At 36.6% G+C, this 72,089-nt stretch overlaps 1 protein-coding gene and 1 long non-coding RNA gene across 4 annotated transcripts; one reads left to right on the plus strand and one right to left on the minus strand.

The window, feature by feature from the left end:
- The first annotated feature begins 11,916 nt into the window (after window positions 1–11,916).
- Window positions 11,917–27,884, plus strand: LOC129887484 (uncharacterized). Of its 3 annotated transcripts, none has more exons than XM_055962597.1 (7): window positions 11,917–12,110; window positions 13,595–13,760; window positions 13,848–13,987; window positions 24,626–24,978; window positions 25,929–26,025; window positions 26,113–26,400; window positions 26,555–27,884. In XM_055962597.1, the coding sequence occupies exons 2-7, from the start codon at window positions 13,622–13,624 to the stop codon at window positions 27,530–27,532; spliced, it is 1,995 nt and encodes a 664-aa protein (XP_055818572.1). In that variant the 5' UTR covers window positions 11,917–12,110; window positions 13,595–13,621; the 3' UTR covers window positions 27,533–27,884. The 3 variants fall into 3 exon arrangements, with proteins under 3 accessions (XP_055818572.1, XP_055818573.1, XP_055818574.1); XM_055962598.1 differs by having other exon boundaries at window positions 13,601–13,760; XM_055962599.1 differs by having other exon boundaries at window positions 13,620–13,760.
- An 8,960-nt stretch (window positions 27,885–36,844) lies between these two features.
- Window positions 36,845–41,212, minus strand: LOC129887485 (uncharacterized). The gene is made up of 2 exons (XR_008766406.1): window positions 40,927–41,212; window positions 36,845–37,081 (listed from the first exon to the last, which is right to left on the minus strand). It is a non-coding gene; the product is annotated as an uncharacterized LOC129887485 (long non-coding RNA).
- Window positions 41,213–72,089: the final 30,877 nt, after the last annotated feature.

The raw sequence follows: 72,089 nt of genomic DNA on the forward strand, positions 1-72,089 counted from the left end.
TGATGCCGGGTGTCTTTCCTATTCCTCTTTACTTATTACTTTGTTCTATTCGAAAGACCAAGATTGAGACTTGTATTTATTTTGTATCTTGTAATTAGAAGGCTTGTACATGTAACAACGAGTCTGTGGGGGGATTTTTATAGTTGACTAAGTTTACGATTTATCTATTTAAATTCCTTTATGCTTTTATCTTCCACATTTAGTGGGTTTAGGCTGACTTGTTCGGTGAGAAAGGATAAGTGTTGTCACGCACGGATTTCGGGTTGTGACAATTTTCCTATTTGCAGAGTAATGTTGGAACAATGATAGTACCCAAAAAACTGGCTGAGAGGAAGAGAAGGCTAGTTACTACCAAAGTCATAGCAAAGGCTTTTGTTGATTTCGTAACTGTACCTTCTAAATGTATATCCAACCTTTACACCATTAAACTAAAAAAGGTTAGTATATTTGATTACTAATGTTATATCTATTTAAAAGACACTAATATTATTAAATGTTCATATAGTAGCTTCATTTTTATTAATATTTTATTATTATTATTATTATTATTGTTGTTGTTGTTGTTGTTGTTGTTGTTGCTGTTGTTGTTGTTGTTGTTGTTGTTGCTGTTGTTGTTGTTGTTGTTGTTGTTGTTGTTGTTGTTGTTATTATTATTATTATAAAATACTATAATAGAAGACATATAATTTAACATAATATGAAAAATCGATTCTAAAAAAAATATGGTTATTGTAGTAAAAGGTTGTACAGAGGATGTTTATTATATGGAGAGACCTGACACTTTGAATATTTTGTTATGAACTTAAATAATAGAATGAAGATGAGGCAAGTGATCCCTACAGACTTAATCGCAAATATCATAACATACTACATGGATGGAAAGCTGAAAGGAGACAACGTCAAAATGGAAAATGTGAAACGGTAAATATAAATTCTTTTATGATTTTTCCTTTTATATGAATTTCGAGCCTTAATACTCTCCTAAAGTACACTCACATTTTCTTTATCTATCTATATTTATTATTCAGAAGGGAGGTTTTTGATGTACCTTCGACGTGTATGATTGTTTTTATTTCATACATAAATTTGGGATTCACTGGTAGTTTTCTCATTCTCTTTTCTTCTACCTGTAAACTACAAAAATATTACGATATCATTTGTTTTGTCTGCATTAAAAATAATCAAACATATTTCTTGTAATTTTAAATTTTTTTTTAGTAATATTGCTATTTTAAATACTTTGTCATGTAATTAGTATAAGGAAATTTAAGAAAATTCTTCTAGGATTGCAGTTTTACTTCCATGAGAGCAAACGTAGTATGTGTCTCTCTACTGTGGATGTAAGAAGACATATTTTCCAAGGTTTTGAAAAGTTGAAAGTAGAAGTTCATAAAGAAACCAATGCATTAATAGAGTTTATTGTAAGTTGTTATATTAAATGCACATTTTTTATAATAGCCGGTTTGGTCCTCATTTGGAAAAGGAAAAATACTTATTTAGAGAGTTGAAGTGTTTGGTCAAAGCTATTAAGAAATAATAAGTACTTTTGTGTAGTTACGGTTTTGCAAAACCTAAATAAATAGCTTCTTACTTTTTGAAAATTTGGCCGAGCATAAAACATTGTTGTAATATTGATAAAACTATTTTCCTCAAATTGATTTTACAAACACAAATTAGTTTACTACTTTATCCACAATTACCTTTTAAAAAATCACTTCTAACAAAAAGAAACACTTTAAAAATATCTGGGGTAGGGAAAAGAGTTAAACCACATTGGATCTTATGTATGTATTCTTTCCTTGAATTACCTCTACAAGAAATTATTTTCATAGCTTTAACTTCACTATAACCCCTAGTTACACAATATTAACTTTTACCCTCATGTTAATGCGTCACTACAACTATATTGTTCTTACAAAAAAATTCTTATCAAATTTAAAGATTAGAGTTGTAGGAAAAAAATCCAAAAAAGAAAAGGACAATCTTCAATCCCAGAGAGGAAATCTGCCGCAATGAAACAAAAAGGCAATGGACTCCACAATTATGACAAGTGCGAGATTAAAACATTTCTCGATGATGCATGGAATAAACTTATGAATAGGGATGACATACACAATGACAAGGTAACTCATATTAAGAAAATTTTAGATAATAGCAGTTATACAAAAACCGCACAAATAAAAATATAGATATTCGCAACACACAACTTTTGTTGCTAAATAAAAGAATTGCAGCTTATCCTATTTAACAAAGGACATTTGTTAGAATCATGCTCCTTATTTTACTATCACTTGGTCATTCCATTTACAAAAAAAAATATCTAAGTTTGTTCAAACTTTAATAAATTTGACAATACATCTTCATTCCATCGATGATAGATTCCATCCACAAAATGAAGTAGAAAAAATCGTGCATGGAAATATAGATGAAAAAGAGGTTGTTTCAGGCAAAAATATTCTTATTGATGAAGAAAATGGTGAAAAAGACGACGACGACGAAGTGATTGTAATCTTGCTAAAAAGGAAAATTTGTCTATATGGTTTTCACATTTGGAATATATCTAGGAACACACATAGCTAATACATTCTACAAGCTCACAAGAATTCTACAATTAGTGCTCGGACATTTATTGTTATTTATATTTGTTTGTAATTGATAGAACATCAATATTGTTTCTTTACTTTCTAAGTCCAATTTGGATCCTATTTATTGAACAATTGATTAGTTTCAGCTTAATATAAAAAATCAGTTTATGATCGATATTTCTACTTAGTTTCATCTTAATATAAAAATCAGTTTAACATATGTATTTCTATTCAAGTCTATGTCACTTAGAACTCATACCTTTCAATTTCTGAAAGATTTCTTCAATGTTTCTACTAGAAGCACCAATTCTCTTTTCTTTTAAGGCAAGTAAATCTTGTTTATTTTTTAAATCATCGTAAATAGGACATAAGTTTTGCCTTCAACAAAAGTTTCTCTATGCATAGACTTCATAAGATGTTAATCTATACAGAAAAGAGCCGAACTACCCCTACATTATCGTAAAAAGTCTAGATATACTCCTCGTTCATCTATTTGGTTATAAATACCCATTTGGTTATATTTTGGCTTAAGTATATCATTATACTAAAAAATAAATACTGCATTAAAATTATATAAATTTCATGTGCCATTTTATTACTGGTCTTTTTTTTTAACTCTAACCCAAATTAAATAAATTGAATCACCTGATTTTTGACTTACTCGACCCAAGATTTTACTAGAAACTTTTTAGAAAATTAAATTCTTCAAATTTATTATTCATTTAAAAAACCTGACCTTCATCTGTCAGACTCAACAAAAAGAATTTATATAATATTTTAAAGAAATAAACCTCTAGAGGACGATTTGCATTTCTTTGATTTTTCAAGTTTAAAATATGACCTCTGAAGGTCTACTTTTGCCAAAACAAAATTATTCAAACTAGCAATTGGAGGTGGTAGGTATTTTTAAATCAGCAAGTTTAAATTGAATAGGTTATAATGACCCCAGTCCATTTCCTCAATTTTTTGATCTTTTCAGTGTCTTGAGATTTTCTATATCGATCCCAATTCATTAATGACTTGCTGAAACTAACAAATCGGTCGCCGGATCATTTCTTTGGATTCTGTGCAAGTTTTTGTATTTTGGAGCTCTTGGAGTTGCAATGGTTAGAATAGGTCAAAACTCCAAGAAGACGACGTTAAAATGCAATTTTGATGATTTTGTTACCTTCTAAACATCAATTTTGGTCTAGACTGACCCTTTGTGCAAATCTTGAGGCTTTTTGTCATGATCCAAAAATTAAGGTCATGATGACACACATTCCAATACCCAACCTAATGTGTAAGCCTAAACTTAAAACTCATATGAGACTCCCAAAGGAGAAGTCAGGCCATAAAAAATAATGGGAAATAAAGACAACGACGAAGATATCTTAAAGCCTAGTATCATAAGTATAAAGAGCATCTAATACAAAGTCTAAATTAAAAATACATCATAAGTCTCTAATTAATACAAAAGATTGAAAAATTAAGGATAGAACTAAAGGCGATCCGGATCACAGGGTCTCACCACTAATCTGAATATGTAGAATTCGCTAGAATAATCAACTTCCATGTGAGGTACCCTGACTAATATCTGCAACAAAAAAAGACACATAAGTAGGGGTGAATACAATCCAAAGTGTAATGACCCTAAAGGTCATTTTTGGAATTTTTCATAAAAAGACTATTTTACCCCTTCCGATAGTTTTCCCGAATCATATTTGATTTATATTTAATGTCGGTTCCATAGTTTTCTTAGAAAGTTAAGAATTTTTATAAACTTTGAGTTTTAGAGGTTTCGAATGACTCAAAAGTGATATTTGAGGTCATTCAGAGTTTTGACTCTCAGAACGAAATTCCGTTGATCCCATCAATTCTACAACATTGAAATTGGTTTAGGAGAGTTGATGGAATCAAATTTGGGGACATATCGTGGATTTGAGGGGTTGAGTTGGAAATATTTGAGATTTTGACCACAAATTTGACTTTGGTCAACATTTGAGGATGAATTCTCATAATTGAATTTCGATGACTCTGTTGGATTTAGAGGGTAATTTTAGGCCTAGGGAGAATTTCTGTGTATTTTTCGAAAGCTCTGAGGGTGTTTTGGACTTTTGAGGTATAATGATGGTTTAAGTTGTGACTTTTTGGTTTTTGGGTTAAGGAGACCTCAAAATCAAATTCTGACGATTTAGATGTATCCGGAGTGTCAAGTTTAGTGAGGTTGGATATATGGTTTGTCTACATGGAATTCTGAATGAATTCCGAGGGCCAATATGGAGACTTTGAGACTTAGTAAAAGTTTCTGGTTCTGGTGCCTTCGCTTAAGTGAAGGGGGTGTCGCAAAAGAGAACTTTGCTTAAGCGAACACCCTGTCGCAAATGCGAAGGTCTGGTTTATGTGAAGGGTCGCAAAAGCAAAAAAAGTGGATGCTTTAGCAAATGGGCGGGGGTCACAAAAGCGACCCACATCCCGCAAAAGCAAGGGTCCGCTTAAGCGAACCCTTGTTGCTTAAGCGACATCTGAGAGGGGTTTTGCTGGGGTTTAAGCTATTTTCTCCATTTATGGACATTGGAGCTCGGTAGCGGTGATTTGGAGAAGGTTTTTTCATGGAATTTCATTGGGTAAATTATTTCGACCCTACTTCATCATTTCCCATTGATTAATTGATGATTCTAATATGTATTTAGGGCTTTGAATCAGTTAAAATGGCCCTTTTTCAAGAACTTGAGAAAAATCTTAAATCATTGATTGTGAATTGATTAGGGATGGGATTTTGAAATGATATTCGATATTGATTTCCTAAAATTAAGAGGAACAATTTCATCTAAAATTTTTGAATTTAAACCCCTATTTAGTGAAGTCGAATTTTGAACCTTTGAACCCTTTTTCGCCTGAATTTCACATTCTTTATATCATTGGAGTTAGTTTCTGATTGTGAATCAATACTTGAATAAATTATGGAGACTCATAGTATAATCGAAAGGGCAAGGCAAATGTGGATTGATTGATCGCATATTGGCTAAGGCAAGTGGACTCTTAAAACTCTGTGAATCTTTAAGAATTTCCGAATATCCCATTGTATATGTGTTGGGGCGTAATGGAAATGAGGTTGTGGATTTAATATGTGTTATTTTTGTGTATTGAAACTTGCATACCATAACCTAGATATCTGTATATTTGATGAAATACTTGATAGTCTAATTATGATTGCGGTTTGTCTGAATTATTTATTGCTCATTACTTATGTGAGCATACTGTTGCATTGGTTCTAAAACACTGTGATGAGAGGTATATGATTGTGAGACCGAGGTCATTTTAAGTAGAGGTCATTTTTGGTGAGAGATTGATAGGCTGATGTCATTTTTGGCAGGATGATATTATCGAGGTTATTTCCGGCAGAATTACATTACTGAGGTCATTTCTAACGAGAGAATATGGCTGAGGATATTTTTGGTGAGATTATGAGAGCGAGGTCATTTTTGGTCAGAGATTATGTGGCCGAGGTCATTTTTGATTAGAGCTTATTGTGCCGAGGTATTTTCCAGTAATTGTACACATGCATGATCATTGAGTGTGCATATATATATTCTGCATATCTATGTTGATAATTTGATGCTTGTTTGTGACATTTAGAGTATTTGTACGATATATCTATGATATTGAGCTGTGATCTGAACCTTATTGAACTGTATAGTACAAACGATTAGGTTGGGCCAATTTTTATGCAGGTTGTAGTTTGTAGGTTCAGTTGGGTTGGAAACAAAGTTCATGTATTCTTTTAGATTTGCTTAGTTTTTCTAGTTAGCTTGTTGGGTACCGCGTTGTTTGGTACTCACCCTTGCTTCTACACTTGTGAAGGTTCTGAGCTTGGACTTTGATCACTATCACTTTTATTAATCATTCGAGGTTTTTGGGAGTTGAGTGAGGTAGCCATCGATATCCAACGAACTTTTATACTTCTTGTATATTTATGCTTTACTTTGTTTGAGGGTTGAAGACATATTGAGACTTGTACTTTTATTTCAGTTTTACTTTCTTTAGCGGTCTGTACATATGACAATCAATCTTTGAAGGGGAGGGGTATTTAAGTGAAAGTCTTCCACTTTTGACTATTATTTAAGTATTTAGATTGTTTCCGCTTTATTTTTATCCAAATGTTGTGTTTTAGGCTGACTTGTTCGGTGGAAAAGGACAGGTGCCATTACACCCAGAATTGAGTTGTGAGAAATTGGTATCAGAGCACTAGGTTCATAGGTCTCACGTGTACAAGCCAAGTCTAAGTAGAGTCTTGAGGATCAATACAGAGACATCTGTACTTATCTTCGAGAGTCTATGAAGACTGTTAGAAAACTTTATTCATTCTTTCTTGTCATGCCAAGTCATTATCGTTAGTGCTGAGTGTGATATGTTGTTTTGGTAGATACTAAGGACCAGATCTACATCTATGGGTAGGGCGGAGGCAGTCTCCGAGGTAGTTATTGAGACCCCAACTAGGTGTAGAGGTAAAGGCCGACTAAGAGGCCGAGGCCGTGGAGTGGTTGATGGTAAAGGCCATGCCAGAGGAGCGACACCCGCCCGAGGTCGTGCTAGAGAGGCCTCCCAAAGCCATATGTTGAGATTGCTGAGTGCGAGGTTCTTCTAGAGTGCTGCAGGCACGCCACAAGGTTCACATTCTAGAGTTGGCATACAAATTCTAAAGCAGCATCAGGTCCTAGTGGTTAAGGTTCAGGTGGGCCAGCCACCATTAGTTCCCGCACTAGCTGTCGATGCTCAGATTGCTCCAGACATAGTTATGAGGTTTTAGAAGATAAAACCACCCTAGTTCCAAGGAGGTAAAATCGAGGATGCACATGAGTTTTCTAACGTTGTTTCATGAGATGTTGGAGGAAGTGAGCATAATTGATGCTTGGGGTGTTCAATTTGTTACACTCCAGCTCCGTGGGTCAGCCAAGGAGTGGTGGAGGACATTCATGAGGTCCAGGCTAGTTAGATCCCCTCTGGTTGAGTGGGGAGTTTTTGCTAGAGCTTTTGAGGATCGCTTCATCCCATGGAGCATATAGGAGGAGAGTACATTCGGATTTGAGAGTTTGAATCAAGGTGGCATGTTAGTTGCCGAGTATGAGGCCCATTTCTGCCAATTGTTGAGGCATGCTACAATGTTGATCCCGAATGATGCGGAGAGGGTCCACAGGTTCGTGAAGGATTTCACCTTTTCTATTCGATCCTATATGTTCAGATCGGCCCGTGAGGGAGATTCTTTCTAGTCCAATGTGAGCACCGCCATGGAGGTAGAATTGATGGTTAGAGAGGAGTTCGAGAACCCCAAGAGGGTCCGTACTAGTGGCCAGTTTTCGGGTACCTTGTCTAGAGGTAAAGGTTCACATAGAGGTGCCAGTCAGTTTCAATGCCAGAGACCTGTTCACACTTCTATGCCAGCAGCAGATAGTGTTTAGTTAGAGTTTGGGCTGAGATGGTTATGGTATTCCATCAGGGTCATCGCAGTAGTCTTTTGTCCCATGGTCATACTTTAGTTGTGGAGATCTGGGTCATTTGATGCGCTATTGCCCACTACAGACTCATTCAGGGCCCCAACACATTTATTTATTAACTCTAGAGAGAGATTCAACACCTCCAACTGGGTCCATATGAAATCAATTGTAAATCATGTATTTAGTAAATTCATGCACAATAAAGTAGAATAACATTAGTGGAATCAAAATAAAAAGAACCCATGAGAGTTGACATAAAACTCTCATTGAATTGAGTGAAATAGAACTTGAAAGATTGAGATCTTTTGGGACCCAATGGACGAAAGAAATCCATTGGTGAATTCCTACATACCTAGATAATCAAAGCCCTAAAAGCAAGCTCTAGCAATGGAGACTTAAACTTGACCTTGAAACCCTAACTTTTCTTCCTTGAGCTTGAGATAGAATTTGAGAAGATGAATTGATAGACTTTGAGAATTTGAGTGAATGAGAGGGAATAGATTAGTATTTAAGGGTAAAACTAGTTATAGAGTTAGTTATAGGTCAAAAATGACTTAGTTTAGGGGTTAAAAGAATGGAAAAGGTCCAAAATATCCTTTACTTTAAAGTATCGGAGGTGACCTATGGATGGGACCTACAGTCTGTAGGTCCTCCTACGACCCATCACACCCCTTTGTAGAACCCATGTCAAAAAACTGAGGCTACTGGAATTGTACCTTGTTCTTACGACCCTGGTCTACTGGTCATAGAAAGCTTTATGGGTCATTGAAAGGGTTCGTCCTGCCAACTTCCAAAATTCCCAAAAATTAAGTCTTTGAACCTCACTCTACGGTTTATCCTACGACTTGTAGAACTTCCTATAGTCCGTAGGACCACTCATAGACCACAACTTGAGAAATTAGAATTTAAAGTTTCTCAACTGTCTTTCTATGGTCCCCTTCTACGGATCATAGGACATTCGACGGTCTGTAGATGGTTCTCGTTGGTCAAGCCTTGAACTTCCAATATTTTTAAGTGTATGAGCTTCCTATGATCGCTCTCCTATGGCTCATAGGTCTTCTTATGGATCGTAGGTTGTCTCACTAAAACCTACACCAGATTATTTTTCTGTAATATTTTTCTTATTGTGACTTTCTAACTTCCGGGGTCGTACAGACTCTTTTGAACCCTAGGGGTTGAACTTTTAGCCTCTTTACCAAACACTTCTTCCACCCCATCCTTTAAAGTTTTATTACTTTAAGCTTCCTCCTCCTTCTTTGTCTCTTTTCCAGAACTTTAAATTGATTTTCTATAACGATTCCAACCTTGTTCTACACCTTTTTTGGTTGTCTCTTTCTTCCACTACCCCATTTTTTATTCTTGTGCTCCATGAACTTATCTGCCTTTCTTTCATTATGTTGTTCACCTCCTCCCACTTGTGTTTCATTTCCTAGTTCCTCTTTCATCTCTTCATTATTCTTTTGGTTTCCTCCATCTTTTTATTTCTCTACCCATTGCCTTGACTTTTCCTTATTCGGATACAATTCTAGATGTTCCACGTAACATTGTAACTCATTATGCCTCTGTATCATGCAAGTTTAACAATATTTTTGAGACATAATCATTTTTTATTCTGATCCATTTTTCTACCAATTCATCATTCTGCTTTCTCTTCCCTATTTTAATACGCTTAGGGAACTCCCTTAATAAATCCACCTCCACCTTCATTTCGCACAGTTTGGCCTCGTCTAACTCTTGGTAGTCATGTCAACTTGTAGCAGCTTCCTAACTACAACAACTAATGAAAAAAACTTCCTTCCAAAAAAGGTTTGGAAAAAGGTATGGAAAAGAGATCCATGCAATAGTTGTGGACATTTCTTCATCAGGCTCAAACATTGGATCTCAGTTTAATGTTCTCATCTGGAAAGACCAACTCCTTTGTATAATGTAGAAGGCAGACTTCGATAATAGATGAACATAATCTTCCAATAGTGTAGCCCTAATCAATGCGTGTCTGTTACTCAATAAATCAATGTTGCACTCTCTCTATAATTCATATTATTTAGGAGTAAGCTTTCGTAAGTTTTGAATCTCAGGACATTCGTATGAAAATTTTTCAATCACAACATACTTCAAGTTCTCCTGGATGATCATCTAATTCACTTCTTCCTTCTCCCAGATCCCTCGTGGTTCTCCATGCAGGTATGAAGTAGGTTTTAAAGGCAGGGATTTAATATGAGTTGTTTGTTGTTTCAAGGATACGACTATGTAGGGACTAGAGGGATTACTGACAAGCCTACATCTGGAGGAGGTTGGCCATTGGCCGTGGCGGCCATGAGTCACAGTAAAAGATAGGCAAAACTAAGATTTGACGATGTTAGGTTTTTACTAGAGAGCGTTTTTAGCATGTTTCACTCCTTTTGTTTAATCAATATTAAAATCAATTTTGGATATATAAATATAAATATATAATAAAGACCGATGGTATTTTTATACTAAAAGGTGGAAGGAAGGTTATTACAACAACAACAACAACAACCCAGTGAAATCCCACAACGTGGGGTCTGTAGAGGGTAAAATATATGCAGACCTTACTCCTACCAAGGTAGGACAGCTGTTTTTGAGAGACCCTCGGCTTAAAAGAAGCATAAAAAGAGGTCAGATAAGGCTAAGAAGTTCAAAGCGTTATGGGAAAGCAAATAACGGATAACGCAAATAACGAAAGAGACACAAATAAAATAGAGTAATCAAAGTACAGAATAATAGAAAGATAATAACAGAAGTTAAAGCACAAGAAATTATAGTGCGCTAATGTGCCTACTAATACGAAAGAATAACGAGACTATGTACTATCCTTCTACCCTAATATGGGTCCTCTACACCCTCCTATCTAAGGTCATGTCCTCGATAAGTTGTAAATGCGCCATGTCCTGTCTAATCACCTCTCCCCAATATTTTTTCGGCCTACCCCTACCTTTTCTGAAACCATCCATGGCCAACCTCTCACACCTCCGCGGTGGTGCATCTGTATCTCTCCTCTTTACATGCCCAAACCATCTCAATCCCATTTTCCGCATCTTGTCTTCCAACGAGGCCACTCCTACCTTATCCCGAATAGCCTCATTTCTAATTCTGTCGCTCCTGGTATGCCCATACATCCATATCAACATTCTCATCTTGACTACTTTTATCTTTTGAATGTGAGAGATCTTAACTGGCCAACACTCTGCCCCATATAACATAGCCGGTCTAACCACAACTTTGTAGAGCTTGCCCTTAAGTTGTGGTGGCACCTTCTTGTCACATAGCACACCGGAAGCGAACCTCCAATCATCCACCCTGCCCTAATACAATATGTGACATCATCGTCAATCTCCCCGCTGCCTTGCATGATAGACCCAAGGTACTTGAAACTACTTTTCTTTTAGATGGCCTGGTCACCAAGCCTAACTTCCGCGCCAACCTCCTGAGGTGTCTCACTGAACTTGCACTCTAAGTACTCTGTCTTGGTCCTACTCAGCTTAAACCCTTTAAACTCCAAGGTATGTCTCCAATCCTCCAACTTAGCGTTAACTCCGCTACGAGTCTCATCGATCAGGACTATGTCATCCGCAAAAAACATACACCATGACACTTCACCTTGAATTTGTCGCATCAATCCATCCATCACCAAGGTAAATAAAAATGGACTAAGGACTGATCCTTGATGCAACCCCATCATAATTGAGAAGTGCTTTGAGCTATTTTCAATAGGACTGCGATATTTTTGAGCCAAAAAATTAAATTAGAGTATTTTAGACCAAAACATGAAAAAGTGATATTTACGAGCATTTTGTAGTAGGTGAGGATATTTATGAGCTTTTTCACTTCTCCTAATAATAATTCTCACTCTCTCATGAGAAAAGCATACACGCGCCTCACCCACCAATATCCCTCTCCATCTTTCACTCCCTGAGACGCGCTAAACACGCTCTTCTCTCTCTCTCTCTCTCAAAACAACACGCACCAGCAACCGCGAACCCTAGCCCCAAATCGATTTCTTCGATTCGTACGTCTCGCTTACTAGAACCAGGTGATTTCCTTTTTCAGCACTTTATTTCCTTGTTTCGATTTCAGTTCAATGAAATCAGCTTGTGTGCTTTAAATTTTGTATTTTCGTATGTAGATTAGCCTAGTTTAGCTTTTATTTAGTTTTTCAGTATTGTCTCTGTGTAAAATCATTTGGCTCAATTCAGTTGCTACTCGTTTCTATTTTGTTTTATGATAGACTTTTTTTAGTATTGAATATGGCGTCTTAGTTCCTATTTTTTATATCAAGTATGATTTCATTTCGAGTGTTGAGTATGTGTTGGAATAGGGGAAAGTCCTCGCTAATAAATTTACATGATTAATTATGAGTTTTAAGTATCTAAATTTGCCTCTCTTCATGGCTGTTTTCTTGTAAATCCGAGAATGTGAATGTACACTAGTTCTTTTACTTAGTCAAATTCATAAATCTATATGGAGTATATGCTCCTAGTTACTTAATTTGAAATCCATGTTATATGGCTGTTGAGTTTTTCGTCATTGCCCTCTTTAAACACACATAACTCGAGATACAACTCATGTATTTTTCTATATCAAGAATGTGATCTAAATATGTTGTGTTTAGTTCTATCGGTTCTAAAGTTTCTATCTTCTGTATTACGGAAGTCTGTACTTGTGGCTGAAATGTCATCTTTGCTTGCCTATTCTGTAATCAGAATTCTATGTGAGTTTAAAAGCTGTTACTGCGGTTTATCAATCAGCAGACAGCATTGGTTCTCAATGCCAATCCAGGGCCTGTTTAAGTGAGAAATAGCTTACCGGTGGGGCTTCTCTTTAACATTCTCCAAAGTGCTAAGCTTGGATGAATTAAAGCTTATATCATAGCTCTTACACATCCTAAATTTTTTTTAGTTTACTATCCTTAGATCCCTGTTTGAATTTGCTAAGTTATTTTGAGTGTAAAGTCATTTTTAAACTTTTGTTTAAATACTATACGATCATATCTCCCTGCTCCGTGTTTTGTTCTTTGTCTTTCTTATAAACCAAATGAAAGATGGCTTACAACTTTGATCAGGTTGGGTATTAATTTAAAGGATTTTGAATTCACTTCTTGTATGTGTTTGTTACTGTGGAGTTACTTTGTAAAGAGTTCAGTAACCAATGTATTCTTCTACTATGTAAGTCGAGTTCCCTGTTCCTGTCCCTTCTCTCTCTCTGTCTTCTTTTAAGAATTGTTGACTCTGTGTGTTAGTTGTTCTTGCATTTAGCGCTTTCCATGGTTAGAGATAAGCTGTCTGAATGTCATAGCTATAAGGTCTATTATTGATATGGTTACCAAATGAATATAAGATTTTTTATCACCATATGATAAAATATGCTATGGTCTGTGTTCTAATGGTTTGTCTAAAGAGGTTTGAGAGTGAAGAGTTGTTACTGCCTCACTGTTTCTTCTTTAATTTCCAGTACTTCATGTAATCTTCTTTTCAAAATTTTTATGGTGTTTAATTTTCATCATCCTCAATAACCAAGGAGAAGATCTGGGAAATTGCTTCAGAAATGGCTCCTAAGCCCAAAGAGAAAGCAAAGGCATCCACAGCAGCAACCCCTGCTATATCAATTGAAGATCTCTTCACTTTGCTTAATCGCCACATCCAACGATCGGAGTATGAGCAAGCCGTCAAAGTTTCTGATCAAAGTCAGTTCCTTTTAAGTTATAATTTCATCTATCTGTAATATTCCAATGTATCGACCCAAAAAAACATTTGATGATTTTTATTTGAAGTTCTTGCGGCTGCGCCTGGAGATGAGGACGTGATACGGTGTAAAGTTGTGGCGTTAGTGAAAGCAGATTCTATAGAAGAAGCTTTGGTTGCTATTAAAGACTCTAGCAAAAAGGCTTCTATTGATCTTAGCTTCTTTAAGGTAATGTTGTTGCACTATATATATAATTTAAAGTTGACTGGAAAATAGGAATTATGCACTCATATATATCTAGAGATTTTGGTTTTGCTTTGACATTGAAATTGGAAAATGGTGCTAAGGCGAGTTTGGTATGACATAATTTTTCCCTTGAAGAAGTTACTTTTGGTGTTCGATACCTGAGAAAACATTTTCTATTATGAGGGTGGAAAACTGACTTCTCTATTATTGGGCAGAAGTCATTGCATTACAACATTCTCTAACTCTCTCCATGTCACTTGCCCCAACCAACACTTCTACAACATTACTCCCTCCGTCCCAATTTATGTGATTTTTTTATTGTACACAGAGTTTAAGAAAGAAACGGTTTTGAAACTTGTGGTCTAAAACAGGCCATAGATATTTATGGCTATAAATGGTCTGATTAAGGGTAAAATTAGAAGTTCAAAGTTATTATTCTAAGTATAGAAAAATGTCATTTTTCTTTGGACATACTAAAAGGTAAAGATAATTTGAGACAGAGGGAGTATACGTCTTTAATACTCAAAATAACCAAAGTACTAATCTATTCTTTTGGTGAAGTAAATGAATTGTATTAAAGAGGCATCAAGAGGATGCAGAGTTACGAAGCATCTAACTGTCGGCTTCAGGGCATAACTATATGAAACTAAAAACTAAGCAAAAACCTGTAAAAAAAAGCAAAATATAACCCAAGATCACTGCTAAGTCAGGATTTAGGGTCAAGGAGCTAATAAAATTCAAAAATTTGTCAACATTGTTTACAGGGGAGTGGAAATGCCAACTCAACATACTAACTAGACATCTAGCATTTAGAGTACTTGTAGGAGTTGCCATCAAAGCATCTGCTATTCCTTTCCTTTTAAATACATGAAAATATTGCTGTTGGGATCATTCTCCAGATCCTTTTGATGGTTTCATCAAGTCTCCAAAGTTTCCAACTTTCATAGGCATCTTTGATGGAGTGGGGCATGGCCCATTAGAGGCCAAGCACAGAGAAAATAGATGCCAAATGTCAGCTGTTAGCTTGTTACTGAGCAATGCAGAAAGAGGTGGTTGACAGAGTCATTATTGTGCTTGCAAAAGAAGTATCTATTAACAAGGATGATACCTCTCTTTCTGATATTGTCTTGTGTCGGGCATTTTCTATGGAGTGCTGTCCAGGTGAAGCAACTAATTTTAAAGGGCTGTCTAGTCCTCCAAACATGTTTCCAAGGCCAAGCTTCAAGAATTCCATTTCTGAGAGCATCCTTGTTTGTAACATTCTTTCATGGTGTACACTCCCTTCTTAGAGTTGCCTAATAGGATCCTATTTGGTTTCCAGATTGTATTCTTCCATAGCCCCACGGAGGATGAGTAAATCATTGATTTCCCAATCCTGTACGTTTCTTCTGAAAAATGGACCCTGGTTGCTTGTTTGTTGCTAGCTATCTGAAAAAGTCTTGGAAAGGAGACCTGCATTGTAGTGTCCCCAAACCATAAATCACCCCAAAATTTGACATTGAGTCCATTGCCAACTTTGAAGGAAGCCTTCTGAGAAAATTCATCTTCTAGGCTACTAATGTGTTTCCAGAACTAAACTCCATGGGGTTTCACTACCTCTCTTGGGATACCAATGGTTTTGAGCATCATATTTGGCAGCAAGAATGTCCTTGCAGTAACTTGCCTCAGGTTGGCTAAACTTCTGTAGCCATTTCATTAGTAGTATGAAGCTTCAAATCTTTGATCCCAAGCCTCCTTGAGACTTAGCAAGAGTCTTACATTGAGCCTATTTGGATGGGCTTTAAGTTGGTCAAAACCAACTTAAAGCCCCTTTTTAGCTTTTGGACGTGTTTGTCTAATGCTAATTTTAAGCCATAAAATTCTTAAAGTCTGTCAAAAATGAAAAGTTAGGATTCCTAACTTTTTTTTTCTAAGTGCTTAAAGTCATTTTCTTTGACCATGGAAATTACTTTTATATTCCTTATATTTTAAATAAATTCCCAAACTACCCTTTGTATTCTTTTAACCCTAAAATTCACATAATTTTCCTCATTTAAGCACTTTTATCCAAACACTCAACTGCTTATTTATAAAAATAACTTTCAGCACTTCAAAGTTCTAAAAACACTTCATACATAAAAGTTACTTTTTTTTAAGCCCATCCAAACGGGCTCATTGCCATTTAACCAAAGGGCATTTGTGAGATTGACTGTTTCCTTCCCATAGAAATCTTCTTTTGAGGCTGTCTATCTGTGTTTTATGGCTGAGCTTGGCATATGAAATAGAGACATAATGTAAATGGGGATCCTATCAAGGACACTGTTGATTATGGTGAGTAGGGCTGAACACGAAAAATCGAAAAACCAAACCAAATTGATAACCAAACCAAATTGGAAAAACCCCCCGACATTTATTTGGTTTGGTTTTGGTTTCGGTTTCAAGTCTAAAAAAAATCGAAAAAACCGAACCAAACCGACTTTATATATACATATTTTAAAAATTAAATTTGTATATATATGTGTGTGTTTTAATTTTTTTATGAAAAAAATACAATTTATATTGAGTTTTTATATTCTTGATCTTGGGCCATGCTTTTGAATTATACTAGATTGGGTCAAAATATTTTGATGGACTTCTAATGAAATGAGCCCATCTTGCATGGTTGGACCCAAAGTAAAAGATTTATTATTCTTTTGTTATATAAGCTTTATAAATATAAGCAAAAGAGTATGATTGCTGAAGCCATGAGATACTATGGACTATGGTACTGAAGGGACATCTTGCTATTTGAGGAATGACTTTAACAATTTCAACTTTTGTTTTGTGCAAGATCTATTGTTCTTGGCAATACTACCCATTGCTAAGAATAATTATGCTCCTGAGTTTAGTTTTAGGAGTGACTATTCTTGGCAATACTATTTCAAATAAGTTTAAATTCAAATAGTGACTACAAGGCGTTTTAAAAACCGACAAAAATCGAAAAAACCGATAAAAACCGTCAAAAACCGAATAGTAAAAACCGATATAGTTTGGTTTGGTTTGGTTTGACAATTTGAATAACCGACTCAATTGGTTTGGTTATTTTTTAAATAAAAACCGATTCAAACCGAACTGTGAGCACCTCTAATGGTGAGTCTACTAGCTAGAGACAGGCACCGACTCTGCCATGTTGCAAGCCTTCTCTCCATTCTTTTAGTAACTCCATTCCATATCTCAACTAATTTGAATTTAGCACTTAATGGTAATCCCACATAGGTAGTGGGGAGAGAGCCCATATTGCAGCTGAGCATGTCCGCTGACTCTTTTAAGTTAGAGACACAATTTACTGGATAACTATTGTTTTTGAGCATATTAATTATAGACCAGAGATAGACTCAAAGACCATTAGAGTGATGTTGGGATTGTGGGCTGTTTGCTCCACAGAAAATCAAAGTATCATCTAAATAGAGCAAATGAGAACAATGATAGTGGTGGACGGATTCTCACCAACCGAGAAGCCTTGAATCGATTGGAGCTCTTTAACCTTTGCAAGCATTTGAGTGAGCCCTCCTTCCATTGCCAGAATAAACAAAATGGGGGCGAGAGGGTCTCCCTGCGATCCTTTTGAGGAGAAAAACCCCGCACATGGATACTATTACCAGAACAGAGAATTTTACAGTTGAAATATAAAAATATATCCACCTTATACATCTATTTCTAAATGCCATCTTCTTCTTCAACAATAACATACTTGGTGAAATCCCACTAAGTGGGTCTGGAGAGGGTAGAGCGTATGCTGACCTTACCACTACATTGAAGAGGTAGTGAGGCTGTTTCCGAAACCCAAGTAAAAAAGAAAAACAAATAATGAAGAAAGCATAACTGTTAATAAGAAAGGCAATGTAAAGTCTATAAGAAAGAAACAATAACAATAACAAAATAATATGATAATTGAAACACGATACACAACATAATACGCTAATCCTCCACTAACCTTCACTCCTACTAACCTTTTATCCTAATACGCGTTCTCCACTCCTTCATATATAGAGTCATGTCCTCGGTAATATGAAGTTGTGCCAAACCCTGTCTAATCACCTCTCCCCAATATTTCTTCGGCCTATCTCTACCCCTTCTGATACCCTTTACAACCAGCCTCTCACATCTCCTCACTGGGCGTCAACACATCTCCTTTGCACATGTTCAAATCATCTCAACCTCGCTTCCTACCTTCTTCTGAATAACCTCGTTCCTAATCTTGTCGCTCCTAGTATGCCCACACATCCATCTCAACATCCTCCAGTGTTGTGAAAAAGCGCTGAAGCGCTCGCTTTAAGCGTGAAGCGAAGCGAGGCGAGGCACTAGCGCTTCAACACCATGAAGCGAAGCGATTTCAAAAAAGCGTGCGCTTCATGGGAGAAGCGAGAAGCACGCTTCATCTAGAAGCGAGAAAAAAGCTCGCTTTTTTTGAAAAAGCGGCACTAGGGTTTTTTTTTAAAAAAAATCTTTATAACTTATAATTAATTGTTCCAAGCTGCAGCGACTTCTTCTTCAACTTCGACAGTTCAACCAGATTAGTTTCTCTTCTCTTCTTCTTCTCTTCTTCTCTTCTTCTGTTTCTGTTTCTATTTCCATTCAGCAATTCTGTCGTCTGCGCAATTGCTGCGATGTTCTTCTCTTCATCTCTTCTTCTCTTCTTCTTTTTCTATTTCTGCGCAACTGCCGTCTGCGAAGAATTATTTTTTTCAAGTTTTATTCAGCAGTTTGGCCATTTTGTTTTTGAAGATAAAGCATATGCTCTAATTTTTTTTCCACATAGTCTGGCTGTTTTATTATTTTTTTTTAATTTTGTTGCAGTTGCTCTTTTAATTTTGCTGCAGCTGCTCTATTATTGTTTTGACAATTTGACTTGTGTGACTGAATTATTATTCTATTTTTTCTTTGTAGTAAGTTGTATTTTCTTAATGGCAGAAAAAAGGAATCCAGCTTGGGCATATGGAATTGCCATGGGAAGTAACACAAAAATCAAATGTGTTTTTTGTGATATGACATATAATGGCGGAATATTTCGTCACAAGAAGCATCTTATTGGTGGTTATAAGATGTTAAAGTGTGTCCAAAGGTCCCGAATAGTGTGAAGGAAGAAATAAAAGAGTATTTTACGAAAAAAAATGAATTTAAAACTCAAATGAATCCTGAAGCATCCATGGTTAATCTTGTTGATGATGATGAAATGGATGATGAAGTTGAAGTGAATATGCTAATGGGGCATATTTTATTATCTATGCATATTTTATATTTTATATTTTTATACTAAATAACGCTTTTTCTGAAAAAAGCATGTGCTTCGCTTCACGCTTCTCGCTTCTGTGAAGCGAGCCCCTATCGCTTTTTTCCGCTTCTCGCTTCTCAAAACACTGACATCCTCATCTCCGCACCATACATCTTTTGAACATGTGAGTTCTTAATTGACAAACACTCCACTCCATACAACAAGAACGGTCTAACCATCACTCTGTAAAACTTTCCTTTAAATTTGGGTGGTATCTGCTTATCACGCAAGCCTCCAAAAGCAAGCCTCCATTTCATTCATGCCGCCCCAATGCGATCTGTGACATCATTGTCGATGTCCTCACTACCCTGGAGTACGAACCCAAGCTTCACTTCCACGTTCGCTTCATCTAGCACAACACTGAATTTGCACTCCAAATACTTTGTTTTGGTGTTGCTCAATCTAAACCCTCTAGACTCCAGAGTCTGTCTCTAAACCTCCAACCTAGCATTAACTCTGTCTCGTGTCTCATCAACTAATACTATGTCGTCTGCAAATAACATACACCAAGGAACCTCCTCTTGAATAGACCGCGTCAACTCATTCATCTCCAAGACAAATAAGAAAAAACTAAGAATTGATCCCTAATGTAGCCCCATCTCAACTGGGAAGTGCTTCGAGTCTCCCTCCACCATTCTTACCTGATCTTAGCTCCATCATATATGTCCTTTATAGCCCTAGTCTACACCATCTGGACACGTGTAGCCTCCAAACACCTCTAGTGAACATCTCGCAAAACTTTTTCATAAACCTTTTCAATGTCAATAAACATCATATGAAAGGTCCCTCTTCTTTTCCATGTACTTCTCCATCAGTCTTCGCATAAGGTGGATGGCTTCATTAGTCGAACATCCTGGCATGAATCCAAATTGATTTTCAGAAAGGGACACCCCTTTCCTCACCCTTATATCCACCACTCTTTTCCAAATCTTCATAGTGTGGCTTAGCAATTTGATACCTCTATAATTATTGCAGTTTTGGATATCACCCTTGTTCTTGTACAATAGAACCATTGTACTCCACCTACATTCGTCGGGTATTCTTGCCGTCATAAGAATAGCATCGAACAACCTAGTCAACCACTCCACACTTGCCTTGTTTGTGCTTTTCCAAAATTTCACCAAAATCTCATTGGGTTCGGTCGCTCTACACCTTCTCATTCTACTAATGATACGTCTAACTTCCTCAACCCTAACAAACCTACAATATCCAAAGTCCCGGAGTCTATCAGAGTGCGCCAATTCACCCAACACAATGTCTCTGTCCTCTTCTTCGTTTAAGAGTTTGTGGAAGTATGCCATCGTTGCTTAATAGAGGTCTTTTTTCACCAATACCTTGCCTTCCTCATCCTTGATGCACTTCACTTGATCCAAATCGCGAGCCTTTCTCTATCTCACTTTTGCGAGCCTATACAATTTCTTCTCCCCGCCTTTGTCCCTTAGCTTGACATACAAGCGTTCAAAATTTGTCGTGCTAATGTCTTTGTCGTCTTCTAGACTTCCTTAAGCGTCCGCTACACTTCCTCGTCCGCGCACTCCATTAACTTTGTATATACAACCTTCTTTTGCTTCCATTTTGCCTTGGAATTCTCCATTCCACCATCAATCTCCTTTGATGACCACCAAGACACCCCTCGATATCCCTAGCACGTCTGTAGCTTCTTCCCTAATGCAATTAGGGGTCATATCCCACATGTTGATCACATCCCTGCTACTATTCCAAGCCCCCATACTAATCAGCTTCTCCCCCATCTCTCGAGAAAGGGCAGGGGTCAAGCCACCCCACTTAATCCTTGGTCGGTCATATAAGGTCTTCTTCCGCCTATCCCTCCTAATTTCCAAGTCCATAACCAAAAGCTTGTGTTGGGCAGTAAGATTCTCATTCAGAATGACCTTACAATCCTTACAAAGGCCTCTATCACCCGTCCTAAGGAGTAAGTAATCTATCTGAGTCTTAGCTACCGTGCTATGAAAGGTAACCAAGTGGGTCTTCCTTTTCGGAAAGCACGAGTTAGCAACCACCAACTCAAATGCTTTAGCAAAATCCAAAAGCGAAGCTCCACTTCCATTTCTCTCCCCAAGACCAAAGCCTCCATGGACATCACCAAAGAAGTTTCCCCGATATGGCCATTAAAATCTCCACCAATGAAAATATTCTCGGAGTTCGACATACCTCTCACTACCTCGTCCAAATTCTCCCAAAAGAGCCTTTTGACCTCTTCGTCTAGGCCATGGGCGCATATGCACTAATAATATTCAAATTAAAACCCGCCAACGATTAGCTTAATCGTCATCATCCTATCATTGATCCTCCTAACCTCCACCACTTGCTCCCTAAGGTGGTCTACTAAAATACCTACTTCATTTCTATCCCTCGAGCTTCCTGAGTATCGCAACTTAAACCCATCCACATCTCGTTTCTTGGTACCTACCTATCTGATTTCCTGGGCACAAGCTATATTTATCCTCCTCTTCTTGAGAATCTTCACTAGCTCTATGGACTTACTTGTCAGCGACCCTATGTTCCACGACCCTACTATTAGTTTAGGAGAACCCGTAACCCGCTTACCACTGCTGCCATCTTCTTCAATGTATCACTTATATAAGCCCAATTTAATTGGTCAAAAGGCCTTTTATATGTCCAGCTTGCAGAAGGTCATTATCTCCAGTTTTGAGTTTCCAATCAAGAACCTCATTGGCAATAATGGAGGCAGTAGTGACTTGCCTATTTTTCATGAAAGCACTTTGCTGTCCAGAAATCAATTTGCTCACCACTTTTGTCAATTAGCTAGAACTTTAGCCACTAGCTTGTAGAGTGTAGACACTGCCTATTAAGCTGATGAGTTTAAAATCACTAAGCTCCACTACTCCCTTCTTCTTTGGGATGAGAGCAATGAAAGAAGCATTGCAGGACCTTACCATCTGGCAGTTTAAGTGGATTAAGTTGAAACACGCACCATGTAATCCTTTATAAAGCTCCAGGATTCTGAAAGAAGGCCATGGTGAACCTATCAGGGCCTGGGGTGGGCTTTGTCTGGGGCACAAGTAGGGGTGTTCACGACAATAACATACCTAGTGTAATTCCACAAAGTGGGGTTTGAGAGGGTAAAGTGTCAACAAACCTTACCACTACCTTAGAGGTAAAGAGACTGTTAGGTAAAGGCAAAACTAATTAACCAAAGCGATTAAATAAAATGATTTTTATTTGGTTTTGGTTTGGTTTTGTTTTACATTTTTAAAAACCAATAATATTTGGTTTAATTTTGGTTTTATTAAAAAATATTCAAAGAAATACTCAAACTGAACCAACAAATGTATACATATTTTTATAATTATATATACTTAATATTATTTTTATGAACAATTTTAAATATCTTATATATGTTTTCATCAAAAGTTACTTATAATTTAGTGATATTTAAGTAAAAAAATAACAAAAAGACTTGATACTCCTCAAAGTTGGCCTAATCATCCCAACCCCCAAGTCATTTTGATTTTCCTCTCTGTCTCCTTTGTTCTCTGTCTCAAACTTAGACTTGTGGTAATATTGTGTAGTGGCAAGTAGCTGTTATTTGTTGCATAAGTTTTTGTTTGTGATCTCACTTGATTAATATTATTGTCTTACAGGATTTAACAGTGAGGATAATAATTACAAGTTGTTTGTAACTGGAAAATATGAGTTATTTATTATGTCAGTAAATGTAATTCCATACTCTGTTCTTGTTTAACCAAGTTAGATCAAACCTCTCCAAGGTTTGCAGGGCCATAATGAGTAGCTTGTGGGTTGTTTGGTTATCCTTTGTTTGCTAACATTTGTTTTTCTATTCCCCACCTTGTCTTTTGATTTTATTTCCGTGTATGATTAATAGCCGAACAAAATATATATTATATTTCTTTTGTTTCGGTTTTGATAATTTAATAACTGATTAAATTGGTTTAGTTTTGGTTTTGACCAATAACCGACCCAAACTGTCCTGTGAACACCCCTAGGCACAGGACTTGAGGGCAGCAAAGTGTAATTGAGGGTCTCCATGATTCTGTCTCTTTGTACAGTTTCTGGTAGTAATCCTGAATATACCTTCCTTGATCAACCCCTTGTCAATGAAATCCATAACATAAAAGGGGGTTAAATTCTAAAAAACCGATTCTAATTCTATATATCAGTTATGCTCTCCCCTATTTTCATTTTATCAATGGTGTTGCCTCTTTTGTGTGTGTTAGCCATTGTCTGAAGGAATTTTGTTTTCTTATCACCTTCCTTCAACCATAGGCATCTAGATTTTTGTCTCCAGCATACTTCTTCTGCCATTGCTATCTGCTTCATTCTAATTTCAGGTTCAGTGACTTCAGTTTATAATCATGGTATGAGTTTTATGTTCTGCAATCTGCTCTAAGTCTCTCCGGCTCTACTAAACCCCTGCTCCCTTGAGTTTCAATTTTGCCAAAAACCTCTCAATTCCATCTAGTAATGTCCTTCAGGTTCCTTAACTTTTGTGTGAACATAAAATCTGGGGTGCCCACAATAGTATAAGAGTTCTACCAATCTTTCAGCATACCTATGAATCCATTAGATTGTAACCACATGTTCTCGAATTTAAAATATGAGGGTGATGCTACCCGATCTCCACTTTCCAGAATAATTGGCTTATGATCTGAGAACACCATGGGCATGGTATGCTGCTTAATGGCTTTGAACATTTCTCTCCATTCAGGGGAGATTAAAAATCTGTCAATTCTTGAGGCTTGGGAAAGCTCCTCCACTCTTGACCAGGTCTACTGTGCTCCTTGTAGTAGAGGGTCAATCAACTTCAAATCTAGGATGTTTGAGAAGCCCCTCATGGCATGTTATTCTCAATCTTTGAGAAAAGAAAAGAGGAGGACGAGAAGAAGGTACAATGTATGTTAAGCTAGTTAGGATACTCTTACCAAAGGTCGATTTCCCAGGATGTTAGAGGCAGCGATTTTTTTATCTGATAGTCTCATATTGTATACATGAATGATATGATTACAACTGAAACATCCTTACGGCTTCCTCCCATGGGCAATTCCAACTAAGAAGTAGGAAGTATAATAGGAAATATGTGAGTGGTCATCAGTCCCTGATCTTTCTTACAGGGGATAGTTAACCATTTCATAAGCTTCAGTGCTAAGTTAGCTTTGGGTTGTTCCAGAACCCATCTTAATGCAAATCGTTTACATATATTTGCCTTATGTGTACTGTGTATCTCCTCTACTTGATGAAAGAAAAACAAGTCCCTTTCTCTTCAATTCTGGATTTTGTTTCTCTCATTAACATTTTTCCTTTTTCATTGTCACGCTTTCTTTGAAAAGGGATATTGCTTATATCGGCAAAATAAATTGGAGGAGGCTTTAGAGTCCTTGAAGGGGCAAGAAGGAAGTACTGAGTCAATGCTGTTGGAATCTCAGATTTTGTATCGTTTAGGAAAGATGGGTGCATCTGTTGATATTTATCAAAAGCTCCCGAAGTCTACTATAGATTCCTTGGAGATAAATCTTGTTGCTGGTCTGGTTTCTGCTGGAAGGTCTTCTGAAGTGCAGGGAACCTTGGATTCACTGAGAGTAAAAGCAACTAGCAGTTTTGAATTGGCTTACAATACTGCCTGCTCTTTAATTGAAAGGGAGAAGTACAAAGAAGCAGAACAACTGTTATTGTCAGCTCGAAGGCAAGTTTGCCTCTAATAAGCTCTTCATCATCCTGACTTGTTTTATTTGTATGACTTTTATCCATTTTCTTAACACTTGATGATGCACAATCTATGGCTAGTAAAAAAGCATCAGAAATTTCCTCGCTTGGAAGTTATTTTGGAGGGTTTAAGTTGGCATCAAGATGTACTTACTTTAGCTATTGATATATTCTTGTCTCTATGCACTTTAGGAGAATCTTAAGCATCTTTTATTTTCTTATTTGGGTTTAACTCTTTGTTGGTTTGTTAACTCTTTAGTAATGATAGACCGACAATTTAGAACTAGTCTAATTGAAAAGATTTGCCCTTACAGTCAAAAGTGCTTGTATGTTGGGGGTTAAAATGTCTGCAAAGCTTCTATATCTTCTTATTTGTCCTATGTAAATGGAGTTTACAGTTCTTTATACAAGAAAGAGTTTTTTTTTTTAGCTATTCCAATGTTCAGGATCATGCAAATAATGCTTCTGTATCTTTGATTGGTTATAATTGTTACTTGCCTTTTCTTAATGTCTTCTCTTTGGTTTGGGGTAGGGTGGGGAAGGGGGGGTGGTGGTAATTAAATAGGGGGCATGTTTATATGAGGCTGTAAATTATAAGTTGTAGGGTAATTTCCTCTTTATATCTTGTGGACAATTGGAATGCAGTTTATTATTTGCTGCCAGATATCGTAGGGCAAACTGGAATATCTATTTATGAGATGTCACAAGGGACAAACTGCATTCTGGTCTATTCATTTGGAACAATCGTAAAATGAAATTTTCTCTTCCTTTGTCTTTTTAAAGTTTATGCACTTTTAGAAGTCTCAAATCAAATGTGGTAAAATCTTCCACTTTTTTGCAATTCTCTGTGAAACTTCCAGTTTTTGCATGAATGAAATGAAAATATAAAAGAAAGATGAATATCTTATTGTGTGGACATTGGAATTACAGAATTGGTCAGGAAACACTAATGGAAGAGAATTTAGCGGATGATGATGTTGAAATTGAATTGGCACCTATAGCTGTTCAAATTGCATATGTACAACAGGTAAATTATCTTATGACATGAGTTTGAGTAGTCTTCTTTTACTTTGATAAGTAGCAATTATGCAAGTTCCATTTTTTTCCACTCCAGATTCTAGGGAACACCCAAGAGGCTGTTGCATCTTATATTGATCTTGTCAAAAGAAATTTGGCCGACGAATCTTCACTTGCGGTGATAGTAAATAATCTCATTGCTCTTAAGGGTCCTAAAGATGTCTCTGATGGCCTAAGGAAACTTGATAAGCTAATAGAGAAAAGTGATGGACCAGATAAATTCCAGCTTGCTCGTGGACTGGACTTGAAGCTCTCAAAGAAGCAAAGGGAAGCAATATATACCAACAGGGTGCTGCTGCTAATTCATTCTAATAAGATGGATCAGGTATATTATCTGTAAGATTTACATCTGTTTGCAATGTTCTCCTTTGAACATTTGATGTATTAGAAACAAGGGGACCCATGAATAGACATCCAACTGCTACTGTTTATTCCCAGAGTCTTTTTCCAATGTTTATTTTGTCATTGGATCGTTACAGGCTAGAGAACTTGTTGGCGCTCTACCTGGGATGTTCCCTGGTAGCTTGATGCCTGTACTTCTTCAAGCTGCTGTACATGTGAGAGAGAACAAGGCTGCTAAAGCTGAAGAAACACTTGGACAGTACGCAGATAAGTTTCCTGACAGGTCCAAGGTTATCCTGCTTGCAAGGGCTCAGGTTGCTGCAGCTGCTGGCCATCCACAGATTGCAGCCGATTCCTTGGCGAAAATACCTGACATTCAACACAAGCCTGCAACTGTTGCCACCATTGTCTCTCTCAAGGAACGGGCTGGAGATACTGATGGTGCTGATGCTGTGTTTGATTCCGCAATTAAGTGGTGGTCAAATGCCATGACTGAAGACAATAAGCTCAATACCATCATGCAGGAGGCTGCTGCTTTCAAGCTCAGGCATGGAAGGCAAGAGGAGGCAGCACGCCTTTATGAGCAGCTAGTGAAAAGCCATGGAAGCATTGAGGCTTTAGTTGGATTAATCCAGACTGCAGCTCATGGTGACATTGAAAAAGCAGAAGCTTATGAGAAGCAGTTAAAACCACTACCTGGTTTGAAAGCAATAGATGTCGACAGTTTGGAGAAAACTTCTGGTGCCAAGCATGCCGAGAAAGGTCCGAATGCTGGTGCCACTGAAACATACGAAGTGAAGAGTAAGGATAAGGCGAAGAAAAAGAGGAAGAGAAAGCCAAAATATCCAAAGGGCTTTGACCCAGCTAATCCAGGACCTCCACCTGATCCAGAGAGGTGGCTTCCCAAGAGGGAGAGGTCTAGTTACAGACCAAAGAGAAAGGATAAGAGAGCAGCTCAAATTAGAGGTTCTCAAGGTGCAGTGGCTAAAGAGGTGGCGAGCAGTAGCGATACGAAATCAAACCAGCCAGCTAATCCAAAAGGAGCCTCTCAGAATGCAGGTCCTGTCCAATCAAAGGCTTCATCCAAATCTTCCAGGAAGAAATCGAGGAAGTAATCCAACAACAGATAACCGATGTTCTTTTTTTATTGTTTCCATAGATTCTTTTTGCCTGATTCATTTAGCATCTGTTGTACAACATGAGTTGTCTTGGATATGTCCATCTATCTATTGTTAACTTTTTCATACATAAGGTTGTAGGGGAGGCATTGTTGCTTGCATCTGAAGTTAACCTACCTTAATCACTTTTGGAAAGGCCTCAGTTACCGAGTTCTCTTAGGTCTAAACTATTAGGTTGTGGCATCAATGGATGGATGAGCTCTTTTTCTCCCTTATACTCTCTTCTGGAGGCATTTTGTTTCGTACCATGGTAGTGTAATTATTATATCTTGTACTATTTACAGTCTAATCTGCTGGTGATGTGTATTATTCCGTATGTGGAAGGAAGTCGATTTAACTAGAGACATTAGTTCTGTGAACTTGAACTGAATTGAAAAAAGCAAATCTTTTTTGCAGAAGGTATATATATTTAAATAGAAAGACTCAAGTAATTCTTGGTGATGGTAGCAACTAGCAAGTAGTGAAACTATATGTGGATGTTGATTGGATTCTGGAGTTGGGACTGCGGGAAAAAATGACGTTTTACCCTTTAGATATGTTGTGTTCAAGCAACATATTTAGTGTAATTTCACAAATGAGATATGAAGAGGGTTTTGTATATGTAGATCTTGTCCTTAAGGACCTTAGAAGGTAGAAATATTATTTTCGATAAATTCCCGATTTAAGAAAATAGTGTGAGTATAGAAATCAAGACAAAATCTTACACAAGATATGCCAAAGCATACTGAAAAAGAAACAATAGTGTATATCAAAATAATACAATAAACGAATTATAATGGACAATAAATAGTAGCATAAGTCGAAGGAATAAGAATCTACAATACAACTACTAGTATGGAAGAATAAGTGAGATTATATTAAACTATCTTCTAATTTTTTATCCTAATCCGTATCCTAATAATCTTCTATCTAAGATCATGTTCTCGAGAAGCTGAAGTTGCGTCATATCCTATCCTGTCTAATCACCTCTCTTCAATACTTTGTTTACTATTTCTGTCTCTCCTCAAACTATTCATAGTCACTCTCACATCTCTGTACCAAGACAATCATACGTATCCTCTTCACACATTTTCTCCACTGAATGTTTTTGTATCACCTACTATTTTAATTCAAGCAAAATTTAAGACTCATAGCAAGAAAACAACTGAGAAAAGAAAACAACATAAGTGGCAGTCTCCTTTAGTTGGGTATCATGATAGAGAGACCTTCATCTCTATTATTCTTGAAGCAACATTTTGAATTCAGTGATTTGAAATGAGGTTGCTTTAAAGTTGAAGTTTTACATGAACATGTAATTTGTATTCTTAAATTGTATTTTCCTTAAAAATATAAAAATCTCATAATTTGTGAAAATTATCTAAACTTCTCCATGTCACGACCCAAAATTTGGACGTGATGACCCATGTTATATCGCATCAAGATAGGTCAGCCTAAAACCCAACTAAAGAGGAAGATGCAGAAGTAAAATAGAATAAGAACAAAATCAACATTGACACTTCGGATTAACATATTCGTAACTCAAAATACCCCTAAGAACTGGTGTCACGTGTATAAGCCTCTAAGTATTACAATAGAGTCGAAATAAATACAAATCTGAATGTCTTTGATTCTAAAGCAGAAGGACATAATGAAAGTGTAGAGGTGTCCGCCGAGATGACAAGCAACTACCTTGCAAACTCCCAACCATAAGCATAGGACGTAGAAGAGAAGAAGAAGTAATCGCGATGCTCTGGGCTCGTAACCTACACAAATGTTGAAGAAAGGGAGTAAGTACAACAACAGTACTCAACAAGCATGCCTACCAACTCAGTGTAAAACATACAAAATATACGTACTCCCAACACTCCAACCGAACCTTCACAAACTACAACCTGCACAGAAATCAGTCAACCCAACCTAGGTATTCACAATATGCATCACAACATAGCACATTTAGCTCATCACAATCTGCACCTCAACACATGCATAATATCATTATAGTATTTCATACTCAAAGGTCATCAAGTCATAATCATCCACTTAGTGAGATCAAGAAAATCAAGGATGAAGTGCAATGCCATGAGGTGTAATGTCACCTATAATGAAGCATGTCTGTCCTAACGATACATACTCATCGCACAAGCATCACGGAACCCATAGGGGACTCCTAAGTCCATGCTCCCGCTGTTGCACAAGTAGCACAACATAAATCTCCCACTGTTGCACAAACAACACGGCATAAATCTCTTCCCAGAACCATTTTCCATCGTCATCAATGGTACAAGTCTCATAATAGTATCTCAGAACCAAGTGCAAGTAAGCATGTTCACACAACAATACGAAGGCGAGAGTTTCCATAGCAAAACACAATTCACATAAACATAATCGTGATACATCATTCATAATGAATCAATATAACCGTGCGGATCAAGAACAACACATTACATATTAATATAACATCAAGTTTCCTTTTTATTACGCTTTGTTATCATTAGAATCATTTGACCTATGCCAATGATCAAACATTTTCAACCATTCACCAATTTCCATTACTCCCCATCACAAACAATAAGACATATAAGATTTTATATACTTAACAAAGAGTCAAGAGGTCTACTTGCCTCAGACACAATCAATCAAAACCGTACTTGAGCTTTTCCTCTTCGACGGGTCTCTAAATCAAAACAATCTAGTCAAACAAGGAATCACAATAATAATTTGTAATATCCCTCAAAATGCTCACAAGTGTCTTAAGAATGTCTTCGGAATAGGCCGCTCATGTAATACATTATCCTTAATCTTTTTAAAAAATTTGAGTTCGGATTATCGATCAGGGGGTCAAAACCTGCGGAAAAATAGTCTCGATGGATTTTTAGGACCCCGTACATCGAAAGATAGATTTTTCAAAGAAACTGCGTAAAATAGTAAAGTGCGCAGCAAGTCCACATCGCGGACGTGGCAATGGTTTTCTGGCCAAATTTAATTTTTAGTAAGGGCACTTTAGACTTTTCTCTAATTGTTAGCTAATGAACCTAGACGTTTTTAGGACCTAATTCAACTCTATAAATTAACCTAAAACCTCTAATTCAATTCATTCTTCTACAATTCACCTACTCAAATATTTCTCTCTCTACAAAAGACTCTCAAGGACTTCATTGAAGACTTCAACTAAATTCACTCAAGCTCTCCATCAAAACTCTCAAGTTCTTCCAAATTATTTGATTTTCTCATTTAAGGTATGTGAGTATTGATTCATGGATTCTTTCATCCATGAAGCTCAATCAATTTCTCAAGGTTTCCTATCAAATTAAAGTATGATATTTTATGAGTTTTTTGATCACTATTCCAATTGCATGAATTATGATTCAAATTATGATTATGAGTCTATTTTGATATAAATTGATGGTTATTGCATTAAATTGAAGAGTTTTTCCATGAATTCTCCTATTTTGATCTTTAGGGTTCATGATGTAAAATATGAGTATTTTCAATTATACTTCCTAATGATACTATATATATGAATTATGTATGATTTGATAGAAAGTATATGATCATGCATGTTTTCAAGTCAATTACATGATTTTCAACTCAATTGGTTATGCAATTGAGTTTTACTCTAAGTTCAAGGTATGAATTTCATGCAAGTTATGAAGTAAGGTGACTTAGAGCCCTATCTGGTGACCAAGGGCCTAACTATATGAATTATGCAAATATGATTGTAATGATGAAATGACAATTCTCACATTACAAGTATGTTATGAAAATGAGCTATTCTATGATTTCAAACCTATGATCATGACTATGATATATGAAATTATAATTCTATATTATGTATGTATTTCGTGTGATTTGACTTAGTACCGAGTAGACTTGAGGCGGGGGCCCTACCAAAAGCCTTAGTAGCAACCTCATGTCTCTTAAACTACGTGTCAGCATAGGTTTTCTTCATGCCTTAGCTATTGGATCCATATATAGTGTATGTATGACCTGCCTAGCGGGGTAGAGTCTACCTTGGCAAGTAGATTCCCCTTTTCTTCGTTGAATGGGGAGACAACATGATTCCATATTATAGCTCGCATGGTCTTATTGTCGGTTATGGTTCCTATCCCACATATGTATGATCTCTTACGTATGCCATAATTTTTAAATTATTCTTTTTAAATGCTTTGGTCATTATGGTTTTCTCATGACTTCACTTATCTCATCTTATCATGTGTTTTACTAACCATTGCATTTCATGATTTACGTTGCATGTCATGTCCTCATACTTAGTACATTCCAATGTACTAATGCATACTTTTTGCTTACATTGTCACATAATGTAGGGGTAGAGGTTGAAGATCATACTCATCTACTAGCTAGTTAAGCTTTCCTATCCGACAGTGTGTGTGGTGAGTCCTCATTTATCGGAGACTAGTCATCAAGTTGATTATTGTTTGCAATGACTTTTGTTATGTTTCATATTGAGGGTGAACTAGGGACATGTGTTAGCCCCCGCCCATGCTCATGAATAGAGGCATCTAGTTGAACTAATGTTTTGAGTTTATGTTGTCATGTGACATTCTTCAATTTCTATTCATGGTTTAGACTCTCTTATGATATTTTCGCTTTTCCTTTACCTTATGTATGCTTATGATATGTACAAGATGCTTGGTTGGAGCCCTTTGGGGTTTCGATCGCCGTGTTACGACTAGGTCCTAGGTCGAGTCGTGACAGAATTCGTGAATAATAACACTGATATCAATGATTTTGAAAACCGATTCCCCAATGACCCAAAAAATCCATTTTCGAGGGTTAGGGCCACCTCTGGAAATTTTTATAAAAACATGTCAAAGGTTTTGAAACTCTCTGGTGAAACTCATTCAAAATGGGTTAAAAAATGAGCTCACAATCTCAATTTTACTAAAATTTATGTTCTTGAGAAAACCCTCAATACTTGGATCCAAAATCATGACTCGAATTTGAAATATTTCTTGAAAAATATTTTATCCATGCTTAGAAAAGTTAAACTATGAAATTTCATCAAAAATGGAGTTGAAATCAACCTTGAAATCCTCAATTATCAAACTATTACTTTACCGAAAAACCTCCAAATTATATATGGTTAATATGATGAAAATAATTTAAGAATCTACAAGTTTATGCCAAAATCAGTTTACCCATAACATGAGAATTCTAAATATACCTTTTTCATAAAAAACAGAGTCCAAATTCATAAAACTTTATTTTTTCTCAAAAAGTTTACAGATAGAAAAATAAAATCAAATGAAAAATCATGAGAGAATGCTGAATTGAGGATCAGATACTAAGCTCCATATTAAATTGAGAATAAATATGCAAAAAACACTCCATTCTAAGCTCTAGAACTTCAATATGTTTAAAATATGAAATGAACACAGTTTAAAATTTAAAAACCTAAATATCAGTGTTTTACACCAAAAACCAACACTTAATTTTTTTCACTAAAAAGGCCGCAACTCTCTCATACATTAGCGAAATAGTCAAATTCTTTTTCCTGAATCTTCTAAGTAATAATACAGACCTACTCGTTCAATTGAAGCTCAATTCCGTGTTAGTTTGCCCAGTCAAATATTATTTTTGCTCAATAAATAATTATTTCATATTTTATGATAAAGGTCTAATATCGACTTATCGCCATGCACCAATCTTTGCATATCAGTCCTATAATTCATGCTTACACTTTCAGAAGTTTTGGAATAGTTTTTTGATTTTTTAAACTAATAATGAATATTTTAATTGTCACAATTTGCTAAAATAATGTCAAAGCATCCAAGAAGCTTAAAAACTCACCCAAAACTCATCGGGAACTTTCGAAACACAAACCAAATATGTTTCTATCTTGAAAATTGTACTTTGGACTCAATGAAATCATCAAAATGCCCAAACAAGGTCCCCTTAACCCGATATTGACCAAAATCAAATTTAACTTACGAATCTCCAAATTTCCAAATAAGGATATGAAACTCATCCAAATGTTTTGGGAACTGAACCAAACCTTCAACTAGATCAAAACCACCCTTCAAACCTAGTAGAATCATCAAAATTTGAAAATGACCTTTCTAACCTCAAATGTTGATTAAAGTCAAACTTCCATCTTAACTTTTTCCGCATCTCGTCCAATGGCTCAAAATCAAACCAAAAATCTTGGGACTCAAACCAACAGTCCATACAAATTAAAAACCATATTCCGGAGCTAACGAAACTCTCGAAATTCCATTCCGAGCTTGCTATCATCAAATGTTGAATTTAGTCAACTATCTTATGCTTTCAACTTTTAAAATACCAAAACTCTTCAAATACTCATCTAAATACCTCAAGACTTGAGCCAATAGTCCTATTTACCCAAAAGTGACATTCTGAAGATGATGGAACTGAAAGAATTCTATTTTGAGACTTGAAACTCCAAATGCTTACTAAAGTCAATCATTTTAACTTTTAAGCCTCCAAAACTCCAAAATTTCCTAAAATCTCAACTTTTCGATCTACTTTCAAATCTAACCTCATGAACCCAATATCATGACCTTACTGATCCTCGACTCATGCTTCCAAAAGCATCATTAGTACCAAAATTCCTTCGAAATCACATTGACACTCTCCATAACTCTAACTTATGACTTCTCTTTTCCCAAAAGAAAGGTTACTATCCGCTCCAAGCCTACTCGAAGCATTCCATGATGGAAATTGGCCCTACCCAAGGCCCATAACACTAATTCAATATCTGATAGCGCTTTTCCCTCGAGCTACATCTTTTGAATCAGAAATCAATATCAACCACATGCAACCTTCACATGCCATGCCCCAACCACCATTCAAATAATCATATATTCATGCCAAATCTTATAGTAACCCTTGATCACCCCAATAATTTTTTATACCATAAGTGCATAACCTTTATACACCATCAAGTGTCTTTGTAACTCATTATAATAGTTTGTGTAGCTTCCATCAACAAGTATCAACCCAACTCAAAATCCTCAATAATCATGTAGAATTGTAAGTCCTTGTAGTGCACCCAAAAATCACCTACCATAATTTGAATAATCCAACCCAATATAAAAACACAAAATCTCTCATACATCACTGTTTGTCACCCAAACCAAAATCAAATCTTCGAAAAAGTAGTTGATTACCCTTCATAAATTTGTGCCGAACAAGCCCACCTTGCATTGACATATCTAAACTTAAAGGTGAAAATTCATACAACCCTCAACTTTAAACCAAGGATCTATATGTGATATCTTATTTCTTCACATTTCTTAACTTGTATCCATCATGTAATGTTGCTAGGACATTCAAATTCTTAACTCATACTCATGTCCCAATACTAAATGCTTGAACTCTTGTTCCTTTCCTTAATGCATTTATCATTTTTATTCTTTGGCCAAAAACCATAGCATATTACCTTTTACTCTAAACAAAAATCCTCAAATGAAACACTTCATTATGATTTTTAACAATCAAAAGTAGTAAACTCTACAAGCCAAACTATTTATAAGTCCTCCCAAATGCTCATTAATCTACACAGTCAATCATTTCTTACTTTACCAATCCATACCTCGACAAAACTTACTACCACATATGTAGACTTACAATGAAAAACCTGAATTCTGACTCACACCATGTAAACCAATCCCCTCATCAATCAATATTAGTCTACACCTTGAAGATTCTTCGAAATTGCATACCTTCATTTATCATCAACCACTTTCCAATTGATCTCACCATATCTTTCATAAGAAATTCTTGTCGTACTAGTTATCAAATTCGAAATCACAAAAGAACTTTTCACAACACTTAGCTGAACATCTATAGAATTTTTCCTCAAATCTTACCCAAGAGTTTTTAACCTATTTGATGAACACGTGACCCTATTACTATAACCTGAACAAGACAAACAAAGCCATGAAACCCCTTAAAATCGATCTTATGATTGATATGATACTTCAAACCCAAGATATACCAGCCAAATTCAATGAACTAACCGATTTCTACATGCATTTTCTAACTAACAATCTCAATTGCCTTTAGATAAGTATACTCGTTGGAACTTCCTTTACCCATAAGCTTATCCTCTCAATATCAATCCACTCCTTTTGGCTCATAATGAAATCACTAGTCTCCATTAGATCCTCGAAATACACTTCACCACCTAAACACATTAATACCTTACCAAGGATCCATCACTATAATTTTCTTTATAAATGATGCCTAACTCAAGTGTCTATAGTAACAACCAGTTGGTTTCTCAAATGTTAATGCAATATCGAACTTCATTTCTCAAGTAACTAAAACAACTGATAACTCCTTAAGTAGCTAGTATTCGTACTTGACAATCAATGTCTCCGCTTCCATATATCACTAGTACCACATTGTGAACATCCGCTAGATCCACCACTAGTACACATCATACCCATCAAGAAGTTTGTACCCAGATAGCCTACAACATTCTTCCCGTTAAGTAACTGCAACACATTACCAAATCTGTTTAGCCTCTAGCCCAAAGCGATATGAACCCTTTCATAGAACAATTCAATAGCAGAAGTAACACACTTCATGACTCTAAACAAGGAAACATAGGTACCACTGAAGCAGTTATATCATAACACTTAAACTATTCAGATTCACTTCGTGGATAAATAATTAATCATAGATGATAAGATGTTCATGCACTCCCTCAAACCATTGTTCACCCTGATCGTACGAATATCCTCAAGAAGCATCATTGAACCATATGTAATTTTGGCCATATAATATAACGGAGAACAGATGTGAACGATATAGTAAAACATAGGGGAAATTATGGTCATTTTCCCTTTATTATATGTTTAACAATTTTGTTTAATTCTTTTATTTGCTTAAATTTTCATAGCATAATTGAGTCTAGAATAACAAAGAAGGTTTTGGTTAAGAAACTTTTTCTATATATACAAAATAAATTCATAATTATAGAAGAGTCTAAAACCTAAATGATGGACAAAAAGGCAAAGTATTTAGAATTCAATAACTTAGCTCCAAATTATGTGATTTAGAACCCAATAACTTTTAAAAGGTTAGAATTGTGAAATTGTAAACTTCACTTAGCCTATAATGCTATCACCATCCTTTTTCTTTTCAGGGGATTTTGTTTGTCTCCCATGTTCTGATGTCCTCAAGAATGGCATTCTCTCATTTGTCCTTTTATAGCTACAAAATGATGTTAGACTGGCATGACAATTTAAACATTTCTAGGATCGTCCATAATTATCTATCTGCTGTAATAGAATAAAACTAGATCACGAAAGTATAGTTAGAAAGTTCAACACATAACTTGTAAGTCTTAAGATAACCAAAGTATTCAAAACTGACTAATAAAATAATTCTCAAGTTTAGAATACACAATTATAGATGATAAAGACTCTTCATCCACTTGAACCAATACGGGCTAATTACTATCATCAACTTTGCTCATGCTAGCTAGGATGTCCTCGTCTACATAACTAGTTGTCTCTGTAAACAACACTAAGAAAAGAGTAAGCTTACTAGCTTAGTGAGTAGATACCACTTATCCATAATTGTTTAAATAAACACAAGTAAGAAAACATGTCAATATATAGTATACAGAACACGTAGAAGATATGTACTTTTTGTAGTAATGGTAAAAAGTCAAATCATATCATGTGTTACATTAGTCAAATAACAACGTGGTAATAAAAGGATATTATCGTTGCCCATTATGAGTACCATAAGTATAATCTCTATAAGATATTGTAATTGATGAGCCTCCTACCTCAATGGATAGCCAATGTAAACTATGACTCCTCTCATGAAAGAGTAGAATCACAAAGATGCTCCTAGTCAAGTTACAATAAGATGCATAACATCTAACGAATTTGGCTTACCTAGGGTATCCGTCGAGATCTCCTCCCAACCTAATAAAATGTAAAAACACAATGATCTTGAATTTTTATGATCAAAACTTGATTCTTCTCTACTTTCTTTCTATAATTTTCTAGTATGTCAGTTTTTACCACTGAACCCGTGTCTTGTCATATTCCTAAAAATTTTGTTGAGAGAAGCTTTTGACAAGTTGTTCAATATTATCTTAAGGATTTTGCACAATTTCTCTCCCCGAAATCTTCATAACACTCTGCCAACTCCATTTATGAGCTTTTGGATTTTATTTTTACTTTTGTATATTTTTTTGCTGATGTCTCAAAAGCCCAACACCCTGTTGCATCTTGCTCTTCTAGTAAATTTTATTTTTTTCTCAACCTTAGCAGTGATGACTAGTCGATGTCTCATTCTATATGAATGGTGAGTGCCTCATGATGAAGCATGAAAACGTTTTGTACATCGCCACCTACAAGTTCTACTCTTAGATTGTGCTCCGCCAAATAGATCATGAGTCATATAACTTTACAATGATGTCCAAAACCTCTAACAAGGCAGCAAGATATGCAGCAACGGAGCGTTGAGTGTTTTGGCTACTAAAATGACATACATCGTTTAATAAGTTCTCTTTGTGTTAACAGGAGCAAATGAAGAAACTGTGAACAATATCTTCAAAAAGCAATATCGCATAAAAGATATATCCTACTTCAGATTTTGTTATGTATATAATCTTTCTTCGAGTAGTTCTAGGAAAAATGAAACCACCTCTCTAATCAGAGAGTAAGTAATTAAACCTTTTAATTACACCCTAATGTGAAGCTATTTAGTCCAAACTAAGAAGTCATCTTTTTTTTTTCTTTTACATGACTAATTTACTTTTTCACTTGTCTCAAATGAACTTCAACAAAAGTTTTACATCTTTACTTTAAGTGGGATATTTTAGATTTACATATATTATTAAAAATGTACACAGATGTACAAGCATCGACGACACATGCAAGATCAGACCCATCTTTGAAATTAAATGAAGAAGTTTCTTCCGGTTTCTGGATCTGGCCCAAAAATTTACTCATTTAAATTTAGCATTTGTTCCTCAGGTTTGCCCGGAAAGGCATAGAAATGATCCTTACCTCCTGTCAGTGAACTGCCCCAACTAGACTGAGTACTGCCTCTACCAGCCTGACCTCTGACCTAGTTAGGTTAATTGCTATCTCTTCTGGTTGTATAGCCTTCCCACCTAAGTTGAGGGTTGTCTCTTCTGAATGAGCTACATTCCTCTACCTGCTGGAACTAGAGCCCTAGAAGCTTGTTGCTAAGCAACCTGCCAACCCTGTTTAAATTTGGGACACCACTTTTAAATGTGCCTGGCAGACCACACTCATATTGTACCCTTCCTGTCTTGATGACTGTTGGCTGATCCGTGATGGATCCCCACACGATACCTACACAGAATAACCCTGAGGAATCAATCCCTTAGAGAAGGTCTACTGAAGTTATCACTCTTTCATGCCTTGTTATGCACTTAGCATAAAAATTCTACTTCACCACCTTCATATTATTTACATGCTCATCCACTTTCTAGAAGTTCTTACTGGAAGATACCATCTACAGAGCTGCTAGCTGTAGCCCCACATTCAGACCTTTGATAAAGTATCTGATCCTCTTCTCCTTAGTTGTTAAACTGCAATAAATATGTGGACAAACAGTGAAACCAGGCCTCATATGCTGATATAGAAAAATTCTCCTGCTCATGCTGGTAAACACATCATTCCTCTTTTCTTGTAGAGTATAAGGAACATATCCGAAAAGATAGAGTAGAATTGGGTCCAAGTCAACATAAAATAATCAACGGGTCTATACTCAACAAATGCCCACCACCATAACTTAGCATCCCCTAGCAGCTGGAAGGTGACAAACTCTACCCTATATCTCCCCACTTCTCCCATCTAATGGAGCCTCTCATTGCAATCAATGATGAACCCATATGCATCCTCGGACTTAGTACCATAAAAATAAGAAGCTTCATTTTAGTGAACCCCTAGAACAAGTCATTCTCTTCTCCGATCATTATTGATCCAGTCACCGTCATCAAGAATATCTCTATCACTAAAATCTAATCCTTCTATGGAGCTACAACTGCAACATGGTGACCCCTAGATATTATACAGTGGGAACTGCAAGTGTCATCTCATTTTCTATTAAACTTCTCAACAATATCGTCACTTGAGCCATCACATTTGTAGAAATGGGAGTAGGTGCAAAGTCTCCTGAACTGGTGTCTCTGCTTCCTCTGTTGCTGCATCAAGATCCTCTTGGGGTGTGAGGGATGTAGACCTACCTCGTACCTAATCAATAGTTGAGACTCTGCACCTGTCTAGAGTTGTTTCTTTTTTCTTAATCCTAACACCTTATATAGCTCGTCCTCTAAGGTGACTCATAGAAACATTAACTGGTTTGAGTGCCTAAGCTCTGGCTTCACCTAAATATGGCCTCTCCATCTATGAGAGAAAAGAGTGAAAGTGTTGGATATCAATTTGGAACACCAGATACCAATTGGTATCAAGTAATAACACAAAGAAAAGAAAGAAATGAGTTTTTTGAGTGTCTTGTAGCCTCTGAGAGAGTAGTACAAACATAAGAAATGAGTTTTTTGAGTGTCTTGTAGCCTCTCAAAGAGCAGTACAAACATTTCTCTATTATTCTACAAGACTCTACTAGACATATCCTAGTACATTGAGATCGATGAACCTAGGAATCAAAGACAAATTTTGGCACGACCCAAACTGTTGTGACTGACACCCACACTAGCCCTCATGTAAGCGAACCAACCTTCGACAACTAAACATGCAAAATTTGAATCACTAGACATATTCAAGAAGCATGCATATGTAATAAGAGTTATCCTTATGATCTAAAAGTCATCGAAGTAGAACTATAGGCATCAACTATCTAAGAGTAGAAAATAAATGAATGTTTCAATATCTTAAACAGAGACATCTATCATCAAAAAATCTACGACAGCCTAGACTAAAGTAGCTCACCCTCAGATTTAGGAAGTGACTACACTAGATGTGGGGTCACGTAGATGTCTCAAGATCACAATCTATACTCAAGAACTCATTTTTATGGGATTTCTAGATTCTCTGAAATCATAAAAATAGTTAAAACCTCAAATTCATCCTAAGAAGTATAATTAAACAACTTAGAATTTAAATACACACTAATTACATCAAACCACATGTTGTTTCACCAATTTCAAGAGTTCTAGGGTTCTAATCCATGATTCTCCATTAAGATCATTCTCTTTGATTCTAGGATGAAATCGAATTAAAGGTTAAAAGATTTAAGAAGAAAACACACACTCTATAAATAAACAAGGCCTAGACCATGAAAAAGTTTCATTTGGGTTTCTCTGATTCGAAAATTTTAAGTTATGAGAAAAGATTTGGATGAAAACTGACTTAAGATGCATTCTGTCTTGCATCATTTGCCATATAGATCTTGTCCGCTGCAGCAGACCCACTGTAGCGAACAAAGCTTCACTATGGAAAACCATTTGTAACAGGTCCACCTTTGCTATGGTGAACCTCAGCTCCCTAAGACATTCTCTCTACGGTGAAGCCCCATCGCTGTAGCAAAGCCTTGTTAAATAGCGGCTAGGGAAATAGAATACGACCTATTTTACAACATAACATAATGAAAGGGAGATATCAGCTAAACAAAAGCTACTAACTCAACTTAATACGGAACTCACATATGAGTACCATATCCCTAACCAACCATAATGATGGGATGAATCATTACAGAGATACTTCAGAAGAAGTGGGCGAAGAACCTTATCAAAGTAGTAAGTTTTGGATTTTTCATGTGATGACCGAAGATAGTTGCCCACCGATTTCCTGTAGTTTTCACATTTCTTTTGTTGTCATCTTTTTAAATTCTTATGGGACTGAAATGATGTTTTGAATTGACTTATAAGATGCTTATAAACTGTTTTTTAGTTTTTTGAGTGTTTGACTGGTTAATTTAAAGTCATTTTGTACTTAAAATAAGCCACAATAAATAGTTGGATTTATTTGGATGAACTTATTTTAAGCAGTTTATAAGTTGAAAATAACTTATAAGTCAAAAAAATAAGTTGGTGGGCCAACTTTTTTTTTAAAACTTATAAACAGTTTTCAACTTATAAGTTGCTTAAAAATAAGTCAATCCAAACAGACTCTTACTCTTGTCCGATCTAAGACTTTTTGTCTTTTTTTAATCGACCATTAGAGTGAAGGAGAGATTCCTTATTTTGTGAGAACTATGCTTTCTTATTTAGGATGTCTCTTATTTACGTATAGTGATCTTGGGTACATTTATGTGCCCAATAGCAAATAAAATCCATAAATCGTTAAAGTGAGAGTAAAGTCATAGAGTTCATTTCATATTTTCATATTTTGTATTGTTATAACCAATCAGCATGATTAGACACTTTCATGGTTAATTGAGTGAAAATGGACATTCAAAGCATGATTGGATTGAAAGTAGAGCTCAAAGGAGAGGTTGGGAGCAAAAGGTGAAGAAAATACACTACAACAAAGCCTGTCTATGTCGCGCACTTAGACCTTGAAATTTAATTCCAAGTTTTGGAGTTGATTCGTCGAGACAGTAAGGTCCGCGTTGCGAACCTGGTTTTGGATAGAGCAATTTTCAGCCAACACAAGAAATGAAAGATTACACTGAACTAAAGCAAGTCCGTGTCCTGGTTTTGGATAGCACCTTTACATATTTTATTAAAAAGTAGATTAGATTATCGGGAGAAAAATTGAAAAGACGAAGAAAGAGCTATTTTTGGTGACATTTTTCTTCTTTCCTTTCATTTTGAATTCAAGTTTGATGTTATTAATGATATATGTAAATATGTTATACACTATGAGTGGCTAAATCCTTTTGTTCTTGGGTTGTAGCCATAAGATGAAGGTTTAAATCTTGTTTGCTTTGGTTGAAAATGGGTTTTTATATGTGATTACTCTTATATTCTTGTTTTGATTATTGTAATGCTTGATCACTATTAGAACAAATTTTTTGTCCACCTGGAACTCGAAACATGGAAAGGGGATAGAACACTAGAATATAAGGAGCATGTTTTTCCTAGAATTATCTAGAATAATTTGTGTGTAGAATGGATGTGACACATATCTATACACCGTGCTTGGTTACTAAACAAGATGATAGTATCAATGTATTTTTGTTGGTTCATGCTTATGCCCGCTCAACGATGTAGTTAAGCTGTCAACAAGAGTAGGCAATTAGAGGTTGGAAGACCATAACTGTAAAATCAACCCTATAAATCAGTAATCGAAAACCCATTGGATACCAAAGTAAAGGATATAAACTAGAAATCTATAAATGCTACAACCCAGAGACTCTTCTTTAAATTGATAAATTTTCTCTAATACCGTTAAATCAAGTTCTCATATCATTTTTGGTATAATTATTTTATAGATATTAATAAACTCAACTCTTTGAAACACACATGAATAATTTGATTCATTGAAAAACTGACTATGCCTAATTACATTTCCCTGTGGGTTCGATATCTGGCTCCTAAAAAGGGTCACTATATTACTTTTGAGACCACGTACACTTGCGTGTGCATTTGGATGGAATAAGTTTTTGGCGCTGTTGTCGGGGACTTATTTAATTTGGTGATAGTTTTTTTTGTGAAGTTTCTTTATTTGTGTTGGTGTTAACAACTTGATCTTAGCTGTTATTTCGAGAAGGAGAACTCATAAAGGCACACTAGACAGAAATGAGAACATTGTAGAGCTGTTAGCTGAGCCTGAAAGATTTCTGCATCAGCAAAGAAGGAGAGAAGCTACTCTATATCCTGTACCACAGGTAAATCTAGGTGATACTAACGAAGTGCCGGTAGAGATTCCAGTGGAGATGGAAACCAAGACAGTACGTGATGTGGTAGTCCCACTCACAGTAAATGTCACCTCAGCATTCAGAAACCGACAGTTGGAGGAAGATTTGAACTGAAATAGAACATGGTGCAATTGTTGCACTCTAATGGGCATTTTACAGGTTTGCCACATGAAGATCCTCAACTTCACATCCAGAACTTTTAGGAGATTAGCGACACTTATACGCCTAATGGGGTATCTCCTGACTGTGTGAGGTTAACATTGTTTTCCTTTTCTTTGTTGGGGGAAGCTAAGAGATGGTTGAAGTCGGAACCACCAAATTTAATCACTTCATGGAACGATTTGGCTCGCAAATTTGTTATCAGGTTCTTTCCTTCGAGAAAGACAGCTAAGTTGAGGGCTAAAATTTTGAGATTTAAGCAAAAATCTAGAGAAAATTTGAACCAATCTTGAGATAGGTTTAAATCGTTACTCATTAGTTTTCCTCACCACCATGAAGATAATGAGGTGTTGGTTCATACCTTCATAGAAGGGTTGAAACCCAACATTGAAATTCTTCTTGATTCTGCTGCAGGTGGACAAGTATTGGAGAAAACCTATGATGAGCTATATACGTTGCTTAATCACATCTATCAGGGAAATCCTGAGTGTAATGGAGGAAATTCTAGACCCGTGGTTTAAAAACAAGAAGGCATGTTAGAAGTTGATGAGGTAACTGCATTGACAACATAAATTGCAGCAATGCAAAAAATGATGACAATGCATTTTAATACTTTAGCAAAAGGACAACAACAAGCTTCGATCAGCATGGTTCAACAACAATACATGTGGTGTGAGGTATGTGAAAGCTTTGAACATGTGGCAGAATATTGTGGAACTAATCCAGAGTCAGTAAATTTTGTGGGTAATGCACCTAGGGGTGGTGGAAACCCTAATTATGGAAACACTTACAACCCAAATTGGAGAAACCATCCTAACTTCTCATGGGGTGGAAATCAGCAAAACCAACAACAAGGGCAGACTCAATACAGACCACAAGGAGGTGGACAACAGTACAACAATCAAGGTCAAGGATACAATAATCAAAGTCAAGGTAATCAAAGCTCAGGAAAATCAGGAAGCATGAGTGTAGAAGACATGTTGAAGCAGATCATGACGGATCAAGCTAATTTGGTTGCATATGTTCGTCAAAATCAGTTGGCCACTCAAAATTAAGCAAAATAGCTTGGAAAATTAGCAAGTGCACAAGGTTCTCACCAAATAAGGGGGTTTACCAGGTAACACTAACCCAAATCCCAAACAGGTGAATGCCGTGAGTACTCGTAGTGGACTCCCCCTCGCCGAATTAGCTCCCAAAGTTAAACCAGCAGAGGTGAAAGGTAAAGAGCAAGTTGGGGAAGAAGGTGAATCTAGCGGATCAAAGGCAGTCAAGCAACCAAAAACAAAACATCCTCCTCCTTTCCCACAAAAGTTTAAGAAGAAGAAAGAAGAGGAGTACTTTGTGAAGTTCATAGACTTGCTGAAACAAGTACAAATTAATTTACCTTTGATTGATGTTTTGCAGGGAATCCCAAAATACGCCAAGTTTGTCAAAGATATTATGGCCAACAAGAGCAAGTTAGCTGAATTTGAAACAGTGGCACTCACTAAAAAGTGTAGTTCAAGAATCTTGAACAAAGTTAAGCTTCTATCTAAACAAAAAGATCCAGGTAGTTTCACAGTAAAGGTAACTATTGGTATGTATAGTAATGCAAGAGGTCTCTGTGATCTAGGTGCTAGTATAAACTTGATGCCTAGATTTATGCTTAAGAAATTAAGTCTGGGAGAACTTAAAGAAACCACTCTTTTGTTATAGTTAGCTGATCGTTCTGTAGCTAGACCTGATGGTATCATTGAAGATGTGCTAGTACAAGTGGGATCCCTAATCTTTCCTGTTGATTTTGTTGTATTAGATTTTGAGCCTGACCCCGATGTTCCTTTTATCTTGTAGCGCCTATTCTTAGCAACAGGCCGGGCACTTATTGATGTGGCTGCAGGTAAATTGACTATCAGAGCACATGACAAAGTGGAGGTGTTCGATGGATATCATGCACTGAAGTTGCCTGCAGTCTATGAAGAGCTATCTACTATAACCATCATCGATGAGGAAGTCTCAGCTCAATGCACTTTAGCAAAAGATCAATTGGCAAGACTAGTGATGGGATAAGATATTGAAGAAGATATGGAAGCTAAAGAGTTAGCCAGTGTGTTTGATATGCCAAATGTCAGTATATGGAAAAACAATGTGGAACTGTACGTTCTCAGCTCAATGCACTGTAGTCAAATTTAACTATGAGCGAAGCGATACTGCTCACAAAAACCCCAATGAGTTAAAACTTTTTTGTGTACTTGTGGCCTCTTTCATTCATATCGTATCATGGAAGAGAATGCAAGCCGACAAGGCTGCCATAATGTAAAAACATTTACAACGTGCCGTAAGGGCACAACTGAAATAAACTCATAAACAATCCACACATACATATCTACAGACCTCTAAGAATAGGAACGACAGCATATGGCGGGACAGGGCTCCCGCTGTACCCCTGTGTAACCAAATATATACATTGGTGGTTTGGTACCAAAACTTGGCTCTAAATCAATGGAGCTTCTTCTAAACTTGCTGAGTGGAATCTTGAGCTGGTGGACTCCCAAAATCTGTATTGTACCTGCGGGCATGAAACGCAGCCCCCCAAAGAAAAGGGGGTCAGTACGATACATATGCTGAGTATATAAGCATAACATAACTTGAGATAACGACTGAAATAGGGATGCAGGAAACCAAGTATAGCATTTAATAGGGTACTGTACCTGCATCTCATAAAATAAAGTCATGTATAGCATTATCACGTACCGTATCCGGCCCACTTGGGGACCCGGTATTACAAACACATCATCTATCATGATAGGTATATATATGCCATTAACGCTGTGGAACGTACAGTTCGACCCCTGTATATAGAAAGTGCATGCCGAGGAATGATGGCCCGATCCATGTATCATATAATAATGCCGAGGAACGACGGCCCGATCCGTATATCATATAACAATGCCGAGGTACGACGGCCCGATCCATATAATGCATAATAATGCCGAGGTACGATGGCCCGATTCGTATAATGCATAATATTGCCGAGGTACGATGGCCCGATCCGTATAATGCATAATCTGTCATGGAACGTATGACCTGATCCTTACATAGCAAAATGTGTCGAGGTATGATCGACCCGATCCATATATATATCATAATGCATATACATGCATGCAAAGCTCTGTAATATATCAAACATCCCTTAGATATCACCATACAGCATGTTCAAGAGCCCCTATGTATAGGAGCTTACACATTCCAACACTATTCAACCTATAGAAGGCTTAAGGGTCGTAGTTCAACTACTTCAAGGCCCTTATCATTCAAAAGTGGGTACAAGTTACGAGTTACATCCAGAGTCTATAAATGGGGCTATATCCAAATCCATGTCCTATAGTACCTTTAGTCCAGTCTTTCTAGAAGTAGGAAAAGACAAGCTTTACATGTACCATTTCCTATCACATGGAAACTTTGAAATTACAGGAGTTCTAATCAGTAGGAAGTGAACAAGAGCCTTAACTCACACTCAGAGTTTTAAGAGTGGAATAAATTCAAACTTCATATATATAATACTTACATCTAAGTCATGCCAAAAGAGAGTAAGAATAACTTTACATACACTACTTCTCAGCATATAGAAGACTTGACGAATGGAAGCTTAACTACTTTAAGAGTCCGAACATTCAATAGTGAACACGAATTATGAATCATGAATCATGTTCAGAGCTCATGAATAGAGTTACCCAAGCTTCATACACATATCACTTTGTCATATAGATCTAACACATTCCCAAAAGAAAGAACAGATAGGCTTTACATATTTATACCAAAACATGCCAAAAGAAGGAATGGCTTTACATACCTCTGGACTTTCCTTCAGGTGATCTTCATCTACATATTTCGTACCTGGACCTTCATGGGGCTCGGTAAACCACTATGGAATTGTAATCTCATTTTCGTATCAAATACATCTCACTGGGAATGAGAGATAGCTTCCCACACATTACATTCTGACACATAGAAGCCAAACTAGGCAATACTTAATCTTCACAGGAATTCCAATATTGAACAGTGGATAGGGGTTATGAGGCATACTCGGAATTCTGGGAATGGAATTATCCCCGCACTTCGTATACAATCCACTTAAGTCTAAACATTGCCAAAAGGAAAGAAAGATAGCTGTACGAACTTATACCGAAATATGCCAAGAGAAAGCTTCACATACCTTGTCTGAATTATTCCTTATCCCGCTTGCCTCGCCGTCCTTTGAACCTATTCAACATGAAAGTAGTATTAATATCAACCCCTTTTACTTTCCAGCACCCTAGGTTACATCTTAGTATTAATGGAATCTATTTCCTTAGTCGTTTTCCCGACTAGTTCTGTTATTCGCTAAGGCGTCGATGAAAATTAGGCAGCACCTCCCCTATAATGTGCCCTATCCAAATTTCCAATTTGGTCCCTAAGACGTATAGCCAACCAACAACAACAACCTGCAGCAATGCACACCAACAATATACAACATAAACTCCAAACGACTTATTCAAAAATGCGATAGCACAATAGGGCGTCTAGCCTTTATTTTGTAACACCCTTCATTATACGCAACGAGGGGTCGTGTGGATTCAACCAGAAGCACCCTAAACTACATTAGAACATATTTAGGCCCTGCAAAAACACATCAAACCCCTGCAGCAGCACCTCACACGAACAACACTATCCTTCAACGATAATTTAACTATAGCGATTCCAATTTAGTTTATTTCGAACGTCGAGCATTTCTATGAAATTCTTAAAATTCCAGTAGCATACAAGGGGGGGGTAATACACCATATAACAATACCATAAACTCCAATTTAAAATTAAAGGCCTTACCTTACATTAAACTTGTCAAACTCGCCAAAACTATCCAAGATGTGAAATCTGGACAGCCCACTGTCTTATATTGTCGCTTAGTTTCGGAGGGGTAATTGAGGGAAACAGGATTTGTAGACTCAATTAAAGTTATAGACATATGTATCAAGGTCTCAATCAATTTTGAATTACCCCTACAACAATTTTTTATGAAAATATATGACCAAAATACTCACAGCTGTCCGTGTAGGACTTCCAATACACAATCTGGGCAGCAGCTCCCCCATGATTCACCACCATGTTTCGAGGGGATAAAAGCAAAATTGGGTTGTATAGTCTAAATGAAAGTTATATACCTATGAAATATCTTTCCAAAACATCTTGAATCACTTAAAACTAAGCCTTACACAAGGAGTTATACCCATTTTACTAACAATAGTGTTTGTCCAAACCATGGCTGCCTTTGCTTTCTTCTCCACGTTTTTCTCTCTATTTTTGTTTAAGGTTTTGGCTAAAAATGACTTAATAGTCATCCATACATAGATATATATCTTTTTGGAGAGTGACACATGTCATCTCCTAAGGGTGACACGTGTCACACCCTTAGGCAGCCACCTCAATTATGCAACCAATCCATGGTTGCCATATGGCAGGTGGGGGGTCCACCCCATGGTGTGTCACCTGCTGCCACGTGTCACTTTCCTGAGATGCCATGTGTACCTATCACGTGCTGCCATGTGTCAAGTAGGTGAGTCACCTACTTGCTTCAAGTAGGTGCGTCGTTTCCTTATTTCTCTTCCGTGGGTTCGTAATTTCGTTGCACTTTAAGAGCCTATGTATTCCTTGCTACTTAGTCTCAACACGCACTCGAGTAGCTTAAGTACGTAAGACCTCCAAGTTGGTAGATTACGCGAGTCAATCGAGTCCTACGTCTCATTTCTCGGCCTCCAACTCCTTTCGATTTTTTATAACCCTATTTCCAATCTTTCTTATTATGAAGCATTTCGTTCTCCTTTCCTTGGAGTTATCTTATAGCATTATTAACTATCCGACTCACATAACGACTTTTAAGAACCTTAAGAGCCTTCCTAGAAACTTGAGAAGTTTAAGAAGCATTCTAAGGTATCAAAGTACGGGGTGTAACATCCTTCCCCCCTTTAGAACATTCATCCCCGAATGTTAACTAGCCTCATAAGGTCTTACGAGTGCTTCAGGATTCTTCTGTACTAGCTGCCGTTCATAGGCCTTGTATTAACTCATATGGTCTATTTAAGAAGGTAGATTACCTGTAGACATAGGGAACAGGTGATATTTCTTTTCCATTACTTCTTTCCAGTTCCTTTACCACATATCATATTGTACCCTTTACACGAACATGTGTAGGAGGTTAAAGTAACCCGAAAGATGCTTTAGCATCACCATACTAGTTTGTACGTAAACCTGTATCATTTCTTACTTCTTTCCTATACTTACCCTTGAGTTTCCTCATATTCCAGTATAGGAGAGATCTCTCGTCCTTTCCTTGTTTTTCTGCTTGTACACCACAATACTAGTAGTCAGTAACTTTGTTACCAATATCTCACCTTCAGTCGAGTATAGCCTGGCTATTCCTTACAGTATGTTTAAGTTTTCATCGTAATTCTCTTGTTGTATTCATCCCCTTTGTATGAACCTATTCTTTGATGTCATATTATTCAAGTCCTTATTATTAATTCCGGCTTTTATTCGTTTATTGCTGGCCTTTAGATCTTATTAACTCGTGCCAGTATGGGATCTCACTTGAAGCCACTTCCCCCCTTTAGGGTGTACCCATGTCACTATCTGTTATGTTCTACCTTACACCCTTATTTCCAATTTTCCAATACGTATGATTCTTTTCTAACACATTCGTTATACTGTACCATATCTATGCCTTTCTTTATATCTTCCATACCTTTGGTTGCCTAGGTACGACAACTTAACACAATCATGAGGTGCTAATCCAGTCTAATTATGGGTACTCGAGTCACATAGCAATTTATTCGAAGCCACTTTCTCACAAGGATTTACTTATTTTCATAATTATCCTCATTATATTCACATCATATCCTGTTCGCATTCTACCCCATAGTATAACACTTCTTAACCTTTATCACGATTCTTACTGTGGATTACTTACCCTTCTTAGTTAGTCTTATCCTTAATATGTCGTTCTATCCAGAACTACCAGTCTTTCCTAAATAATTTTCCTTTTATTTGAAGGAAAATTTGGGCAGAGTTTCCTCTGTATTTCTTACTATCTCAACACCTGCATGCAGAAAATGCCAACAATGCCTCACAGGGGCAACACGCATAAAGATACATATATACGTATCATATCACGTTATATCGCAGCCTCACAGGGCGCCCAATATCAACAATAGTATAAACTGATGGACTTACCTCGTATGTCCAACTCGAACTGCACCTGTTTAGACTTTCCGTCTACTTTTCCTTTCAATTTTCAACTTTACATGTCAACCGTAATTCAATACCTTACCTGGAACCTATCATTCGTGCCTTATTTACCTGCGTGCTGTGTAACTTCCAATATCGTCAGTACCCTTCTTCTATTAATGTTGCCCTTCTGCTGAAATCACAAGTTAGTATGAGAAATTTCATTCCCTATGACTCGGCTCTATCACACGATCATAGATATGAAAGAAAGGTAACATCCTAAATGTCCTGTAGCCTCTTGTATATAGATGTGATGCACAAAACACTGATAAACAAGACTCTACTAGACACGGTCTGTAGACACTCCAAGGACGAACTGCTCTGATACCACTTCTGTCACGACCCAACCCCGTAGGCCGCGACTGGGGTCCGACCTGGACCCCCATTTACGTATTTGTTGACTGTAGTCAAATTGAACTATGAGCGAAGTGATACTGCTCACAAAAACCCCAATGAGTTAAAACTTTTTCGTGTACTTGTGGCCTCTTTCATTCATATCGTATCATGGAAGAGAATGCAAGCCGACAAGGCTGCCATAACGTAAAAACATTTACAACGTGCCGTAAAGGCACAGCCAAAATAAACTCATAAACAACCCACACATACATGTCTACAAACCTCTAAGAATAGGAACGACAACATATGGCGGGACAGGGCCCCCGCCATACCCCTGTGTAACCAAATATATACATCGGTGGTTTGGTACCAAAACTTGGCTCTAAATCAATGGAGCTTCTTCTAAACTTGCTGAGTGGAATCTTGAGCTGGTGGACTCCCAAAATCTGTATTGTACCTGCGGGCATGAAACGCAGCCCCCCAAAGAAAAGGGGGTCAGTACGATACATATGCTGAGTATATAAGCATAACATAACTTGAGATAACGACTGAAATAGGGATGCAGGAAACCAAGTATAGCATTTAATAGGGTACTGTACCTGCATCTCATAAAATAAAGTCATGTATACCATTATCACGTACCGTATCCGACCCACTTGGGGACCCGGTGTTACAAACACATCATCTATCATGATTGGTATATATATGCCATTAACATTATAGAACGTACAGTCCGACCCCTGTATATAGAAAATGCATGCCAAGGAACGACGACCCAATCCATGTATCATATAATAATGCTGAGAAACGACGGCCCGATCCGTATATCATATAACAATGCCGAGGTACGATGGCCCGATCTATATAATGCATAATAATGCCGAGGTACAATAGCCCGATCCGTATAATGCATAATATTGCCGAGGTACGACGGCCCGATCCGTATAATGCACAATCTGTCGTGGAACGTACGACCCGATCCTTACATAGCGAAATGTGTCGTGGTACGTTCGACCCGATCCATATATATATCATAATGCATATACATGCACGCAAAGCTCTGTAATATATCAAACATCCCTTAGATATCACCATACAGCATGTTCAAGAGCCCCTAGGTATAAGAGCTTACACATTCCAACACTATTCAACCTATAGAAGGCTTAAGGGTCGTAGTTCAACTACTTCAAGGCCCTTATCATTCAAAAGTGGGTACAAGTCACAAGTTACATCCAGAGTCTATAAATGGGGCTATATCCAAATCTATGTCCTATAATACCTTTAGTCCAGTCTTTCTAGAAGTAGGAAAAGACAAGCTTTACATGTACCATTTCCTATCATATGGAAACTTTGAAATTACAGGAGTTCTAATCAGTAGGAAGTGAACAAGAGCCTTAACTCACACTCAGAGTTTTAAGAGTGGAATAAATTCAAACTTCATATATATAATACTTACATCTAAGTCATGCCAAAAGAAAGTAAGAATAACTTTACATACACTACTTCTCAGCATATAGAAGACTTGACGAATGAAAGCTTAACTACTTTAAGAGTCCTAACATTCAACAGTGAACACGAATTATGAATCATGAATCATGTTCAGAGCTCATGAATAGAGTTACCCAAGCTTCATACACATATCACTTTGTCATATAGATCTAACACATTCCCAAAAGAAAGAACAGATAGGCTTTACATATTTATACCAAAACATGCCAAAAGAAGGAATGGCTTTACATACCTCTGGACTTTCCTTCAGGTGATCTTCATATACATATTTCGTACCCGGCCCTTCATGGGGTTCGGTGAACCACTATGGAATTGTAATCTCATTTTCGTATCAAATACATCTCACTGGGAATGAGAGATAGCTTCCCACACATTACATTCTGACACATAGAAGCCCTACTAGGCAATACTTAATCTTCACAGGAACTCCAATATTGAACAGTGGATAGGGGTTATGAGGCATACTCGGAATTCTGGGAATGGAATTACCCCCGTACTTCGTATACAATCCACTTAAGGCTAAACATTGCCAAAAGGAAAGAAAGATAGCTGTACGAACTTATACCAAAACATGCCAAGAGAAAGCTTCACATACCTTGTCTGAATTATTCCTTATCCCGCTTGCCTCGCCGTCCTTTGAACCTATTCAACATGAAAGTAGTATTAATATCAACCCCTTTTACTTTCCAGCACCCTAGGTTACATCTTAGTATTAATGGAATCTATTTCCTTAGTCGTTTTCTCGACTAGTTCTGTTATTAGCTAAGGCGTCGACGAAAATTGGGCAGCACCTCCCCTATAATGTGCCCTATCTAAATTTCCAATTTGGTCCCTAAGACCTACATCCAACCAACAACAACAACCTGCAGCAATTCACACCAACAATATACAATATAAACTCCAAACGACTTATTCAAAAATGCGGTAGCACAATAGGGCGTCTAGCCTTTATTTTGTAATGCCCTTCATTATATGCAACGAGGGGTCATGTGGATTCAACCAGCAGCACCCTAAAACACATTAGAACATATTTAGGCCCTGAAACAATACATCAAACCCCTGTAGCAGCACCTCACACGAACAACACTATCCTTCGACGACAATTTAACTATAGCTATTCCAATTTAGTTTATTTCGAACGTCGAGCATTTATACGACATTCTTTAAATTCCAGTAGCATACAAGGGGGGTAATACACCATATAACAATACCATAAACTCCAATTTAAAAGGAAAGGCCTTACCTTACGTTAAATTTGTTAAACTCGCCAAAACTATCCAAGATGTGAAATCTGGACAGCCCACTGTCTTATATTGTCGCTTTGTTTCGGAGGGGTAATTGAGGGAAACAGGATTTGTGGCCTCAATTAAAGTTATATAAATGTGTATCAAGGTCGCAAAAAATTTTGAATTACCCCTACAGAAATTTTGTACGAAAATATATGATCAAAATACTCACAGCTGTCCGTGTAGGATTTCCAAAACACAATCTGGGCAGCAGCTCCCCCATGCTTCACCACCATATTTCGAGGATATAAAAGCAAAAATGGGTTGTAGAGTCTAAATGAAAGTTATATACCTATGAAATATCTTTCCAAAAAATCTTGAATCACTTAAAACTAAGCCTTACACAAGGAGTTATACCCATTTTACTAACAATAGTGTTTGTCCATACCATGGCTGCCTTTGCTTTCTTCTCCACGTTTTTCTCTCTATTTTTGTTCAAGGTTTTGGCTAAAAATGACTTAATAGTCATCCATACATAGATATATATCTTTTTGGAGAGTGACACATGTCATCTCCTAAGGGTGACACGTGTCACACCCTTAGGCAGCCACCTCAATTATGCAACCAATCCATGGTTGCCATGTGGCAGGTGGGGGGTCCACCCCATGGTGTGTCACCTGCTGCCACGTGTCACTTTCCTGAGATGCCATGTGTACCTATCACGTGCTTCCATATGTCAAGTAGGTGAGTCACCTACTTGCTTCAAGTAGGTGCGTCGTTTCCTTATTTCTCTTCCGTGGGTTCGTAATTTCATTGCACTTTAAGAGCCTATGTATTCCTTGCTACTTAGTCTCAACACGCACTTGAGTAGCTTAAGTACGTAAGACCTCCAAGTTGGTAGCTTACGCGAGTCAATCGAGTCCTACGTCTCATTTCTCGGCCTCCAACTCCTTTCGAATTTTTATAACCCTATTTCCAATTTTTCTTATTATGAAGCATTTCGTTCTCCTTTCCTTGGAGTTATATGATAGCATTATTAACTATCCGACTCACATAACGACTTTTAAGAACCTTAAGAGCCTTCCCAGAAACTTGAGAAGTATAAGAAGCATTCTAAGGTATCAAAGTACGGGGTGTAACACATCTCTGGAAGAAGCTCCTGACTTGGAGTTGAAGCAATTGCCAGCACATCTCATGTATGTTTTTCTTGGAGTGAATAATATCCTACCTGAAATTCTTTCGTCTGCTTTGTCTGAGGTGCAAGTCACAACAACATTTGAGATGCTAAAAAGGCACAAGAAGGCAATTGGATGGAAAATGGCTAATCTTCCCTGTATCATCCCCTCTTTATGCATGCATAAAATTTTCATGGAAGAAGTACATAAGGCTAGTGCATAACTACAATGCCGGTTGAACTCCGTCATAAAAGAGGTGGTGAAGAAAGAGATAATTAAGTGGCTAGATGCAGGCATAATATACCCAATATCTAATAGTAAGTGGGTAAGCCCAGTTTAGTGTGTACCAAATAAAGGGGGAATGACTGTGGTTACTAATGAGAAAAATGATTTAATGCCAATAAGAACAGTAACCTGTTGGCGTATATGCATGAACTACAGAAATTAAATGACGCCACAAGGAAAGATTGCTACCCTATACCATTTATTGACCAAATGCTTGACAGGTTAGCAAGCCAAGAGTACTATTATTTCTTAGACGGGTATTCAGGTTACACTCAGATTACCATTGAACCGAAGGAGCAGGACAAGACAACATTCACATGCCCATATAGGACATATGCATTTAAGCATATGCCATTTGGTCTTTGCAATTCTCCCTCCATTTTTCATAGGTGCATAATGGCTATATTTCATGATATAGTGGAAGAATCCGTAGAGATTTTTATGGATGACTTTTCAGTATTTGGAAAGTCTTTTGATCTCTGTTTGCAAAATCTAGAGAAAGTACTAGCAAGGTGCGAAGAAACAAATCTCCTCTTAAACTGGGAGAAATGTCATTTCCTAGTAAAAGAGGATATTATGTTGGGGCATAAAGTGTCAAAAGATGGTTTGGAGGTAGACAAAGCTAAAATTGAAGTGATTGAGAAGCTTCCATCACCAGTTTCAGTGAAAGGAGTCTGCAGTTTTCTAGGTCATGCCGAATTTTATTGGTGATTCATCAAAGATTTTTCAAAGATCGCTAGACCCATGTGCAACTTGTTAAAAAAGGAGGTAAAATTTATTTTTGATGATAAATGTTTGTAGGCCTTTGAACTCTTGAAAAAGAAGCTGATTGAAGCCCCCATCCTGATTGCTTTTAACTAGGAGCTACCTTTTGTGCTGATGTGCGATGCAAGCGACACAACAATGGGAGCAGTTCTGTGACAAAGAAAGGATAAAATCTTTCACTCCATCTATTATGCCAGAAAGACCCTTGATTTAAATCAAGCCAACTACACAGTCACCAAGAAAGAGATACTGGCACTGGTGTATGCATTCAAAAAATTTAGATCCTATCTGGTAGGTACTAAAATAATTGTTTACACTAACCATTCAGCTCTTAGGTACCTATTCAATAAGAAGGATGCCGAGCAAAGGCTCATAAGGTGGATTCTGTTGCTACAAGAGTTCAATATTGAGGTCAAGGATCACAAGGGATGTGAGAATCAAGTTGCCGATCACCTTTCTAGGTTAGAGGGTTCAACACATGTTGGCAAATAGCCGCAGACCAAAGAAGAATTCCCAGATTAGCAGTTATTGGCCCTAGTGGTGACTGAATTGCCGTGGTATGCAGATATCGTCCATTACTTAGTTAGTGGAATGTTTCCTCCTGATGCTACCTCACAGTAGAAGAAATATCTTATGCATGAGCACTTATTGGCCCTAGAGGTGATTGAATTACCGTGGTATGCAGATGTCGTCAATTACTTAGTTAGTGGAATGTTACCTCTTGATGCTACCTCACAGCTGAAGAAAAAGCTTATGCATGATGTCAAGTTCTACATATGGGATGAACTTTATTTCTTTAAGCAAGGTGTTGCCCGAATGATTTGGAGATGATTACTAGAAACTGAAGTGCACCAAGTGTTGGATAGTTTCCATTCATCACCATATGGTGGCCATCATGGAGAAGAGCATAATGCCCATAAGATTCTCCAATTAGGTTTCTTTTGGCCCACCCTGTTCAAATATGCTGCAAGCTATGTAAAGAACTGTGATCAGTGTCAACTAGTGGGCACAGTATCAAGAAGACACGAAATGCCTTTGAACAACATTGTAGGGGTTAAAATCTTCGATGTATGGGGAATGGACTTCATGGGTCTGTTTTCTTCATCATGTGGGAATCAATACATATTAGTGGCAGTGGATTATGTGTCTAAATGGGTAAAAAGCCATGGCCCTTCCCACAAATGACTCAAAAGTGGTGAGAAAGTTCCTGAAGAAGCACATCTTCACTCGATTCGTCACTCACAGGGCAAGTATAAGTAACGGAGGGTCATACTTCATCAATCAAATAGTGAAAAATCTCTTGGCAAAATATGGGGTGAGACACAAGGTAGCTACAACTTACCATCCATAAACAAGTGGATAGGTTGAGGTCTCCAATAGGGAAGTAAAGCTGATACTGCAGAAGACTGTCAATGCACAAAGAAAGGATTGGGCAACAAAACTAGATGAGGCATTATCGGCATACAAAACGGCTTATAAAACACCCATCGGGATGTCCCCTTTCTAGATAGTACTCGGTAAAGCATGACATCTGCTAGTGGAGTTAGAATATCAAGCATACTGGGCAATCAAAAAGCTTAATCTTAATCCAGAGTTAGCATAATGGAAGATGTTGGATCAATTGCATGAGTTGGAAGAGTTTAGGCTATATGCCTATGAAAATGCTAAGCTATTTAAAGAGAAAATAAAGCGGTGGCATGACAAGAACATTGTCACTCGGAACTTTGAACTAGGGCAAAAGGTACTCTTTTTAAAATCTAGGCTCAAGCTCTTTCTAGGAAAGTTGCGGTCCAAGTGGAGTGGACCTTTTGAACTGGTGCGTACGACGTCGCATAGAGCTATGAAATTGTGGAATGCAATGAAGACGTCTATATTTTTAGTAAATGGACAAAGAGTTAAACATTACTTTGGTGAGGAAGTTGACCGTGAGGAAGAATCCATTGAAATGGAAAATGAGTGAAGCAACAACTAGGTCATGCTGCAACAATAAATTAGGCGCTGCGCGGGAGGCAACCCGTGAGGTATTATATGTTTTTAATTAGAAATTATAACTAATTTTCTTGGTATTGCTAAAATTTCATTTTGTTTCAGTGTATAAGTGAGTTTATAAAATAAAATAAAATTAAAAAAAGAACTTGGACGAAGCCTGCATTGTAAGGTCCATGACAAGTCTGCATCGCGGACCTATTTCATCTCAGTTCAAATTTTTCCAGGTTTGTTTTCGAGCAATTTTTGGTGAAAATAAGTTCCAAGTAAGGTCCACTTCGTGGACCTAGCTCATTTCAACACAAAATACAATTTGGAATTTTTGACAAAAACAGTAAGGTCCACGACAAGTCCGCATCGCAGACCTGAGATAATTTTTTGGGATCTTTCAATTAAAAAGACGGTTTAACCCATTTTTAAGGTGTACCCAACCAATTCAATTTTAAAACACTGAAATGAACCTATTCAACTCCATTTTTTCTCAAAATTGAACCATTTCCTCTCTTCTCAACTCTCAAAACTCTTCTCTTCTAAGGCAAATCCGCGACGTACTCTTCAAATCCAAGCAAATTTCTGTTTTATTTATATTTCATCACCAATAAGGTATGTGTTCTTGAACTAATTTTATGATACGAATGGTTGAAATCTACAAAAGTAAGTTCTTGGACCTCAAGTTTTGACTCAATATAATTGATTTTCATGACTCTTGGATTGAAATGCTCATGGGTGTGTAAAATTGCTTAAAGAATTGCTTGTTGTGGTTAAATGATTAAGGGTTATATTTTTGAACTTTAACCCTACTTTTGATGATTAGAAGAAACTGGGTTTTGTAATTGTTATGGCTATTTTGTGTTGAATTTTTGAGTAAACATGCATTAAGTAATGAGTTGAAGTTAAGTTTGATTTGTGAACAAATGTAGGGTGAAGTTTATATTATTTCAAATCATGGTTTGAAAACATGCCTGCAGTAAGGATGGAACTTTATGCCCATTTATGCTTGACTTTGAATAATATGTTGGGTTGATTATAAGTTTATCTATGAGTTCATTTGGGTTGATGTAGTAGTTTTGAAGTGTAGGTTGAAATAGTTGTAGTATTGAATTATGTATGTGATTGTTTCTGTTTTAAAGATATGCTAGAGTAAGGGGACTATTTTGAACTCATATAGAATGGGACTCACCATGTTGATTGTTTTGAAGTGTGGGTTGATTTGTTAGCATATATGTGCAGTACCTTTATATCAACTACATGCTAATGAAATACTTAAGTGTGGGGTATGGGCCTGAAGTTCTAATGATATATAGACTCTTATATATTGTTTTTGGCTGGCTTATTTGCAGAAAAAATGTCATCTAGCAGAAGGCCAGGAAAAGAACCAGCAGGCCTAGGAAGTAGAAAAAGAGATAGAGGAGAACCATCTATACCACCAGCTCCATCCATACCTTGAGATTAGTCTCGTCGATTCGGCATAAAAGCTGTACATCCTACAGGAAAAAACTGGTACAAGCAACACCCTAAGTCTCGCTATCTTTCAGACATGGCAATCGAGGAAGAAATATTGGGAAGAGACTACCCCCACAGAATGAGGAGGATAGAGGAATTAAATATGCATTTCCTATTCGTTGATCCAAAGCCAAGCAATTTGCACATAGTATGAGAATTCTATGTAAAATATCAACCTGATCAGCGCACGCGTTACATCACAGTCAGAGGGGTTGATGTCCCTCTATCTACAATGGAAATAAATGAGATTTTGGGAATGCCAGAGCTGCCAACCACCGCCTTAACAGATTTGAACATCCAACCGCCATACAAGGATGTCCAACATACTTTGTGTGGGTCTAGGTCGACTGCAAAATGGGTATATCACGGTATGCGTGGCTATCACATCACATTCCCATACACGTATCTTAACAAAGAAGAATGTGTATGGGTGAATATTTTCTTACACAATCTGATTCCAGGCCTCCACTAAATAGAATTGACATGGGACAGCGTATGCTTGGTCTATGCCTTTATGAAAGGGATAGACGTGAATATTGGCGCTGTGATCAAATCTACCATCCGAAAGTGAAAAATTCACAGAGGTAGGGGGTTTGCATTTGGAGGCCTCATTATAGAGATATACCAAAGGGCTAGGGTCCCAGAAGAACAACATAATTATATGGCCCCTCCCCTGTGATTATTATGATGTCACCAATATAAAAAGGCCAGATTACACTCACAGCCCAACTCTCACTTCTCAAGAGCGTGCAAGGCGTGATAATATGATCACAGCCCGCATATTTGGGTTGGAAATGCTTCGACACCGTATAGGAGGAAGAGCTTCAACTGAAGAGAAAATATGTGAGGTCGAGAGACAATAACCTCTAAATGAGCATGCGAGGCTGTCCTCAGACTGGGACCTGATTTTTATGAGATGACTAAAAATGATATAGATGAGGATAGGAGGAGAACCGGCTCAGACATGGAGTCATATCTGGAGGCCACAAAATTTGATCCTTTAGCGGTGGAAGATCCGAATGCTGGTAGACAGATGGATGAGTAGATAGGAAAATTTATACCTTGAGCTCTGAGGAGAGTTCCCAACTATAAGTATGGGGCGGAGTCTTCTTAATTAAACTTTATCTATTTATTTTTATTTGTGATTGATTAAGTTTGATGTTTTGATGGTTGAATTGTTAATAGTTAATGTTTTGTGTAATTAAATTGCTAATTGTGTTTGCTTGTGTTAGACTTATGTTGTGATTTATCTTCATTGGTATTTTTTTATTTTTGGTAGCACTAATAATTTAAGTTTATAAACTTTTTTTTTGAATTTGGGTTTCATGGAATTTGTTTTCGGTTCTTTGGCCATGAATAGTCCCTTTGAACCATACAATTTTTTTTATTTTTTAGATAGTTGAAATGTATATAAAGTGTTTTGCTAAACTATCAGATTGCATAAGGTAGCATATAAAAATATGAAGAAAAGAATTGACTAAATTGATACACCTAAGACTTTGTTGTAGATTTTGAATAATGTTGAATTCATATGTCCGTGGTTGAAATTTCTGAAGAATTGTCGTTCTGAAATTAAACGTGTGTAGTGTGAGTACGGTAAATTGTATAATCCTTGGTTTCTTTCGATTGTTAGAACTTGCCCTGTGTGTATGAGTAGTGACAATAAAGGAAGTTTAGAATTTAGGAAAAGGATCTAGGCATTTCTTTGATAACCTCACTTTAAAACCACTTGTGTACCCACCTTAATGTAAATCCATAGTTAGCCCGTTTGAGCCTTTAACTTGATTCTTTGGCAGCCTAGTTTGAAGCCTATTTCCAATTTTTTTTTCCTGAGAGCATAAATTTTGATCCACAAAGCCAAGCGCTTTGGAAAAAATAAAGTGGAGAAATGGGAGGTTAAGAACCTTAGGTTACTAAGAATAAAACCATTGGTGCTATTGATTGAAACAAAATCTAGTCTAGAAAAGACAAACTGGTGGAAAATAAAAACAACGTCAACTATCTCATGGTTGAAGTTAGTGAAGAAAAGAAGAATGCCTCTACACAGATAAACAAAGTGAAAGGTTGAGCTAACAGAATAACAAAGTGGTAAGAATAAGGTTATGAGTGCTTGAATGTAATTAAAGAATGTAGTGCGTTGAAAGTGCTTGGGAATCAAGTAACTATACATGCCCAGTTTTCTACCTACCCATCCCCTAGCCCACATTACAACCTGAAAAATTCCTAAGTGATCCCTAAGTCTTAGCTACCTTAATAGAGTTGCATAATACACTAAGGGAAAGCCTATGGTTCATCTTTAGCAACTTGTGATTTCATTTGAGAGAGTGAGCGAAATTTTATCCAAATACCCATGAATGTAACTATGAGAGTATGGGTAATTCTTTCTTGGTAAGGGCACATGCTTAATGAAGAAATGGTAATTTTACATGAATTTTAATTTAACAAACCATATGAGCTGTTTCATTACAAAGTCAACTCTCGAGTCTGTGGTGTTGAGTTGGCCAGTTGGTTAAAAAAGAAATTTAACATGTATATGTAAGATAAGCTAATTGTGCAATCAATATGGTTTGGTAGAATTGCTTTGTATATCATTTATTTGTCATTCTAGGAATAAAATTGGAGTCTGTTCGAGGACTAACAAAGTTATAAGTGTGGGGTGGTGATCTTGGGTACATTTATGTGCCCAATAGCATATAAAAACCACAAATCGTTAGTTAAAGTGAGAGCAAATTCCTAGAGTTTAGTTCATATTTTTCATATTTTGTATTTTTATAACCAACCAGCATGATTAGACACTTTTAGGGTTAATTGAGTAAAAATGGACATTCAAAGCATAATTGGATTGAAAGTGGAATTCAAAGGAGAGGTTGGGAGCAAAAGGCGAAGAAAATACACAACAAAGCATGTCCGCGTCGTGCACTTGGACCTTAAAATTTAATTCCAAGTTTTGGAGTTGATTTGTCGAGACAGTAAGGTTTGTGCCAGGTCCATGACTCTGTATAGAGAAATTTCAGCCAACACAAAAAATGAAAATTTTTACTGAACTGAAGTGAGTCTGTGTTGCGGACTTCAATGTGTCTACTTTAATTCCGCATTTTTAGTGCTATAAATAGCACATTTACATACTTTATTAAAAAGTAGATCAGATTGTCAGGAGAAAAATTGAAGAAGACGAAGAAATAACTGTTTTTGGTGATATTTTCTTTATTCCTTTCATTTTAAATTCAAGTTTGATATTATTAATGATTTATGTAAACATGTTATATACTATGAGTGGCTACATCCTTTTGTTCTTAGGTTGTAGCCATAAGATGAATGTTTAAATCTTGTATACTTTGGTTGAAAATGGGTTTTTATATGTGATTACTATTATATTCTTGTTTTGATTGTTGTAATGCTTGATCACCATTAGAATAAATTTATTGTCCACATGAAATTTGAAAGAGAAAAAGGGATAGAACACTAGAATATAAGGAGCATGTTTATCCTAGAATTGTCTAAACTAATTTGTGTGTAGAATGGATGTGACACATATCTATACACATTGTTTGGTTACTAAATAGGATGATAGTATCAATGCATTTTTGTTGGTTCATGCTTATGCCCGCTCAACGATGTAGTTAAGCTGTCAACAAGAGTAGGCAATTAGAGGTTGGAAGACCATAATTGTAAAATCAACTCTGTAAATCAGTAATAGAAAACCCATTGGATACCAAAGTAAAAGATATAAACTGGAAATCTATAAACGCTACAACCTAGAGACTCTTCTTTAAATTGATAAATTTTCTCTGATACCGTTAAATCAAGTTCTCATATCTTTTTTGGTATAATTATTTTGTAGATATTAATGAACTCAACTATTTGAAACACACATGAATAATTTGATTCATTGAAAACCTGACTACGCCTAATTACATTTCCTCGTGGGTTCGATATCTGGCCCCTAAAAAGGGTCACTATATTACTTTTGAGACCACCTACATTTGCGTGTGTGATTGGACGCAACATATAGCACGATATTTTGTTTAGTATTGCGTTTCCCTTTCGATCATCTTTTGCTTAGAAATTCTTTTAGAAATTTTATATCATGTTTCGTATCCCGGGCGTGTTCTATGACCATGCTTTGAGAGTTGTTTTGGATGATCATTATGTAGCATTCTTTCCAATTAATTCAGGCCTCATAGAATTTTCTCATATTAGCCTCGATTCCATTATTTGAAGTTATAATTTTGTCTTTGATTTATTATGCTAGTCCTTGGTGCTACTACTTTTTTTGGATTCAAAATGCTTAATTCCAAAATATTTTACTTCTTACCTGGAATTCAATCCTTATGCTTTGAAGTCCTAGAATCTCATTCAGTAATAGATCCCTTTATCTCATAACTCTTGGTTCCTTGTTCGAGGTCTGATAACTTTTTTGCGGAATTCTTGGTTCCTAGTTCAAGATTGGACCTTTTGTTACGGAACTCTTGTTTCCTAGTAAATAAATTTGGTTTTGAAACATGATTTGGAGACTACTTGGATGCTAAAGTTTTTTTGGCAATTAGAGTGCTTTATTACTTATTCTTTTATACATAGTCAAAATTTGTAGCAGTGTCTGAGACGCTCAGATCTTTACATGGTAATGATAAAAGAAAAATCAATCCTAGTTTTCTTCCCTATTTATTGAACAGACGGTGTTCCACTATGCTTTTTCCTCTTCTAGTGTTTGAGGTTTTATGTGAGTAAAATGCCTAACACTTTGCCAAGTCCTCATTTCGGATTTGATCCCTTTTTCAAAACAGATGCTCATTGGTCTCTAATGCGCTTGTTTCTACCTCAGCTATTTAAACCATGAATAAATAGGTGTTTTTGGTGATATTTTCTTCATTTCTTTCATTTTGAATTCAAGTTTGATGTTATTAATGATTTATGTAAAAATATTATACACTATGAGTGGCTAAATCCTTTTGTTCTTGGGTTGTAGCCATAAGATGAAGGTTTAAATCTTTTTTTCTTTGGTTGAAAATGGGTTTTTATATGTGATTACTCTTATATTCTTGTTTTAATTGTTGTAATATTGATCACCATTAGAATAAATTTATTGTCCACATGAAACTCGAAAGAGAAAAGGGGATAGAACACTAGAATATAAAGAGCATGTTTGTCTTAGAATTGTCTAAAATAATTTGTGTATAGAATGAATGTGACACATATCTATACACATTGTTTGGTTACTAAATAGGATGATAGTATCAATGCATTTTTGTCGGTTCATGCTTATGCCCGCTCAACGATGTAGTTAAGCTGTCAACAAGAGTCGGCAATTAGAGGTTGGAAGACTATACTTGTAAAATCAACTCTGTAAATCAGTAATCGATATTTTGTTTAGTATTGAGTTTCCCTTTCGATCATATTTTGCTTAGAAATTCTTTTGGAAATTTTATATCATGTGTCGTATCTCGGGCGTGTTCTATGACCATGCTTTGAGAGTTGTTTTGGATGATTATTATGTAGCATTCTTTCCAATTAATTCAGGCCTCATAGAATTTTCTCATATTTGCCCCGATTCCGTTATTTGAAGTTATAATTTTGTCTTTGATTTATTATGCTAGTCCTTGGTGCTAGTACTTTTTTTGGACTCAAAAAGCTTAATTCCAAAATATTTTACTTCTTACCTAGAATTCAATCCTTATGCTTCGAAGCTCCTAGAATCTCATTCAGTAATAGATCCCTTTATCTCATAACTCTTGGTTCCTTGTTCGAGGTCTGATAACTTTGTTGCGTAATTCTCGGTTCCTAGTTCAAGATTGGACCTTTTATTACGGAACTCTTGTTTTCTAGTAAATAAATTTGGTTTTGAAACATAATTTGGAGACTACTTGGATACTAAAGTTTTTTTTGGCAATTAGAGTCTTTATTACTTATTCTTTTATACATAGTCAAAATTTGTAGCAGTGCCTGAGACGCTTAGATCTTTACATGGTAATGATAAAAGAAAAAGCAATCCTAGTTTTCTTCCCTATTTATTGCACAGACGGTGTTCACTATGCTCTTTCATCTTCTAGTGGTTGAGGTTTTATATGAGTAAAATGTCTAACACTTTGCCAAGTCTTCATTTCGGATTTGATCCCTTGTTCAAAAAAGATGCTCATTGGTCTCTAATGCGCTTGTTTCTACCTCATTAAAAACCATGCTAGAAAAACTTGATAGGGAAAAAGAGTGCCACACACATCTTTTGGGATCAAGGGTTGTTGATATCCCGTGGAGAGTGTTTCCACCTTCAATTCATCCTCTTTTCATGCAGACTATGAATTTTATGACCACCTCTTGACCCGTAAACTCAGCCGTATCATTAATGATGACCATCTCACAAACCCTAAACTTACTTGGTAAAATTCTTTAGAGGATCCTAGACACTCTCATTCTAGTAAATTTGACTCATAACTTGGGAGGAAGGAAACTAAGTAAACTATACCTCTTACATTACCCCACCTGCCCTTTGCAATAACGAGTGAATTTAAATGACTTCTACTCCTAGATGTTGGGAGTCGATGAAATAGGCTTTGAGTCGAGCAATCTGTGAAGGTTGGAAGCAAGAAGATAAAAAAAGTAATATGACTTGAAAACATAAGAAAAATGTGTAACAAACCTTTCTATCAATATGGTTAGCTAATGGTGAAAAAAATTGAATGAGAAAACTTTTAGGTTTGGAAATTGGAAATTTCAGGATAGACTAGGTTTCAGAAGATTTTTGAGAAAGGTGAAGCCTAGGGTAATCCAGGAAAAAATTGGGTAAACTCTCTAAGCTTGGGTTGTTTTTTCTATTAGGTAAGATGTTGAGAAATCCATTGAACTTTTAGGAAGTGAATTCGCATGAGTAGAACTCCTGATATGGAACTTGACGTGAAAGTGTTGGTCTAGAACATCAAGGTTTGAGGGAGAGTTGTGAAATGAGGATTTTTGGGAGGATTTTTGAGTTTCTCTTCTGTATTAGCTGCTTTAGCTGTTGACACCCCGTGACATCAGTCAAGGAAATTCTATCTATATTGAGTAATCCCACAACAGCATCATCACTATCGTGGGATTAGGTCGCTATAGCAATGTTAGTTGTAGTTAATACAGAATATTTTCTCAAAACCACTCATTATTTTACAAGTATGATTTAGGGAAGAGCAGGGGCGACCTATGTAAAATTTCAATAGGTTTTCATCAAGAATCATCGTAAAGGTAGGCAATCCATTTCCCAACTTGATATTTTTATTGCTAGGCCTTAGAGCCGGTATTTGTGACCCTCAAGGAGGGTTTGAGTTTATCCTAAAGTGTAAAAAATCAGGTTAATGAGGATTTTTGGGTGTAAGACCTTGGGATATTGAAATAAATATTTGTTCTTGATATATTTAATATAATTCACTTATGTATCCATGGTAGTTTTAGGGGGTTATTGGTGGTAAAGCCCTTGTGTTTGGTAGGCTGATCATGAGATTGACCTAGGATTGGGTTTAAGAATCAACCAGTATTATTTAGGCCATTTGGGATGAATTTTCTGTTATGTTATTGATTGTAGACCGAGAACAAGTTAAAGCTTCACAAAAAGAGTCAAAAGTTTCTGATCAAACTTCTACAAAAGGTGATGGCGTCCAGGTAGGTAAGGCTTAAATGAGTAGTTAGACCTGATTTCTAACTACATGATATGTGTACATTGATGTGAGATTTCATGCTTATGCCTTTAGGAATGGAGTCTTGATGGCTAAAATGTGTTGACTATTGTTGTTAGGGTGGAAATATACTTGGTTGGAATACTGGCCTTATGAAGGTTTTTGTGTTCTTATTTTGAGGTAGTTAATCTGTGGGAAATTAGATTAAAGGGGTTTTATGGCACTCGTAAGGACAAAGTGTAAGGCATTGCTGGGTTTTAGCAATTCATGAGTGTAGTATAATTGAGAGGAATACAGAAATGAATGTGCAATGATATCTAGTTGTTAATCTCATGTAGTGAACTTGCCTTAATTATTTGTGGTCTTACAAGTGTGGTTGTATTCATTGTGATTGTGATTGTGTTATATCGGTGATTTGTTGGTTGTCTAGTGTACCACACTTGGTACAAGTTCTATTAGGCTCGGGTACCATGCCTAGTACATGTTTTATTATGGTTTGCTCAGGTACCATTCTTGGTACAGTTTCTATTATTGGTTGGCTCAAGTACCACACATGGTATAAGTTCTATTATTAATTAGTTCGGGTACCATGACTGGACATGTTTGATGGTTCTTATGTGTGTTGGTTCCATGAGTGAAATGAATTTATTCATTGTGATGTATTTATCATGTTGGTCCATGAGTGACTAGGTGGTCGTGTTAAAATACTAGGATGGTTCTTGTGTAGACCGATATTGCATGTTAAACACCGTAGACTATGTCGTAGGGATCCTTGAGTGGTTTGGATTAATTGAAAGGTGAGTTGAAATCAGGTATGGGTTATGGTGATTGCTTAGACATGTATCATATGGTTGTTAGGTCAGGTTGATGACTGGGGGCCTTGTTCATAGTTTATTTACTTTGACTGTGTATTTTGTTAAAATGGTCTAGAACATATCTGAAAAGGGGTAGAGTCAAGGTGGTCAAAGGGCTAGGGTAATTAGAATGAAATCTTAGAGTAGAGTACGTCTAGTTTTTGGCATAGAGAATAGCTTAAGAGGCCATAAGATGGCATAAAGGATAGACTTGGGAAGCCTGAAGGTGGCATAAAGGGTAGGCTTGAGAAATAATTAGAATAACAATAGGGTAAAATGTTTTGATCCAACTGTACTAGTTTATGGATATTATACTTGGGATAGTAAGAGCACATGGATAAAAACTTGGAATGGTGTATCTTTCAAATTGCATTTATCTGAATATTTGCATAATATTATGTGGTGGGTTCGAGTTGCCGATAATGCCTACTAGTATGTATTGTTTGTATTGATACTACTCTTGCTATGCTACTTGGCATAGTCTGATTGCAGTATTAGTGATGTTTCATAGGTGAAGCCAATGATGATGTGACAAATTTTACTCCTCTCCTCCTATGGTGGAAGTTGTGTCCATTATTCTTTCATGTTATTTCATATTCTTAGAAGTCTTGTAGAGTTTTAGATTAGTTATAGGGAGTGTTTTCGTTATACTTCCAAGGGTTTTCTGTTAAAAGTTAAGTTTGAGAAGTATTCTGTTATCAATTAAAGTGTTTTAGCATATTTGATTTTCTTCCGCTTTACCTCTTCCAAATTGGTTTTCAAGAATTCTCCTATCTAGGGATTAGAGTAGGTGTCTTGAATGAGTCAATAGTCTAGTCAGGATAATTTGGCATCAGGGCCTTAGTTACCGACTCTCAGTACAAGAGAAAATGTTCGGATTGGTATGTTGATGTCCACATCACTCTTAAGAAGCTATGAAGCATTTTAGGAAATTGTTCCACCTATTTCTCTCTTTCGTATGGTCTGTGACTTGCTTGTATGGGTTGAGTCCAATTGGTATCTCTTGGTTCCAATTAGTATCTCAATGAAGTGAATTTAACACCATTGTTTCCGGCTGAAATGATTCAAGTAAGGGATGTTGGAACTGGAAGGTTCAAACCGGTATTTGGCCTTAGAGGCTGTGTAAATGCATAGATGATCGACTAATGGTCATCTATATGGTGAAATAGAGGTAATGTGTATGAATTGATTTAGTAATAAGGATTGAGATTGTGATATGTGTATTGCGTTGCTTGAATAACTGCCAATGTGTGAATTATAGTTACTTGGATTTTTGTGAAAGTATGGTCAGACTAAGCATAAAACTTGGTTATGTGACATCAGTTAATGATAAATTTTTATTTGGTTAACTAAAATTGTTTGGGTTAAAATTGACATTGACTTACCGTTAATAAAGATGGTAAGCGAATGAATGAATTGTAACTGTAGGGAAACTCTAGTTGTGGGACAGTCAGTATTGGTTAGGAACCATGGATAAAACATTATTCTTGTACCGTAGTGGGAATGTGATGTTATGAACTGCTTTTTAGGGTTATTCGTAAATAATTTTGTGATAATATGATGCTAAGTCTTAATTATGCATTGTTAGGATTGGTCTTGAGGTCATAATTGAGACCATGTCGTAATTTCAAAGGTTATCACTGATAACAGAGGATGGGAAATGAGGAAATTCTTGCAGGATAGGAATATTATTGCTTATGCTTCGAGATAATTGAAACCTCACTAGAAGAATTACCCCACCCATTATTTGGAGTGGGCATCGGTGGCATTTTCCCTTAAGATATAACGACACTATCTATACAATATGTGTTTACTCGAAAGGATTTGAATCTAAGACAAAGGAGGTGGATGGAGTTGTTGAAGGATTATGTTGTGACTACCCAGTATCATTCGAGTAAGTCCAATATGGTGGCAGATGCATTGAACCAAAAAACGATTAGCATTGGCAGTTTACTTGGGGGAGTCTAAGCGGCCCTTGGCTAGAGAGGTTCATACTTTAGCATCCAAGTTCATGCAGTTGGACATTTCAGAAAAAGGTAGAGTTCTACCCAGCATAGAGGTTAATACCACCTTTGTTGAGGACATCAAGGCCAAACAGTATGGGGATGAACAGTTGAACAAGCTTCGGAACAAGGTGGTGTCTGGAGACGCTCTAGATGGTGCACTCTACATATGTGGAGTACTCAGTTTTAGAGAGCAGATTTGTGTCCCTCAGTTTGATGATTTAGCTCAAAATGTATTGGAAAGAGCTCATGGTTTGTGGTATTCGATTTATTCAACGTAGCCAAAATGTGTCGAGACTTGAGAAAAAATTTATTAGTGGCTTGGGAAGAAGAGGGACATAGCTGACTATGTGTTCAAGTATAAAAATTATTATCACGACCCAACCTAGGGCCTAGTCATAACATGGTGATCAAAACCTAACCAAGCCTCTTGACATATCATAAAGCATACATAAGGTAAAATAAGTATGAAAAATATCACAAGAAGGAGTCTAAATCATGAATCATAAAGAGTATGAGAATCTGACAACATAGACTCTAAACATATATCCAACAAAATGCCGCTACTACATGAAAATAATGGGGGCTAAGATATGTCCCTAGATCACCCTCAACATGAAAGTAAGAAAGTCTTTGAAAGAAGAAAATGAACAACTCATATCTAGCCCTCGCTGGATGAGGACTCACCAAATATTTTATCGAATAAAGCTCTACTAGCCATGCATGGGAATGTGATCCTCAACCCCTACATTATGAAAAAATATAGGCAACTATATGCATTACTATGTTTGAATGTACTAAGTATGAGGGTATGACATGTAATAAAAATCATAAGATGCAATGATCACGTAAAATACATGGTAAGATGAGATAAGTAAAATAATTAAAGAATCATAATGATCAAAAAATTTGAAAGACATAGTTGAAATAATGAAAGTACATATGAATTCATATATATGTGGGATAGAACCATAACCGACAATAAGGCCATGAGAGCTATAACATGGAATCCCGATGTCTCCCTATACAATGGAAGAAAGGGGAATCTACTTACCATGATAGACTTTACCATGCTAGGTGGGTCATGTATATAAGCTATATGTGGATCCACTATCTTAGACATGAAGGCAAACCTATGGTGGAACATAGTTTAAGAAACCTGTGGTTGCTACTAAGGCTTTTGGTAGGGCCCCCACCTTAAGTCCACTCGGTGCTAAGTCAAATCCCATGAAATACGTAACATAGTAAACGTACTTAACATACATCATAGCTTGTTCATAAACTTCATACTTCATAAAATAGCTCATTTCATAACATAATTTCAATGTGAGAATTGACCTTTCATCATTATAAATCATACTTGCATAATTCATATAATTAGGTCCTACATCACCACATAGGGTCCTAAGTTACCTATGTTCATAACTTGCATAAAATTCATATCTTGAACATACTTATAATTCATGATCATAATTCATATTTGAATTTAGAGTATAACTCATGTACATAGCCAATTTGAATGAAAGTCTTGAGAATACCTTGAAATCGTTGGATTTATTATCATACTTTATAATATCATCATTGAAAATAGGCTTTATGCATGTGCAATCATAATTCAATTTAAAATCATGTAATTCATGTAGGAACATACAAATAATGATCAACTATAATGACTTAAAACATAATTTAAGTTGCCCAATGCAATTCATCAAACTAGGGTTACATCCCAATTGAAATACATGGGATTTTGAGTAGAAACCTTAAGACTCCATAGGTGAAAGGGGCCCATGGATCAATCCTTACATACCTTGATTAAATTTGACCTTCGAATTGAAAAGGGAGACTATTTCTTGAAGAAACCCTAGCCAAGCTTGATGAAGAAGATGAATCCTTGAATGAACCTTGAGAGAGAAGTCTTAAAGTTGATTGGAAATTAATAAGGGAAAATAATAGGTTTAGAAGTATTTAGGATATTTT

The sequence above is a fragment of the Solanum dulcamara genome, chromosome 4 (genome assembly GCF_947179165.1).
Source record: "Solanum dulcamara chromosome 4, daSolDulc1.2, whole genome shotgun sequence".
NCBI lineage: Eukaryota > Viridiplantae > Streptophyta > Magnoliopsida > Solanales > Solanaceae > Solanum > Solanum dulcamara.

Coding starts and splice junctions, on each gene's coding strand:
- LOC129887484 (XM_055962597.1), top strand. CDS start 13,622: ATGGCTCCTAAGCCCAAAGAGAAAGCAAAGGCATCCACAGCAGCAACC. Junction 13,988..24,625: donor TTGATCTTAGCTTCTTTAAG/GTAATGTTGTTG, acceptor TTCTTTGAAAAG/GGATATTGCTTATATCGGCA. Junction 24,979..25,928: donor CTGTTATTGTCAGCTCGAAG/GCAAGTTTGCCT, acceptor TTGGAATTACAG/AATTGGTCAGGAAACACTAA.